This window comes from Scyliorhinus torazame, chromosome 16 (genome assembly GCF_047496885.1).
Source record: "Scyliorhinus torazame isolate Kashiwa2021f chromosome 16, sScyTor2.1, whole genome shotgun sequence".
NCBI classification, from domain to species: Eukaryota; Metazoa; Chordata; class Chondrichthyes; order Carcharhiniformes; family Scyliorhinidae; genus Scyliorhinus; species Scyliorhinus torazame.
This window is the reverse complement of record NC_092722.1, coordinates 124,874,762-124,935,003: the sequence shown is the minus strand read 5'-3', so window position 1 is coordinate 124,935,003 and position 60,242 is coordinate 124,874,762. Positions and strand designations below refer to the sequence as shown.

At 49.6% G+C, this 60,242-nt stretch overlaps 1 protein-coding gene across 1 annotated transcript; it reads right to left on the bottom strand.

Moving 5' to 3' along the window:
* Nucleotides 1-683: 683 nt before the first annotated feature.
* On the bottom strand, nt 684-43,722 carry LOC140392297 (interferon-induced protein with tetratricopeptide repeats 5-like). Its single transcript, XM_072477613.1, has 5 exons — nt 43,633-43,722; nt 42,915-43,070; nt 36,088-36,101; nt 28,215-28,277; nt 684-2,332 (listed from the first exon to the last, which is right to left on the bottom strand). Exons 1-5 carry the CDS (start codon nt 43,720-43,722, stop codon nt 964-966), a joined length of 1,692 nt encoding a protein of 563 aa, XP_072333714.1. The 3' UTR covers nt 684-963.
* Nucleotides 43,723-60,242: the final 16,520 nt, after the last annotated feature.

Here is a 60,242-nt window from a genome sequence, read left to right as displayed (position 1 = left end):
TCCAACTGTTAGAGGCTGGCACCTGGCCAGGTGGACCAACTCACTTGCCCTCGCACGCCCCCCTCCCCGGCACGGACCCCCCCATCCCCCCTCCCCGGCACGGACCCCCCCATCCCCTCTCCCCGGCACGGACCCCCCCATCCTCCTCCCTGGCACGGACCCCATGCCATTCTCCGAGGTCTGCGGCAACATTGACGCCCCGCCGACTTTTCTCCCTTCGTAGACTTCGGCGGGCGGCGGGGGCAGAATTCACGGCGGCCAACTGTCATTCTCCGACCCGCTGGGGGGGTCGGAGAATTACGCCCCTTGTTCTCTTTCCACACAGGCGTTCCAGACAGCACTAATATAGTCTGGATAGATCACAGCTCAGACAACACATGTAGTTCAGATACAGTTTATGTAGGTATATTTCATTACTTTATTTCTAGAGATTGTTGAGTAGAGTCAAACTCATTTATTAGTTTTATTGCAACTTAATAAATTAGTTTGCTTTACATCGAAGACTCGTGTATTCTTCAGGATCATCAGCAACTAGTACGATATATATTACTTCAACACAGTAATATAACATGCCACCAGGAGTAGTAATGTAATATAACATGTTACCAGAAGTGACTACTGAATCTAAGGAGTAGCTAGACAGCAGTTGTAGAGTATAGATAGATCACAGCTTAGACAACACGTGTAGTTCAGATACAGTTTATTTCATTACTTTATTTCTAGAGATAGTTCAGTAGTGTCAAACTCATTTATTAGTTTTATAGGAAGGAGCAGTGCTCCGAAAGCTAGTGTTTGAAACAAACCTGTTGGACTTTAATCTGGTGTTGTCGGAAAGTAAATGACAAAGTTTCCAGGCAAACCCTTTTATATGTCCGAGAATGTGAATGAATTCTTTCAGATATGTTAGGTTGGAAATTAATTGTTCGCCTGGATAGAAATGTTTAATTCAGGGAGAGCACGTAACTATTCAGCATCACCAAGTTCAATCTCCAAGATCTTTTCAAAGCATTCCTCCCCATCCAACATATGTATGATCCCACAAATGCAGAAAGCCACGATGTCTTGTGGGTTCTTGGCTATTTTCTCCAAATGGGTGCGACAATTGTTCCGTGAGTTTGAGTCATGTTTGATTTTAAATCCTTCTAGAAAATATTTGATGGCATTTGATTGTGAGTGTTTGTAATTCTGTTCAAATAACCCAAACTGAAAACGTATTTCTTGCTTATTTTCTGGACATGTATTTTCCAATTCCAGGAGTTTACTGTAGATGTCCTCTGCTTCACAATATTCTCCATTTATGGAACAGATGTGTGCATAACCTAGTTCTGCAAGAATAAATGATGGCTTGAGCTCAAGTGCTTTTTTAAAACACTCTTTACAATCGTTGATTAACGTATCAATTTTGCCAGAACCTTTGCTGCCTTGAGATTTTTTCAGTGTCTGTATTTTGTATTTGTAACACATACCTTTCTGGTGGTATAAGAAGGCAGATTTGGGGGTCATTTTTAATGCTTTGTCCAGCAGCGTCAGGGCTTTTTCGATATTTCTAGCCCTTCTGTAAAGTTTTGCTGCATAACGGAGCACATATGGAAGACCAGGGGACTTCTCCAGTGCTTGTTTAACTAAAGTGTTTGCGTCCTCATATTGCCTGAACACTTGGAGTTTTAGAGCCAACTGCACCATTGCTTCAGCGTCATTGGGATCGAGCTCAAGCACACGTCTCCATTGATTCACTGAATTTCTTGAGTCAGCACTCTCAGTGGCACCAGAAAGCCCTTCCAGACGAGACAGGACAATTGCATATCCAACATTCCAGTCAATGTTATTTGGATATTTCTTCTGAGCCATTTCAAAACATTCCATTGCCTCGTTATAGTATTGAACGCCAGAGTTCAACAGTAACCAACCCTTCTCCCCAGATACTGCAGGTATCATTGCTGTGTACCGAGAGGCATCAGGAAATTGTTTACAGATCCTCTCCAGTTTGTCGAGATAGGACTGAGCCTCTGTCAGTTGTCCCATGTGATAATATACCCAGGCATAGTTTCCATAGGTGATGATGATTCTTTCATCAAATTCATCTTCATGATTCTCCCTCAGTAACTTTTCAGCTTCCTCTAAGTTTTGAATCGCTTCCACATACTTTCCTTGCAGACAGTTTACAAAAGCGAGTTGGTTATAAGACGTGGCTTTATATTGCATATCAAGATGTATTGAATCTTCTAATCTTTGCTTCATATTGTCCAGGTCAATGTTTTCTCTCTGTGGAGCCCACGTGAAGTGACATTGAAGCTGATCGAGCTCCACTTTCAACAAATCTTTCTGTGTGTTACTGCAAGAGAAAAAAAATCTTCCATGATCCATGTTACCTACAATTGTAACTTGCTGATAATGAACTTTTTTTCTTTGGAAATAATTTTAACCCGGGCCGATGGTTACCACGAGATGACAGAGTAAGGATAATTAGCAATGTTACGGTACCATATGGTACTATGGCATGTAATTCATATTCCAGTACTGGATCCTATTGGTGACTCTGAACACTGACATTACAAGAGAATTATTGTTTTGTTTAAAAACATTTTTTAAAAATTCTCCTCCTTTTTCACATTTTCTCCCAAATTTACACCCAACAGTAAACAATAATCAGTAACGAATGTAATGTCAATGCCCAAATCTACAACGATCCCATCCACCCACCAAACCCCAAACATTAGCCCGCATGTTAACAAAACAAATGACAAAAGAGAATCAGGAATCACCCTCGTCACCATAAACAAATACAGTCCCTCTCCCCCCAACCCTCCCAGCACCCCCGTCCCCCCCTAAAGTTTGATGTGATTCAATTCTCGAAAGTGCATAATGAATAACGCCCATGAATTGTGGAACCCCTCCATCCTTCCCCTCAGTTCAAATTTGACCTTTTCAAGCGTCAAGAATACCAGCAGGTCCCCCCGCCACACCAAGCACAGGGTGGAGAGGTTGATCTTCACCCTAACAGGATCCGCCTTCGGGCGATAAACAAGGCGAAGTCTACAACATCTGCCTCCACTCCCGTTTTCAACCCCGCTGGTCCGACACCCCAAATATGACCTCCAGAGGGCGCGGGCCCAGTTTCACGTGCATCACTTTAGAGATTACCCTTCTTCCAGTAATCCTCCAGTTTTGGACAGGACCAAAACATATGAACGTGGTTTGCGGGCCCCCCTCCCCCCCGCAATGTTCACACACATCTTCTACCTCCTCAAAGAGCCGGCTCATACTTGCCCTTGTGAGGTGTGCTCTATCTACCACCTTGAGCTGTGAAGTGGGGAATGGTTCAGAAGGGCACTTGGCACAGAAGATGGCTGCCTGACACACAAGATGGAGACACAGAGAATAAAGCAGACATAACTTATGCTAATACGAATATCTTGGGCCATTTCCTAAAACAAAGGGACAATCGATACTGGTTTCCTGCTGCTACCTGTAACCTGTAAAACCTCTTTAACTATAACCATGTGGAAATAGCAAAATGCTTACAAATAGCGGTGTACAATCTATAAAATGTTTAAAGATAACAAGGTGATAATTGTTTTGTATCTGGGCTCATTCTGAACCCGAAGTGGCTGTTTAAAGATAACAAGGTGATACAAACAAAGAACAAAGAAATGTACAGCACAGGAACAGGCCCTTCGGCCCTCCAAGCCCGTGCCGACCATACTGCCCGACTAAACTACAATCTTCTACACTTCCTGGGTCCGTATCCTTCTATTCCCATCCTATTCATATATTTGTCAAGATGCCCCTTAAATGTCCCTATCGTCCCTGCTTCCACTACCTCCTCCGGTAGTGAGTTCCAGGCACCCACTACCCTCTGCGTAAAAAACTTGCCTCGTACATCTACTCTAAACTTTGCCCCTCTCACCTTAAACCTATGCCCCCTAGTAATTGACCCCTCCACCCTGGGGAAAAGCCTCTGACTATCCACTCTGTCTATGCCCCTCATAATTTTGTATACCTCTATCAGGTCGCCCCTCAACCTCCTTCGTTCCAGTGAGAACAAACCGAGTTTATTCAATCGCTCCTCATAGCTTATGCCCTCCATACCAGGCAACATTCTGGTAAATCTCTTCTGCACCCTCTCTAAAGCCTCCACATCCTTCTGGTAGTGTGGCGACCAGAATTGAACACTATACTCCAAGTGTGGCCTAACTAAGGTTCTATACAGCTGCAACATGACTTGCCAATTCTTATACTCAATGCCCCGGCCAATGAAGGCAAGCATGTCGTATGCCTTCTTGACTACCTTCTCCACCTGTGTAGCCCCTTTCAGTGGGGCTACATAATTGTTTTGTATCTGGGCTCATTGTGAACCCAAAGTATAAAATGAATGACTGCCATTCAAACCACGAGAAAGGTTGGCTACCATACCGCGGGGTACGTACACTTTCTCCCGAAGCTTTATGTAACAATAAACTGCACTGATTGAACACAGTAAGTCTGACTCCCGAAGTGGTTGATTTTCCCACAACATATTGGCATAGTCGGCAGGATCTTACTTCTGGTGAGTTCCGATCGAAGGCCTCGATCGGAAAGCCGGGGTAAAGATCGTTTCGAAACTGCAGGGGTCAGACAGGTCAAAATGTGCAGTTTAAAGTAAGATACCTATAGTGATAAGCATACTGATTTAAGTCTTGACTGTATAGTGACATGATAATAGATCAGGTTTGGTACTAACTGCTGATAGTATTAAGGATTTGTGGCTTGTGCTGATCAACAAACGGACAAGGTAGTGCTGCCCCAAACGCCCAGCCTTAGACTGGCTGTCAAGAGGATGTATCCCTCACACAGTCAGGATTTGAAGTGGGTATTGAGGCACCAAAGGCACTAAGGATTGTGAAGCACAAGTGGCAGAAATCGGCTAACCCCGAACTCTGTAGTGGCGAACAAACGCAGAGTTCTTGTCTGAAATGAGAGCATAAGTTGGGCACTGGGCTGTCAAATGTCTTATTAGCAGTGCGGAAAAGGAGCTGATCATCTCTGATCTTGAGCCGAACTCCGGTGGAGAAGCACGTTGCCGAGGTGGTAATAGTGGACACCGTGAGTATAAGTCAAACCCTGAGAGACGGTAGCGATAGCGCGGCGCTGGAATAGTGATAGTGGCTCGGGGGGGGGGGGGGGGGGGGGGTAGTGAAGTCCCTCCAGTAGAGAGCACACTTTACTCATAGTAACCGGGGGTATTGAAGTCTGCGTGATGGCAGGCAATGATATAAAAAGGGGATCTGCAGTTTCTCTTTTCGAGACATATATGACAGACAGACAAGCGGTGATAAAAAAGATGAAGAAGGACGGCTGGGACACTTCCCAGACCTTAGAACAACAGAGGGGTTGGATAGACAAAGAGAAGAGAAACAAGACTAAAAAGATAGGGATAATGTTAGTACATGAGTTAGCAGGATGAATTGAACAAGTAGGCAGCTCTACTGAAAAGTGGAAGGAAGACAAAGAGAAGATCAGGGAATTAGAATCTAGAGTAAGGGAACTGGAGAAACACAACCACGTGTTGAGAGAACAATCAGGGAGGGGGGAAACCGATCCCCTACCCCCTTACGAGCCCACACAGCAGGGGCCAACCGCCCGTCCGGCAGGGTGGGGTGCGTTAGAATACAATTTAGCGCCAGTAACCCGAGGGGGAACAGATGCGCAGCCAAAAGCGAATTATAAACCCTGTACCCCAGGTGAGAGACAGCAGATAATGGCTTCCCTGGGCAAATTACAACCTAGAAGCGCAAACACCAAATTCTGGGAAGAATTAGACACAATCTGGGTGGGACACCAGTTACACCTAAGAGACGTACACCAGCTGGTCAGGGCAGCCTATCCAGCAGATAAGTGGAGGGAGGTAGCTGGCGGACCCGGCACTCCTGCAGCCCAGGATTATAACGGGGGACGGTGGACACATGCCGTCGCTTTAACAGCAGAGATAGATGCACAGCAGGACCCCTTCATCCAATTTAAAACGGAAACCCAGAGAGTGTTAGGGAACGCTCCCACTAACTGGAGCAAGGTCACTACCACAAGACAGGAGAAAGGGGAAGGAGCTTCTGAATACGGGGAACGATTGTTCCACGTGTACCAAGAGAGCTCAGGGCAAGGGAACCCATGCCGTGGGGAATGGTAGTTCATCCAAGCTTTTAAAGATGGACTCTCTAGTGCCCACCAGACTATCCTAAAAATGGGAGTGATTATGTCCCAGGATTACGACGAGTTGGTAGAGTGGGCTAGCGGGGTACAGGTAGAGGAGACATCCCAGGTCTAGCAAGACCAGAAAGAGTAGCAACCCCCAGTAACGGGAACTGGGCCAAGCCGAAACTGACCTGTCACAATTGTGGCCGGCAAGGGCACTATGCGAGGGATTGCGGGGCCCCACAGAAAGGAGACAGACCAGGAGACACTGGGAAGCATTGCAGCCACTGTAATAAGCATGGACACTCAGAGGCAGTGTGTTGGGAGAAGCATGGGAGACCCCCGGCCCGATCCAGGACCACCACAGAACCGGAGGGATCACGGAACCTCCCGAGGTCAGCAGGCTGACTATCTGCAGCCTCCACTCAGAAGGGTAAATAGGAAGGAAGAATTTATGTGTCTGCACTAGTAGGGGTCAGACAATGTGAGATGCTAGTGGACACAGGAGCGTCCATATCTGTTACCAACCTACCCTTACACCATACAAACAAAATGATTCGCCTAACCGGGATAGGAGGGAACAGAACACCCGCCTACCTGAGCGAAAGCACGTTAGTAGAAATAAATAATTTGTATATACCCATGAGATTCTATGTATGCCAAAATAACGAGGGTACAATAATGGGAAATGATTTAATGAAGGAATATAAAGTTTTAATAGATTGTGGAAAGGGAGAACTGATTTGTCCGAGACAGGACGATCGGAAAACTAAAATAGGGAAACTTACAAATCACTTGGAAACCATTAAGGTGGCCACAGTCACCGCCAGAAATTGGGAATTAGAGACAGGGGGGTTCGGAGCCATCTGTGCTTCCATCCCCAGAGTGTGGGCGGAGACAAAATTAGATACTGGACTGACTAAAACGGACCCGATAAAGGTACCAGGACCAGAGCATAAATCCCACCGACAGTGTCCAATTAACCCAGAGGTTGAAAAGGCCATAGTAGAAATAGTCAAAGGGTTAGTGGAGAGGGGAATCCTATGGGAGACCACAAGCACCACTAACTCCCCAACCTGGCCAGTAATCAAGCCTGATGGGAGCTATAGGCTCACGATAGACTATACCGGACTTAATAAAGTCACGCCCAAATTGCACCCCATTGTAGCAAACCCCTTGACAATCCTGAACGAACTGTCGCAGGAACATAAAATATTCACAGTATTGGACATAGCCAACGGATTCTGGTCCCTACCATTGGATCCCGAATCACAGGACAAATTCGCCTTCACAGTAAGGGACAGACAATACATGTGGACTCGCCTACCACAGGGATTCCACAACAGCCCCGCTATCTTCCATCGGGTAATGAGTGACATCCTGAGTAGGGTAGATCTACCAGAGGGCAGCATGGCCCTACAATATGTAGACGATATCCTAATAGCTTCAGGGTCCAAGTTGGGACACCAGGAAGCACTGTACCTAATCCTACACGAGATAGAAACTGCAGGGTTAAAGGTAAGCCCCAAGAAGGCACAAATCGGGAAGGCACAGGTCCTATATCTAGGACACCTTATATCCCAAGGATTTAAAGAAATACCAGCAGATCGGAAGCAGGCAATTCAACAAATGCCGCGACCCGTCACCATAAGAGGGGTCAGGAAGGTGTTAGGGTTATTCAACTATAGCCAAAGTTTTATCCTGGGGTTCGCAAAATTGGCCGAACCAATGCAGGGACTAGTCAAAGGGGGAAAACCAGCGTTAGAGCCCGTAAATTGGGGACCGGAGCAGGAAGAGGCTTACAGTAAACTAAAAACAGAACTAATATCAGCCCCTGGACTAGGGTTACCAGATTCGAATAAATATTTTCATATCCATTGTAGCAATGAGGGAGGATTCTATTCCGCAGTAGTGACACAGGACCATGGCGACAAGAGGAGACCCATAGGGTACTATTCGACTGCAGAGGGACCGACAGTCACCGAGTTGCCAAGATGCATAGCCGTTTTAGATTGTGCCGCCTGGGCCGTAAGAATTAGCGAACCAGTAGTGATGGCAGGGAACTAATCCTCCACACCAAGCACACCTTGGTGGAAATGTTAAATACGGGGAAATTAAGGTCAGTCTCGAACATAAAGAGGGCCAAGTGGGAAGCTGTCCTCCTACCCCCAAGCAAGCCCGTAGTAATAGTAAGAGATATAGGGGAGAATCCAGCAGAAAGGATTTTAGATACAGGAGAGCCACACACCTGTGGAGATGTAAACAGAGATGAAAGAGAAGGTAGAATAAAAGACACACCATTAACAACAGCTGAGGAGACCCTCTTTGTAGGTGGGTCACGAAAATATGTGGAAGGATCACCCCGGACAGGGTGGGCAGTAGTGAATGATAAGTTAGAAATCATAAGGTCAGGAAGGATTGACGGAGGTCAATCTGCGCAAGTAGCTGAACTAGTGGCGCTCACACAGGCACCAGAGTTATCTGAGGGGAAAACCGTGAACATATACACGGATCGCCGATATGCATTTGGAATTATACATGATTACATGACAACATGGGGAAGGAGAGGGTTCATAACCACTGGCAGAACCCCTATCAAACATCAGCAAAGAATTAGGGCGCTATTAAAAGCCAGTGAGAAACCCCGAGAAGCCGCAGTAATCAAAATTAAAGCGCACCAGAAGGAGCCAGGAAGAGACAACCCGGATTGGTTGAATTTCAAAGGAAACCAAGCAGCTGATGCAGCAGCACAACTGGCTCTAGAACAAAAAGCGATTAGCGAGCTACCAATAGCAGCTACAGAACCAGTAGAAGAAGATATAGATATTAGGGAATTACAGGAGAACACCCCAAGTGAGGAGAGAGAGAGATGGGAAGCGCAGGGTGCAGCCAAAGGGGCTGATAATGTTTGGAGACGAGAGGATAAGGTTATAGCACCAGAATGCATACAAAACACCCTATTGGAATTACACCATGGGCTCTCGCATGTGGGTAGAGAGGCCATGATAACCAGCTTAGGAAGAGAATGGTGGTGGAAAGGGATGGGAAGAGACGTAGCCCGACACTGCCACCGATGCGTGATATGTGCACAACACAACCCTGGTAAACCCATAAAAATTAAAATGGGACACCAACCCAGACCCAAGGGACCCTGGGAACACCTGCAAATGGATTTCACAGGGCCACTACCACAATCCCATGGAAAAACTTATTGTCTGGTCATCATAGACCAATTCACCCGGTGGGTAGAAGCATTCCCCAGCAGAAATTGTACTGCTACCACGGTAGCCAGAATATTGGCAGAGGAAGTAATCTCTAGATGGGGAGTGCCCCTACAAATTGATTCGGACCAGGGGACACACTTCACTGGGAAAGTGATGAAAACAGTATGTAAGCTGATGGGGATAAAACAAAAATTCCATATCCCCTATCATCCACAGAGTTCTGGGATGGTGGAACGTATGAATAGAACACTTAAGAATACATTAGCTAAAGCGATGCAAACGTCGGGAAAAATGTGGACAGAGGTATTGCCCACTATACTAATGAGGCTAAGGGCTACCATGTAGCACCGTAAATATGACGCGAGGCAGGTTGAGGTAATGTCAATTGAAGGCTTTATTAAGCAGAACTTTATCCCCAGCAGCGTGGTTACAGAATGCAACTGCTGAGGGAAATGGAGGGAAAACTGGGTTCTTATACCGGCATTTCTGGGTGGAGTCCAGTAGGTGGCAGATCCTATCAGGACCTGGCATCCCTCCACCAATTGCCTGTCGACACGTGGTGTACCGTATTACCCCTAATACATACCACCACATACTACAAACCGGACAACCGGATTAACCCCTTATGAGCTAAAGACAGGACGGACGATGCAATTACCAGAAAGCATCATAACAGGTGGGACCGATGTAGGTCAGCTAGAAGACAGAATCAGGAGATATGTTTCGGAACTGAGCACCCAGCTAAAAGGGATGTGTAAATTTGTAAAAGACAATCAGGAACAAAAAGATGCACAAAGGGAGCTTAAAATATTCCCTGATGTCCCAGCAGCGGGAAGTCGCGTCCTAATAAAAACACTTCCTGTTGAGCCAGGATTTGCCCCAAAATGGAATGGGCCATATGAAGTCATAATTAGTGGAGGCACCTGTGCCTGTATTGACATAAGCGGGAAGGGAACCTGGAAACACTGGACCCAGCTAGAATTGTATAAACCGGAACATGAATGAACTAATCCAATTGCTTTCCCCCAAACACAGGAGGAGACCGCGTACTCGGAAAGTGTAGAACAGTTCTGCAACCAAGCATACAGACAGATTATAAACTGTAGTGTTAGAATTGAATGAAAAATGAAATGAAAATCGCTTATTGTCACAAGTAGGCTTCAAACGAAGTTACTGTGAAAAGCCCCTAGTCGCCACATTCCGGCGCCTGTTCGGGGAGGCTGTTATGGGAATCGAACCGTGCTGCTGGCCTTCCTTGGTCTGCTTTCAAAGCCAGCGATTTAGCCCTGTGCTGAACAGCCCTGTGCTAAACAGCCAGATACTTGCTTGTTGTAAAAATGTGTGTAACCACGGGTGTGATTATGATACTTTGCGTTGTCGCGACTGTAAATTTGCCTGGGCTAGAGGATAATCTATTTTACAAAGCCCATATAGATTTACACGGGAATCGAACTGTATGCTACCCATTAGCGCATTCGAAGCCCTATTTGTAGCCACCCCTGGGTGGATCCCGAGCGATTTATATACTGTTGATACATCAGGTGCACCCTGTAAGGGAGAAATCGGAAAGTATAAAAAGGGGATACAGGGGAGATGTGTGAAACTTGTAAATCCCACCGACTCTGGGGGTGGGGAGCTCCAAAAGGAGGGAGGGAAAGCTGGTCAAGATACAGCAAGCTATCCGCTTTGTTTCACAGGGCAGGGATGGGGATGTGCCTATGCCCTGGTCCCCATAAATAATTCCTGCATACAGAGGCAGTGCATCCACCAGCATTGTCGGGTTAATAAAGGACAGTTTACTTGCACCTGCAATGAACTAAAATGCATGAACATAACCGCAGGAAGACAGCTCATGTGTGAGCAGTGCAATGGGACTCACGTAAGCTCAGCCACATGGACATACCCGTTTGATACTTACCAGGTGGTGGAATCAAACGGGGAGTCAGGGGAACCGAGAAATTGGGAATACAGGCAGACTCATAATCAGGACACTACATGCTACCAGGCAAAGGAGGGATACATGTTCCTCTTCAATGGAACGTACGTGACAGAAACACTAGATCTCCCAGGCCTTTTTGCAGTGGGAACCATAGGACCACTCACCGTACCATGCCCTCAGAAGGGACATATTCGGAGAAGAATAGTGACCCGGGCTATCAGCAAGGAATTCTGCGCTGATTGGGAAACCCCGGGCACATTAGGATCATCCCTGGGGTACGGTGATTAGTGCTAAGAACAGAAATGTAATTGTTTGTGGATTAACAAACTTGGGAAACAGTACCTCAAAAGCGCTAGAGTCTGTCAACCAAGAAATGACTGAACTCAGATTATATGCACAACAGACACGGTATGCCGTAGACTACCAGTTAGCCCAACAAGCGGGAGTGTGTACAATCATAGGAGATAAATGTGTAACTCATGTCATAGACAAATCCTATAATATTACAGAGGCCATTCACAATATCAGGGAACAACTGGATAACTTCAGACAGGGAGCCACAAAAGGAAGTAGCTGGCTAGAGTGGCTGGTGGGAAATACCTGGGGATCCTATTTAATACACGGACTGGTCATGTTCATAACTGTTACACTGATGTGCTGCCTTAGCTTTGGGTATCTTAAAATCTGCTGTAGTACCATAACAAAGGTTGTGTCAGGAGCCAGTGTCACCCTTAACGAAACCACAATATTCCCCGAAGACTCCAGGAGATGCGGAGAAAGGCGGGAAGTTGCTGACCTGTACCAATGAGAGGTACCGTGGTGTTGGTCTATGGGGCTGTTGGGGCGACAACAGCCCAGACCAAAAGGAGGGATTGAAGTGGGAAATGGTTCAGAAGGGCACTTGGCACAGAAGATGGCTGCCTGACACACAAGATGGAGACACAGAGAATAAAGCAGACATAACTGATGCCTGGAGCCCAGTGGGGTGCCAGTGGGACAGATAGGAACAGATCCAGGACAAAGGGAGCCAGAGAGGAAGATTAAGAAATACATAAATGCGGGACACCACTTGAATAAAGCTGACTTCAGCCAAGGTGTACACAATGATATGCTAATACGAATATCTTGGGCCATTTCCTAAAACAAAGGGACAATCGATACTGCTTTCCTGCTGCTACCTGTAACCTGTAAAACCTCTTTAACTATAATCATGGGTAAATGGCAAAATGCTTACAAATAGCGATGTACAATCTATAAAATGTTTAAAGATAACAAGGTGATAATTGTTTTGTATCTGGGCTCATTGTGAACCCAAAGTATAACATGAATGACTGCCATTCAAACCACGAGAAAGGTTGGCTACCGTACCGCGGGGTACGTACGCTTTCTCCCGAAGCTTCGTGTAACAATAAACTGCACTGATTGAACACAGCAAGTCTGACTCCCGAAGTGGTTGATTTTCCCACAACAACTATATCAGCCCAACCTCACACATAAGGTGGAGGCGTTCACTCTCTGGAGCACCTCACACCAGAAACCCTCCTCCATACCCTCTCCCAACTCTTCCTCCCACTTTGCCTTGATTCCTTCTAGCGGCGCCTTCTCCTCCTCCAAAATAGCCCCATAAACCACCGATACTACCCCCTTCTCCAGTCCTCTGTCGTCAGCACCACCTCCAGCAATGTGGAAGCTGGCTCTACTGGGAAGCTCTGTATCTCCTTTCTGGCGAAGTCCCGAACCTGCATGTATCTAAATATTTCCCCCTGCTCCAGCCCATACTTCGCTCCCAGCTCCTTCAATCCCACAAAACGACCCCCAAGAAACAAATCTTTTAGTGTCCCAATTCCATTCTCCTCCCATCTCCAAAAAATTCCATTCCACTTCCGTGGGTCAAATCTCTGGTTCCCCCAAATTGGGATTTCCCTTGACCCTGCCCCCAACCCAAAGTGCTGTCGAAAATGCGTCCAAATTCTCAACAAAGCTATTACTACCGCATTCTCTGAGTATTTCCCCGGGGCCGTCGGGAACGGCGCTGTCGCTAGCTCCTTCAATCCCGACCCCCTACCCAAACTCTCCTCCATTCTGACCCATTGGGAGTCAACCCCTCTGACCCAGCTCCGCACCTTCTCCACATTCGCCACCCAGTAATAATACATCAGGTTCGGAAGACAAAAACCCCTGCCTGCCTTCCTCTCTGTAGTAGCACCTTTGTAATTCTGGCCACCTCCCCCCCCCCCCCCCCCCCATTCGAGGTAATCATCCCTTCAATCTCTCTAAAAAACGCCTTTGGCAGGAAAATCGGAGTGAGTGACTGTGTGTGGGAGTGAGTGACTGTGTGAGTGACTGTGTGTGGGAGTGAGTGTGTGAGTGTGTGTGGGAGTGAGTGACTGTGTGTGTGAGTGTGTGTGTGAGTGAGTGTTAGAGTGAGATGACTGTGTGTGTGATTGAATGAGTGTGTGTGAGTGAGTGACTGTGTGATTAAATGTAGCAGTGAGTAACTGAGCAAGCATGTGTGTGGGAGTGATTGATTTTGTGTGTGTGTATATGTGGCAGTAACTGAGCATGCTATTGCGTGTGGAAGTGGGTGACTGTGTGTGTTTGTGTGTATATGTGGCAGTGATTAACTGAGCATGCGTGTGTATGTGGGAGTGAGTGACTGAATGTGTGCGCGCCTATGGGTGGGGTAGTGAGTAAGTGTGTGTTAGTGAGTGTTTGGGAGTGAGTGCGTGCATGTGGGTGGGGGCACTGAGTAAATGTGTATGTGTGAGTGAGTAATTGGGAGTGACTGAGTGTGTCTGCGGGGGTGGGGGTGGGAGTGAGTGACTGGGGGTGAGTGACTCCAATACCCCATATTTTTGATCATGAGATGCTCACAGGGTTAGTAAACCCCTGACCCTGAGAGAGCCACTCTGTCAGCAGCCCCTCTTCCCAAATCCTCTCTCCCCACTCGCAGATGAGCATCTTTGTCACCCGGTCCCACCAGGGTCATGGTCTCAGCAGCCAGGCCATTCCTGCCACACAGTCTGATGACCTGCCGACGGGTCAAGTAACCGCCTCTCCCACTCGGACTGTGTTTCAGTGAGCAGCTGCTGCTCTCGAACCGCCGTCACGCCGGTGCTCAGACTCATGCACCTGTCACTCAACTTCCTACTGCTCGTTACTCCTCCAATCAAAGGTTGTTTCTCTCCCACACTTGCTGCTAATTGGCATCTCACTCAACACCCGGCATCAGATCCCACTCCATTGTCAGACTCCAATCTCTTGCTCCGTGATAACGATTGGATCAACACCCTGACCACTCCTGAGGATGGGATCTCCGAGATAGGACCTTCGCAGATGGGTCTGACGCTTAATTAAAGTCGGAAACTTCAGACATTCCCACAGTACTCACCTGGAGAGTTACCTCGGAAATGTTAGACAGATTGAAACTTTTGTCAACTGACACTCCATCATGCCTATTCACCCCAACTACACTTGGCCCAACCTGACTACCCCACCCGATCAATCGACTACATGGGCAGCACGGTAGCACTGTGGATAGCACAATTGCTTCACAGCTCCAGGGTCCCAGGTTCGATTCTGTCTTGCGTCACTGTCTGTGCGGAGTCTGCACGTCCTCCCCGTGTGTGCGTGGGTTTACTCCGGGTGCTCGGGTTTCCTCCCACAGTCCAAAGATGTGCAGGTTAGGTGGATTGGCCATGATAAATTGCCCTTAGTGTCCAAAATTGCACTCAGTGTTGGGTGGAGTTACTGGTTTATGGGGATAGGGTGGAGGTGTTGACCTTGGGTAGGGTGCTCTTTCCAAGAGCCGGTGCAGACTTGATTCGCCGAACGGCCTCCTTCCGCACTGTAAATTCTATGATACATCTCAACACAAATAACCTGCCTACCAGCCAAATAGCCCACCTGCCTGATCCGATTACCCATGACCACCTGAATGACCCTTGGCCAGACCAAACCCTTGACAAGATTTGTCTACAATCCACCCCCGCCCTGGACTGGCCTGTGAATTAACTACCCTTAAAGCAGACTACCAAACTACCCATCTCTTCACCTATGAACTTACCCATTCACTCACTTACCTACCTAGCTCCTCTCATCAAATTTCCCAGGCACCCGCCATTTAAGAGATCTCTGGGAGGAGGGGGGCTCTTTATTTAGGGGGCTCTGAGGCATCTCTTTATTTTAGGATTTTAGAGGGTCTCTAAGGCAGGAGGTGTGAAGGGTTTGGTGGGGGGTGAGCAGGTCTTGCATCGTTGGGGGGTTGGCCTTTAGATGGATGGACTTTGGTGGGAACTCCCTGAAGGAGTGAACCCATTGGCTCACCATGAGGTCCACTGTACCAGGGTCATGTTGTCCATATCTGGAGTAATCCTCAGACATATGGGGCGTCATTCTCCGACCCCCCAGTGGGTCGGAGAATGGCCGTTGGCCGCCGTGAATCCCGCCCCCGCCGGTTGTCGAAGTCTCCGAAGGGCGAAAAGTCGGCGGGGCGTTAATGGCGCCGCTGCCGTCGGAGAATGGCACGGGTCTGCGCAAGGCAGCCGATTTTCGGCCTGCCGATATTCTCCCTTCCGGATGGGCCGAAGTCCCGTCGACGTGATGACCGTTCACGTCGACGTAAATTAAACCTCCTTTTCATCGGCGTGACCCTGTGCTCCAGGTTCACGCCGACCAGCGTGGAGGTGAGTGACGGCCTGGGGGGTTGGCTCTGGGCAGGCGATGGCGTGGCCGCAGTCTGAATGTGTGAGGAGAGGTGTGTCTCGGGTTGTGTGTGTGTGTGTGTGTGCGGCGGGGGGGGGGGGGGGGGGGGGTGGTTAGAGTGGGCTGGGCTCCGGGGGAGTGCCGGGAGGGGGGTCCGTGCCGGGGAGGAGGTTGGGGGCGGTCCGTGCCGGGGAGGAGGTTGGGGGGGGTCCGTGCCGGGGAGGGGGATGGGGGTCCGTGCCGGGGAGGAGGTTGGGGTCCGTGCCGGGGAGGAGGTTGGGGGGGTCCGTGCCGGGGAGGGGGATGGGGGGTCCGTGCCGGGGAGGAGGTTGGGGTCCGTGCCGGGGAGGAGGTGGGGGGGGTCCGTGCCGGGGAGGGGGATGGGAGGGGTCCGTGCCGGGGAGGGGGATGGGGGGTTCGTGCCGGGAAGGCGGATGCGAGGGCAAGTGAGTTGGTCCACCTGACCAGGTGCCAGCCTCCAACAGTTGGACCCATGCGGTCCATACCACCTGGCTGGGGGGAGGAGGGGATATGGGCAATGATGACATGTCGTCGTTCCCCTCCCCCCCACCAGGCCGTCATGTTTTCCGATCATCCAGCGATGTTGGCCGCCATGGCGGCACCCGCTAATGTCTATGTTGCCCTGGATGAGGAGGAGGAGGAGGAGGAGGAGCGTGCCAGAGAGGAGGCGCAGGCTGCCGCAGAGGGACAGGCGGCAGCCGCCCAGGCTGGAGGGACACCTGACCGACAGGACGAGGAGGGGGAGGAGGACGTCACGGCCCCACGGCAACGGAGGCACCCGAGGGCGCCCCGTGTGTACCGGCCCCGGCAGTCATACCAGGACCTCACGGACCGGGAATGCAGGAGGAGACTCCGGATGAGGCGAGAAACCGTGGCACACATCTGCCACCTGCTGGCACACCTGTCACCGCGTGGCACTGGCGGGGGACACCCTCTCCCCGTGTCCGTCAAGGTTACGGTGGCCCTGAACTTTTATGCAACGGGGTCATTCCAGGCATCGGGTGGGGACCAGTCCGGCATATCGCAGACATCGGTGCATTGGTGCATCCGGGTAGTGACAGATGCCCTATATGCCATGGCGCACCGCTACATCCGCTTCCCTGTGGACCGGGCCAGCCAAGATGCTCGGGCCGTGGGCTTCTCTGCCGTGGCCAGGTTCCCCATGGTCCAGGGTGCGATTGATGGGATGCACGTCGCCGTGCGGCCACCTGCAGATAACAGGGCCGTTTTCACCAATAGGAAGGGGACCTATTCGATGAACATACAGGTGGTCTGCGACCACCGCATGATGATCCTGCACGTCTGCACCCGTTATCCAGGCAGTGTACACGACTCATACGTGTTGTCGTGGTCATCCATCCCCGGCATGTACGAGGGACGCCATCCCCGGCTGAGGGGCTGGTTGCTGGGCGACAGGGGCTACCCATTGCGATCGTGGCTGATGACGCCTATACGGAGGCCACGCAATGAGGCGGAGAACCGCTACAATGATGCCCATGTAGCGACAAGGGGAGTGATAGAGAGGTGCTTTTGCGTGCTGAAGATGCGTTTCAGGTGCCTGGACCTCTCTGGGGGTGCCCTCCAGTATCGGTCAGATAGGGTCGGCCGCATCATTGTGGTGTGCTGCGTCCTGCACAAAATAGCCCAGCAGAGGGGCGATGTGCCGCAGGCAGAGGAGGAGCAGCAGGAAGAGGCGCAGTCCTCCCCAGATGAGGTGGGTGGAGGTAATGGTCAGGGCAGACGGGGTAGACGCAGGCGGGTGGCTGTCCACCGTTACCGGCTGGCCCAGCGGGCACGGGACAGGCTGATAGCCGCCCGCTTCACTGACTAGATGGGCGTGGGATTCGGGTAGTATGGCCACAGACCGCACACCATGGCAAAAGCCGTCCCCCCACACCCCCCCACCCATCCACCCACCCAGCACCCTCACCTCCCTCCCCAACCCCACCCACCCCACCTGCATGCACACGACCCCCCCCCATTGCCGATCCACCTGCGGCACAACGGGCCGGGCTCACACAGTTGCGGGTGGACGCGTGTCTATTGCAGGCCATGGAGGATGATGACAACCCGCCCTGCGGTGAGCTCCTGGCTCCACATCGTTGGACTATGTCTGACCCATGGCCACAGTACCATTATCCACCCGGACCATCCCTGCATGCGGCTGTGACACTGCAGCGCACGGTCCCGTCCTCTGCCCGGGGGGATGTTGATGGCGGCCCAGGGGGAACGGGGCAGACTCACCTGGGGCTGAGGTAAGACCACCCCTCACACACACACTTGCGCTCAACGTACATGACACCCCCGCACGCTTTGGACAGAGCACAAAGGCAGCTTCTGTAGTTGTAACATTGACTTTAATAACCAAAGGAGTTCATGCACGTGCCCTAGCCCCTAAAACTCATCTGTGCCCTTCACCCGTGCCAACTTACTCAGTGTCTAATTGTTTGGCCTTACGGGCCCTTTGACTACGTCTACGTGGTTCCCCAGACGGTACAGCAGAACTGGAGGTGGACTCCTGTGATTCCTGCCCTCTGACACTGGATCCCTTTGGCGGCCGTTTCCTGGGGCGACCTGGCCTAGATGGGCCAGGCTGCGGCCCGGGCGACTGGGATGGCGAGCTGCCAGCCTGTCCTGCCCGTTGCCCACTCGATGCACCTGGGACGGAAGGGGGGGAGTCCGAGGTGTCGCGGTGTTCCGGGACCTCCCCTACAGGGGAGCCGGGACGGACCACAGCACCTCCTCCTCCCTCGGGGTTCCCGATGGCCCCCAGGCCTCTACATGGGTGGGGGATGCGAACGGACTGGCCATCCGATGCCCCCCCGACATCTGGCGCTGCCAGTCCTGGAGGCCCGTGCTGGTATCGACAGGGGTCTGCAGGTTTGCAGCCATGGAGCCCAGGGGATTGGCAAACCCTGTCTGTGACAGTGCGACGCCGGCTCGCACATGGCCACTGGCGCCGATGCCCTCAGCGATGGCCTGCAGAGACTGGGCCATGGCCTGCAGAGACTGGGCCATGGCCTTCTGAGACTGGGCTATGGCCTGCTGAGACTGGGCTATGGTGTTGAGCGCCTCTGCCATCTGGCGCTGGCACTGGCTCATGGCCTCCTGTGAGAGGGCAGCCATGTTCTGGGCCACAGACGCCGCCTGCACGGAAAGCCCCAGGCCTCGCAAACCGTTCCCCATGTCTGACACCGTCGCACCCATTGCCTCCACCGCGGACGCCACCCGTGCGGTGTCGGCCTGGGTGGCACGTATGACCGGCACCACTTCCAGCTCCTGGACGCCGGTGGACTCCTCCACCTGTGACTGCAGCCGCCGCAAGCCGGCCGTCACCCTCTTCGCTCGTCTCCGGGTCAGTGGTTGCATCGGATCTATGTGTGGGTGTGGTAACTGCAGTAGCCCGGGATCCATCTGGGCGGCAGATGTTCGCTTGGGCTGGGCTGCTCTCCGACCACCCGGCCCCTCTGCTGCTCCTACCTCCACCTGCTGTACTGGGATGGCTGTGTTGTGAGCACCAGTGAGTGTACCAGACGCCTCATCACTAAAGTGCCCAACTGAGGTGAGTGTTTCTGCGATGGTGGAGGGTGTTGGTGACAGCAGTGGCGTTGTGTCGTGCTCTTCGTCCCACTCTGAGTCCATGGCACTTTGCGGTGGGGGTTCGTCTCCACCCATCCACTCTGAGTCACTGTCCGGTATTTCGTCTTTCTGGGTAGTGCTGTCCCGGGTAGGGGTGTCCTGGGTAGTGGTGTCCTGGGTAGTGGTGTCCTGGGTAGTGGTGTCCTGGGTGGTGGTGTCCTGGCTCGGATGTGACGGGGGGCCTGTGGCTGCCCCCCTCGTCGCTGGCTGGTCGCTCCCGCACGTGACGGGGGTGTCGTCTCCCTGTTGCTCCAGGTCTCTCCTCTCCCGTGGTATGCGAGGGGCATCCTGCGGGCGTCGCATGCTGGAGGGTCCGGGTCTCTCTGTCTCCCGTGGCCTCCGAGGGGCATCCTGCGGGCGTCGCAGGCTGGAGGGTCCGGGTTTCCCCGTCTCCCATGGCCTCCGAGGGGCATCCTGCGGGCGGTCTGCATCTGCGGGGATGGGTGCCTGGACGTTTGCTCCTGCGATACACAATGAAGCATTCATGGTTTGACATCAGGCAGTGATCAGGTGATATGGGGAGGGGGATATAGGGGAGGGGGGATATGGGGACGGGCTGTCGGTGGCTCACTTGCTAGTTCGCCCCCGACTTCTGCATCAGCAACCTCCCGGTCGTCAGGTCCGCCAGCCAGTTCCAGGGCCCTTTCCTCGTGTTCGGTCAGTGGCCTCTCATCAGCGGGGCCTCCTCCAGTCCTCACATGCTCCCTATTGTTGTGTGCGCGCTTCTCCTGTGGGGGCGGGGGTGCAGTGGTGGCAGGGGTAAAAGGCAACACTGTTAGGCAGGTATATGAATGCACGCCATTGGTTGCGCGTGCATTGCAGAGGTTAAGGTTAGGGCTGGATTCACTTGGGGATATGGTGGATATGGGGGAGGGGGGATATGGGGGAGGGGGGATATGGGGGATATGGGGGAGGGGGGATATGGGGGAGGGGGGATATGGGGGATATGGGGAGGGGGATGTGGGGGTCATGGGGGAGGGGATATGGCGGAGGGGGGATATGGGGGAGGGGGGATATGGGGGAGGGGGATGTGGGGGAGGGGGTATATTGGGAGGGGGGATATGGGGGAGGGGGGGATATGGGGGAGGGGGGATATGGGGATGGGGATATGGGGAGGGGGATATGGGGGAGGGGGGATATGGGGATATGGGGGAGGGGGGATTGGGGGAGGGGGGATATTGGGGATATGGGGAGGGGGATATGGGGGAGGAGGGGATATGGGGGAGGGGGATATGGGAGGGGGGATATGGGAGGGGGGATATGGGGAGGGGGGATATGGGGGAGGGGGGATATGGGGAGGGGGGATATGAGGAGGGGGATATTGGGGAGGGGGGATATGGGGAGGGGGGAATATGGGGGAGGGGGGATATGGGGGAGGGGGGATATGGGGAGGGGATATGGGGTAGGGGGGATATGGGGTAGGGGGGATATGGGGAGGGGGGATATGGGGGAGGGGGGATATGGGGGAGGGGGATATGGGGGAGGGGGTATATTGGGGAGGGGGGATATGGGGGAGGGGGGATATGGGGGAGGGGGGATATGGGGATGGGGATATGGGGAGGGGGATATGGGGGAGGGGTATATGGGGGAGGGGAATATGGGGGAGGGGGGATATGGGGAGGGGGATATGGGGAGGGGGGATATGGGGAGGGGGATATGGGGATATGGGGGAGGGGGGATTGGGGAGGGGGGAAATTGGGGATATGGGGAGGGGGATATGGGGAGGAGGGGATATGGGGGAGGGGGATATGGGAGGGGGGATATGGGGAGGGGGGATATGGGGGAGGGGGGAATAGGGGAGAGGGGATATGGGGAGGGGGGATATGGGGAGGGGGATGTGGGGGAGGGGGGATATGGGGGAGGGGGGATATGGGGAGGGGGATACGGGAGGGGGGTTATGGGGAGGGGGGATATGGGGGAGGGGGGATATGGGGAGGGGGGATATGGGGGAGGGGGGATATGGGGAGGGGGGATATGGGGAGGAGGGATATGGGGAGGGGGATATTGGGGAGGGGGGATATGGGGAGGGGGGAATATGGGGGAGGGGGGATATAGGGGAGGGGGGATATGGGTGAGGGGGATATGGGGTAGGGGGGATATGGGGTAGGGGGGATATGGGGAGGGGGGATATGGGGGAGGGGGGATATGGGGGAGGGGGGATATGGGGGAGGGGGATATGGGGGAGGGGGGATATGGGGGAGGGGGGATATTGGGGAGGGGGGATATGGGGGAGGGGGATATGGGGAGGGGATATGGGGGAGGGGGATATGTGGGAGGGGGGATATGGGAGGGGGGATATTGGGGAGAGGGGATATGGGGAGGGGGGGATATGGGGAGGGGGATGTGGGGGAGGGGGGATATGGGGGAGGGGAAATATGGGGAGGGGGATATGGCAGAGGGGGGATATGGGGAGGGGGGATATGGGGGAGAGGGATATGGGGGAGGGGGGATATGGGGTATATGGGGGAGGGGGGATATGGGGGAGGGGGGATATGGGGGAGGGGGGATATTGGGGAGGGGGATATGGGGGATATGGGGGAGGGGGATATGGGGGGAGCGGGTATATGGGGGAGGCTCACCCTGCCTGCTCTGACGAGGTCGTTCACCTTCTTGAGGCACTGGGTGCCTGTCCGTGGTGTCAGGGCCACAGCGGTGACGGCATCTGCCACTTCCCTAGACAGACGCCGGCTGTGGCGTGGGGCAACTCTGCGGCCGTGCCCGGGATACAGGGCGTCCCTCCTCTGCTCCACTGCATCCAGGAGCGCCTCCACATCCCGTGACTCGAACCTCGGGGCTGAGCGGCGGCCAGCCATCCAGTCGGGTGTTCCGGTCGGGTGTTCCGTTCGGGTGGGGGGGAGCAGCGCGGCCTTATGAGCCGTCACGCCGTGCGACGCGTATGACGCTGCACGGCGTGAACCACGTGCGCAAGTGCGGATCCCGTTACCTCGCTGCTAGCCCATTTCGGGCCGGAGACTTTCGACCCATTTTTCCGACGCGACGCAAGTCGGATTTGCGTCGTTTTTTGCGCCGATCGGCGGACTTTGCGCTGATAATGGAGAATTTCGCCCATGATTCCCGGCCCAGAGTTCTGGAGAATCACGTGGGCCTGGAGAATATGATGCCCGACCTGTTGGCGTGAGGCGCGAACCTAGCCAATGGGGCCCAGAATATTGGAAATGGGTCTGCGCCCGGCGCCGATCCCGTTTTCTTCACTAATGCAGAATTCTTTGCCTCATAGCGAACTCTGGTATCGGCGCTGTGAGGTGCAGAATTTTACCCGTTTCTTCCTCATGCTTTCCAGTCACCAGATTTCACCGAAATAATACTGGACTCCTTGTAATCAGCTTAAAATTTGGTCCACAGCTCGTTGGATCAATACTGGTGTGGAACTGATACCAAATGGTAGTCTTTTATATTGAATTAACCCGTTGATTGTCACACAGGAGCTGGTTTAGCACAGTGGGCTAAACAGCTGGCTTGTAATGCAGAACAATGCCAGCAACGCGGGTTCAATTCTCATACCGGCCTCTCTGAACAGGCGCCGGAATGTGGCGACTAGGGGCTTTTCACAGTCACTTTATTGAAGCCTACTTGTGACAATAAGCGATTATTATTACACTGTTATTACAACCGTCGTGAACTGTCGTGAATCTGGATCCATGTTCAGTTGAAGGTATGCTTGACTGAGGTAAATTGACTGACCAGAAAATAGGTCATCAATCAAGGGCAGTGCAGAATTAAGTGACTTTAAAATCACCATAAATGCATATAGATCCATCTTTTTTCATCACGGGTATGATCGGTGTTGTCCAATGACTCACATTAACAGGTTCAAAGATTCCTGTTCTGACCAGCTACTCTCATTCTGCCTCTAACTTCGATCTGATATCGTATGGCACTGATCTAGACTTGGAAGTATTACGCCTGACTTGTTTCCTTAATTTTTAAATTTAGTGAGACTTCCTTCATGATTCCCAGCTCACCGTTGAAGAAAATGTCATGTGTCTTCAAGATTTTGGGTATTCTTGATTCGGAATATGGCATGAGATTTACCTGGGTTCAATTTAGTACAATCTTTTCCAGCCAAGTACTTCCCATTGGTGCTGGATAATTCCCTTTGACAATGTGCAAGGACAAATCTGCTGTCTCTCCAACTAAATGCGCTATTACAGCAATACGGCCCCTCAATGGAAATATTTCTCCAGTGTAGGTTTTTAACACTATCTCCGAGGTTTTCTTCGAGCAATATGTCAGAGCTTTTCTTGATAAACAGTTTCAGTTACCAGTAAGACGGCTGCCCCAGTGTCCTCCTCCATCTTCACCGGCTGACCGCCCTGTAATGGAGTGACCTAGTAACAGTTTGTTTCACCAGAAATAGACAGAATATTGATGGAAGTTCATCTTCAGACTGTGTTTTGAGTTTCTTCTCATGTCCTTTTTGTTCCACATGGACGCTTATTCCTTTATTCAGTTCTCCATTTAATTTCTCAGTTCTTGCTTTTTGTAACTTTTGCCTGAAGCTTGTTTCTTTTTACAACAAGCACACTCAATGTGGCCTTTTCTGCCACAATTTCTACACATGATGTTTTTGCTCCAACAATCTGCTGCTGAGTGCCCAGTATTTGCATACCTATGGTAAGTGTGAGTCTGTGTCTGTGTTCTTGTGAATTATTGTGCTCAAACGCAACTGTTGAGTTTCTTTGGCAGCTCATTCCATGGATACAACAACCTCCATAGCTTTCCTTAAGGTCAGATTGCTTTTGGTTTCTAATCACTTTTGAATAGCTTTGCCCCTTAAACCACAGACTAATCTATTTCTGATAGTATCATTGAATAAATTTACAGTGTTGAGCCAGTCTTTCCAGGGTAGTTACAAACTGTACAATCAATTTACCTTCCCCTTGGTTGCACTTATGAAACCTAAACCCTTCTGTGGTGATCAAATGTTTTGGTGAATATTGGCTCTGAAATATTTCCATAATTTGGTTTTCATGCCTGGCTTTTCCGGCTAAATAAGAATCCTCGGGGGCTTAAATGATTTCCCCACTTTATGCTGAGGAATATTGGGACCTTTACATCTGTGCAATTTTGTTTACTTGAACAAAATAGTTCAATCTCTCTGTATATGAGCTCCATTGCTCTGTATTCTCATCAAACAGTCCCAACTCTCAACATTTTTCATCACGGCAGCACCTGTATGTGCACAATGGGCCACGGATTTTTAGCACCACCTCGCTTCTTGTTTCCCAAACCAAGGCAAACTTATGCTCAGCCTGTTTTTCTTTCATGCTTTACAACACCCCTCAGCTCTAAATTTGTTGTTGCAGGATACTTGGTACTCCCGGTGCTCCCGGGACTCTCATGGATCGTTTTGGGCAGAGCTTGTGGTGAGCTTCTTTCAAAAGTTGTTTTCTTCGGCTTGTTTGGTTCCTCCAGTGGCTGCAACCATTGTTTGGTTCTCTTTTCACCGGCTTTCGTGCAGCAATGATCTCAATTATTTATTTTTCTTTCTGGGTGCCTACAAAAACTGTTCGCCTACCTCTGTCTATTTTTATGTGGTGGTTTTAAAATTAAGTCTACAGGTCTCAGAGGTTCAAACAAACAAAGAACTTTATTTTGAGATGTTAATGCTACAGGCTGCAATGTTACATTGCCCGTTTGCCCAAGCAAATGGATGATTATGCCGAAAATGGTACATGATCGATCTCTTACAATACCCCTCTTCCCCTGCAAGGCTACTAATGAGGGCGCACGAGAAATACCATGAATACACAACTAGCACAAAGGAAGATGGTTGTGGTTGTTGGATATCACTCATCTCAGCCCCAGCGCATCACTGCAGGAGTTCCTCAGGGTAGTGTCCTTGGCGAATTCATCTTCAGCTTCTTCATCAATGACCTACCCACCATCATGTGGTCAGAAGTGGATAGTTCGCCAATGACTGCACCATGTTCAGCACCATTCACAACTCCTGGTTTAGGGGGCTGGTTTAGCACACTGGGCTAAAACGCTGGCTTTTAAAGCAGACCAAGGCAGGCCAGCAGCATGGTTCAATTCCCGTACCAGCCTCCCCTAACAGGCGCTGGAATGTGGCGACTAGGGGCTTTTCACAGTAACTTCATTGAAGCCTACTTGTGACAATAAGCGATTTTCATTTTCATTCATTTCCTCACACACTGAAGTAGTCTGTGTTCCTATGGAGCAAAACTTGGTTCATACGGGGATCGTCACCATATCAGACCCAGTGAGTTATAATCATAATCTTTATTGTCACAAGTAGGCTTACATTAACACTGCAATGAAGTTACTGTGAGAAGTTGCTAGTCGCCACATTATGGCGTCTGTTTGGGTACACAGGGAGAATTCAGAATATCCTATTCACCTAATAGCACATCTTTCTGGACTTGTGGGAAGAAACCGGAGCACCCTGAGGAAACGCACGCAGGTACAGGGAGAACGTGTAGATTCCACACAGACAGTGACCCAAGCCGGGTATCGAACCTGGGACCCTGGAGCTATGAAGCAACAGTGCTACCCACTGTGCTCCGTGCCGCCCAGTTATATGGACAAGTTTAAGCTGATTAAAGAAAGGTCTGCTGTGGTGGCATGGTGGTGCAGTGGTTGGTCTGCTGCTTCAAGGCGCCGAGGACCTGTGGTCGATCCCAGCCCCGGGTCGCTGTCCATATGGAGTTTGCACATTTTTCCCATGTCTGCGTGAGTCTCACCCCACAACACAAAGATGTGCAGAGTAGGTGGATTGGCCACGCTAAAATTGCCCCTTCATTGGAAAAAAAATAGGTTCTCTACATTCGTAATAAACAGAAAGAAAAAAATGCTTGCATGGGAAGGATATGTCATGACACACTAATCTAATCTAATTTATTTGAGGCAGTCGCTTGCATTTGAATAGAGGAATGTTTAGGATTTTTGTCTATATCAATTTCTAGAAGTCATTGCATCAGGATCCACGCAAGAGATGATTAACAAAATTAAGAGCGCATTGAAGTAACCTTGTAGTATAAGTTGGTAATTGCCCCCCTCCCCCTCAATTCACCCCCTTCCACAGCTCCCCTTCTGAATCCCATCACCTTTTTATTTCCATTCTTCTAATTTCTCAGCTGTTTTTAGTCACCATCTACCTTCACCAGACCTGGGTACATAATCCAGGCTGGCACTGCTGTGCTGCACTGAGGGAGTTACAGAGTTTTTGCTGAGATGTTTAAGAAAGGTTCCACTTGTCCTTTCAGGTAGATGGAAAGGATCCCGTGGAACTTCACAATGAAGAAGCTGTGACTTCTCCCCAGTGTCCTGGCCAACATTCATCCCTCAAATCAACACCACTAAAGGAGGTTGCCAGTTCATTTTCACATTGCTATTTGTGGGAGCTTTCTGTGCGGACATTTGATGCTGCATTTTCTGCTTAGCAACAGTGACGCATTTCAGAAATACTTCATTGGCTGTAAACTACTTTGGTAGGTCCTGAGATTGTGAAATAATTTTGTATGGATTCAGGTTTTTCTTCTTATGTAATGGTTAACACCCTGAAACATTATCAGACATGTCCAATAAGGAGCATGGAATTCGGAACGACCAGGCACTTCGCATTTTAAAAAGGTCTGGTTCAGAGATTAATAACGGCCCAGATATTCCAGTCGGGTGTGACTGACACTGACTGATTTAATTGGAATCCAACAACAAACAGAGTCGGGTGGCCAAGTGCTGAGCTTACTCCCAGTGAAGGAAAGGTCATTGAACATTGTCGGGATACAGGGAATTGACAATTGTCGGAGGGGGAGGGATGAACATTGTTGTTCGTGGGGTGTGAACATTGTCAATGAAGGGGGGAGGCGGACGGGTGTTGAGCATTTTCAGGAGGGGGTTGAAAACTGTTGCCCGGGGACTGACATCAGTCAGTGCAGAGGCTGAAAGCAGCACTTCAAACTTCCCATGTCAGTGGATCCCGGGGTGAATCAACAACGACATTTAGTCATTGGCCACTCCCCAGAATGGAAGATTCAGGAATATTTACAGCTGCTTTGAGGATGGGACAGGAGACACAGAGATTGAAGCAACAAAATAGTCACTGGATCAGAGAACAGGACCTGAGTAAATAGCTCCAGATAACCAAAATCCAGAAAGTCTGTCTGAGCCCACTGACTGAATATCTGATTAAACATTCTGACAATACAGAATTGACAGTACAATTAACTTGTATTTGATGCAAAGTCTGAGTGGAAATTAATTCAAATTACATTTGAAATATCACCTGATAAAATATTATAAACAAATCTGCCTTTTGTCTCTTATTTCTTCTGACAGTCGGCAGTTTTGGTGCAGTGGTAAACTCTCCTTGTGTGTGTGCACAGAGCTGAGAGAACCGACTAAACTGAGACAAGAGGCATTTGGAGAAAGTCGGAATTCTGTACAGTGGGGAAAGGAGCTTCCCAGAGTAAGGGGATTGGATCAAACTAAGAACGAGGAACCTTCTAACTTGTATGCACTAAATTAATCTCTCTTACCTCATGATGATCTGAGCGAATAGACAGGCTGCTCGTTCACTTTGACTTCTGTTGTCTGACGAACTGGAAGAACAAAATGCGGTGTCCAAATCATCCAGCACACACATATATATACCCACCTACCACACCCTACATACCGTTCAGAGTCCAGTGCCTGCGTTGACACAGGGAAATGAAACAAAAAAGTACAAAGGACAAAAAACAAAAAACAGAGAACAGAGAACAATAGCCTGTACCCGGTCATGATACCACCCTTGGCCAAAGCCCTCAGCACTTCCGAGTGCCGTATCCCTCTATCCCTATCCTATCCATGTATTTGTCGAGATCCCTTTTGAACATTGCCAATGTATCTGCTTCCACAACCTCCCTTGGCAACGCGTTCCAGGCACTCACCACCCTCTGTGTCAAAAACCTGCTTGCACATCTCCTCTAAACTTTGCCCCACGGATCTTAAACCTATGGCCACTGGTGACTAACCCCTCCACCCTGGAAAAGAGTGTCTCCCCATCCACTTTATCCATGCCCCCCATTTCTTGTAGACCACTATCAGGTCATCCCTCAACCTCCATTGTTCTAATGAAAACAATCCGAGTCTCTTTAGCCTCTCCACATAGCTAACACCCTCCAGATCAGGTAACATCCTGGTAAACCTCATCTGCACCCTCTCCAAAGCCTCCATATCCTTCTGGTAGTGTGCGACTAGAATTGTGTGCAATATTCCAAGCGCGGCCTTACCATAGTTCTATACAACTGTAGCATGACTTGCCAGTGTTTATACTTGATGCCCCGTCCAATGGAGCCAAGCATTCCGTATACTTTCATGGCTACCTTGTCCACTTGTGTTGCCACTTTCAAAGATGAAATGAAATGAAAATCGCTTATTGTCACAAGTAGGCTTCAAATAAAGTTACTGTGAAAAGCCCCTAGTCGCCGCATTCCGGTGCCTGTTCGGGGAAGCTGTTACAGGAATTGAACCGTGCTGCTGGCCTGTCTTGGTCTGCTTTCAAAGCCAGCGATTTAGCCCTGTGCTAAACAGCCCTTGCTATCTGTGGACCTGCACACCCAGATCTCTCTGACAACAAAGAACAAAGAAAAGTATAGCACAGGAACAGGCCCTTTGGCCCTCCAAGCCTGCACCGACCATGCTGCCCGTCTAAACTAAAATCTTCTACACTTCCAGGGTCAGTAGCCCTCTATTCTCATCCTATATTCCTACGAGTTTTTCCATTTATGGTATACTTCCCTGCTTTGTTAGACCTACAAACATGCATTACCTCATATTTGTATGGATTGAACTCCATTTGCCATTTATCTGCCCAAGTCTACAACCTATTTACGTCCTGCTGTATCCTCTGACAATCCTCAACACTACCTGTCACTCCACCGACCTGGTGTCATCCGTGAACTTGCCAGTAATTCATCAATTCATCAATTGCCATAATTGGTAATTCATCAATTGACAAAAATTAACACCATCAAAGCAAAATAAGGTACCCTGAATTAATGTTTGTTCAATTATTGTTTATGACTTCTGGATCAGAATATTCAAATGCATAACATTGGTGGCTATGGTGCTTCGGCAATGAGGGATCCTCCAATTGGGAAGTTGCATCTACTCCAATCACCTCCAATCTGCCCTGTGGAGCAACCAATCATTGGACTGGTGTCCACATGGGGACCTCCTGCTGTGCAGAAGCCTGAGTTGATGCTGTCATGGTGATTTGATGTTTTATTTGTGAATTTGAACCAGTGTAAAAGTAAAAATGGGAAAATATGTCATTTGAAACATTCAATACCTGACCTAAGGTACATGAAAGAATGTAGGGAAAAATCCCATGAAGGGTTAACAGCAACTGCAAAAGAAGGTTTTGAAATGGAGATAGCCTTTATCAAACAGGCGTTAAGAAAACAGCTTGTGACTATTCAAGCTGTAAAACTGATGCATGTCTTTTAAGTCACAGCAGATTGAACTTTAGTTATATTGAAAAAAGCAATATTTCGCACCTTTTTTGAAGTTAATTACTTTAGTAAGCAGCTACAAAAGAATTACTCGGATCTTCAGTTGAATTGGGTGACAAATGTTCAGGTGTGAAATTCTGCTGACACCAGGTGAATACGGGAAGCTGGAGACAACGTGTCCACGTGAACACACGTTAGCCCCAAATCGGAGTCTGAGTTCTGAGCTGGGGGCATTATTTGGTAATAAAGCAATTTTAGAAATGACAGAAACCAGATGTAACACCCCTCTGGGATCAAAGCACTTTTGAACATCACAAGGGAAACAATGTAATCAGAGTTCGATGAGCTGAAGTCATGCTCAACATGAATACTAGTCGTGTTAGAAATAATTCAGATTAAAGGTACCTTGTACAATTAAGAGTAAAATAAAGTTACTTTACGATAATGTCATATAAACTTAATAACTGCTAGAAGGAGAATATAAACCCTAAAAAAGGGGACAAACAGCAGAGTCAGCTCTCATAGCTTGGTCATGGGAAGAATAGAACATAGCAACCGAGCATAACAGCGAATCCATCTGAGGAAGACCAAAAGTAAAGTCTACTTTACTTACATAGCAATGCGGGACCCAGGATCGATGCTACTAAATGGTAAGTAGATAAAATTCTTCTATGAAGATATGGGTTATACCGGGGGATAACTTGAAACACTAGTTTGAACCGAATAGCACCCACCTAAGTGCATAGGAGTCAGGGAGTGAGAATCCTTGAGCACCATTAAAAATGTCTCATTGACCCTTTTTGGTATCGGGGGAATTCTAAGAATAGTGGTGAGTTTTTTTTACTTCACCAGACAGAGCCATTCAATCTCTTCAAGTGTCACTCACAAAAGGTGTTCAGCTGTAACCAAGACACAGCATTTGTGTTAAATAAATGGCAGGAGCTTAATTTGCAGTAAGGATAATTTAGAATAATTTCTGCTGTTGTGAAGTTTCTGAATGGAGAGTGGGTTGTTTATGGAAGTGTTGTGGTTTAGTCCGGGATTTGACAGGGTGTTACTGTCACCTGGCAGGGAGGGCAGTGGAGTAGGTGACCTGTCCACACAGGGGCTGCAATATGGGCAGCAATTGCAGTGACTTTGGGTCTGCTGCCCAGGTAGAGGAGGGGCTGCCCAGAGGAGCAAACTCTGAGTCAGTCCCTCAGTCAAACTGGAGCTGAGCTCCTCTAAGCACCGTGAAAATAATAGGAAACAATCAACACATACGGGCAGCATGGTAGCACAGTGGTTAGCACTGTTGCTTCACAGCTCCAGGGTCCCAGGTTCGATTCCCGGCTTGGGCCACTGTCTGTGCGGAGTCTAAACGTTCTCCCCATGTATGCATGGGTTTCCTCCAGGTGTTCCGGTTTCCTCCCACGTCCAAAGATGTGCAGGTTAGGTGAATTGGCCATGCTAAATTGCCCTTTGTGTCCAAAATGGGTAGGTTGGGTTACTGGGTTACGGGGATGGGGTGGAGGTGTGGGCCTAAATAAGGTGCTCTTTCCAAGGGCCGGTGCAGACTCTATGAGCCAAATGGCCTCCTTCTGCACTGTAAAATCGATGATTCTATGACATTTGATTATCTTGGTGAGCAATCCCTCCTGCGTTCCCCTTTCTCACCCCTTCGAGGTCCTCATCTGGGTCCCCAAAACAGAACTCGTTTCAGACCTCACCTTGTAGGGAGCTGGCACAACCAGCCCCCTGCTTTGGCTGTAGTTTACTCATGTCTGGTGATTTCACCACACGCTGATCCTCCATCTATTTTTGTCTCCAAGGTACATGCTGTGCCACTATCTGAGTTGACAGTTGTGACTGTCAGTTAGGTCAAGTGTCATGTGAAAATGTGTTCACTGTCCCGTGCCCTCCCCTGCGAGGTCCTTCAACCTTTTCTGGTCCTGAGAGCCCTCTTCATGTTCTGGTGTTTTATTTCTCTTATAGCATTCGGCAGCAGTCCCTTTAAATTCACGGCTTTGAAGAGGGCAGAGTGCCTTTAAGTAGAACACACTGTGCTCTCTGTGAATGCTCCCTCCCCGCCCCCATACCCTGCCTGAGCACAAGCACAAACTCTCAGATCAATGCTGCCATCAGGGAGCTGCCATCATGCTCCATTCACCTGAGGAAGGAGCAGAGCTCCGAAAGCTAGTGATTCGAAACAAACCTGTTGGACTTTAACCTGGTGTTGTAAGACGTCTTACTGCCATCAGGGAATGAGAGACAGGACCAAATTTGCATGCTGACTATTTGCATAACATCTGGCATGAACAATGATCCCTGTGTTTCAAAAATAGCATGACCAATTTCTATCCCACAGTATCCATAATAGCTGGTCTGTTCATATTACTTCTGCTGGAGACTCTGCGAGTATGTATTCAACAACTTTTCAATCGGCAACATACCCTCACCCATTTCCCCAACCCCACCCATCCCATCCTTCCCAGCACCATCCTGAGGGTCACTGCCTGACATGAACTAATGTTCCAAAATTTGGGATGCTTCCTCTCACCTCCCAATTAGTGTCCACAGCCTGGAATATTTTGCATAAGGCCCAACGTCCAACACCAGTCAAGCCTCATGTTCAGGCTGTGTCAGAGTGCGTCATGTGTCTGAAAACAGACTGAAACCAATTTCCAGGGCAGTTCAGACTGACTGCATTGATCTATTGCTGAGCTATTCAGAGTGCAGTTTTCAAACTCAAGTTCAGCATGTGCTAAACTCTCAACGTTAACATGAGCAATATCATGTGTGTTTCACACCAGACCTGATTGACACCAGTAAAGTTGGAGGTACAACTGAAATATTTCATGTCGATACAGCAGAATTGAGTGAAACCTATGACCATCAAGGAGATAGTCTTTAATCCCAAAACAAAATATAAACAGCTGAAATGGATCAAAGCAATGTAACAAAAATAAGATGATCAGGTGTTTATCTCAATCAGTATATGTTATTTATTCAAGTAACACCATTGACTGGTGAAACATCACATGATCTGTAGTGATGTCAGCAGAGCATTTGGCAAGATTTTGGGGAGTTTACCATTGTCCCTGTTGAAGCAACAGCTCTCAATAAACTGCATTATGTTTTTACAAACTTAAATCATGGCACATCTACTTCTTATGCTTTTTGCGGCTAATAACAAATGCCGAACAGTAGACTGAAAAAAGAGAGATAAAGGTGGAGGATGCACTGCAGAAGATGTTTCCATGGTGACGAAGGGCCAGGAAAGTGTGAAGAATCAGTTGCTGTTCAAAAAGCAGAGGTGAAGTAGGAAGCCACCGAGAACCAGAAAAATGGTCACAAGATAGAGTGGGGCCCAGAAGAGTGACATTCTGACCAGGAGTGATGCTGTACTGAAACTATAAAACAGGATCAGGATTTCTCCTCAGAGCCTCAAAAGGTCATCTTGGATCTCCCTTGTCCCAGGAGTCTTTGCCTCAGGCCTTACTTGTTTGTTCTGCTGGTTTTCCAGAATTGGCTAGAGTGGTGACTGGCCTAAATGTTCTTCTTGACTGTAGCCCATAGCTTTGTCGCTTCTACGTCTTATTTCTATTCTTTTTTCTGCATTACTCCTCTTGTACCCCTCTGACAGGCCGCCTGAGACATTTGTCGCTGTCTCATTATTTTCAGAAACCCCAACAGTCTCATTCTATCTTTTTGTTGCCTTCTCCCAGTACCCAGGTGGACATCATGGTTTATGGGAGACAAACCACATGCACCGAAGGTGTAGCTACCCTCCGCTGCACAGAGGGCAGTTTCAGGTTCCATACAGTTGAGCAGAATGTAAGGTGAATATTAGTTCTCTGGGAAAGCAATACTCAGTCCTCTTGGTCAAGAAGCGCATGCTTTACAACAGGCCTCAGAAATGAGAACATAAAGAGGTCTCTTCAACTGTGATGCTGTTGATAAGCTACCAGTTGTATATATGCTGGTATATCCGATGATTCTGTACCTCCGATAACTTTTTCTCTGAGAAGAGGACCAGTAGCCATGAAGTAGAAAGTACTCAATGAGTTGCATTGGGTGACAACACTTGGTGCCATAACTCCTATAGATGAGACCGCAGAATTGGTTTCAGCAATGGTGGCTGCATTAAATAAAGATAGCACGGTCAGGATATGTACTGACCCAGTGCACTTGAACAAAGCACTGTTCAGACCTCATTATCCTGTGAAGACAGTGAAAAAGGTGATAGCAGAAGTGCCAAATGCTAAAGTGTTCAAAATCCTTGATGCAAAATGTGAGTTCTGGCAGTTCCCATTGAATCTTCCAAGTCACCACATTCATGTCTCCAGTAGGCATATATCATTTTCTTCATGTGCCCTATGGGATCTCCACTGGCAGCGAGGTCTTCCAGCGGCACATGAGACAACTCTTTGCAGAACAACAAAATCCTGGTCGATGACATCCTGGTTAGGGGTCGTACTGTGAAAGAATACGATGCAATTCTTCATCTCGTCCTCGACAGAATCAGGACCATAGGGGTGAAGCTGAATCCTACAAAAAACGTCACGTATCAGGAGCGTGGGAGTTCCTCCCAGGAGTGCGGGCAGAATACAAGCATGAAGTAGCTGCTCAGATAGTGAATAAACTATTGTTTATTACAAGACCTTATTGTCAGTGTTTTGGGAGCCCAACACATTTGCACCTGCCATCCTCAGATATTCCATGCTCCATGACTTGAGCTAATCCAAAGTCCCGCTGCCCATGCCCACACTTGTAGCAATTCCCATTGACCCATCACCCCTTTACTGGCTGCACTACATTATAGCTCCCAGATGGACAATGTTCTCAGTTTTACAAATTCCATTTGATTTGAAAGCAGAGATGCTCAGCTTCATTGACCGGTTTTAGGCTCTCATTTTACATGCAGGAAATAAATAATTTGGAAACGCAGGTGGAATGGTTGTGCAGTGGTTAGCACTGCTGCCTCACGGCATCGATGAACCAGGTTCAATCCCCGCCCTCGGTCACTGTCCGTGTGGAGTTTACACATTCTCCCTGTGTCTGCGTGGGCCTCACTCCCACAACCTAAAGATGTGCAGGGTAGATGGATTGGCCACGCTAAATTGTTCCTTAATTGGGAAAATTATACAAAAACATTTAAATGATAACAAGCTGAGCACTGTTCTCCAGTGTTATGAAGTCCGCTGGTGTTCAATGCGAGGACATTGCAAATCCCTTTGGGCAAACTTGGATCATCAGTTCTTACCTATTTATTCATACGATTTGGAAAAGAGATGCAATCCAGTCAGGAAAGAAATCAGTCTTGTTGTAAATTATTCAAGTAACAAAATGTTTATTAAACTTTAAAACACACAGCAAGAAAAGCAGCAGCAAAGAACAACATTTTTTACAATAATGGTGACCCAGACAGTATGCTTAAATTTCCGCCCTATCTAAATCTATCTACTTTCCTATACTCAGAGAATGCACATTTCCCAAAACAACCTCCCATAGGTTTTAACACTATGGGCCAAATCCAGAAAATAATTACCACGCAGGGCATGTAGCTTTCCTTTGGGAATTATTTCTTCTAGTTTTGCATAGAATTTATGGGAGCTGACTCAGACAGACTTCTGCTGCTTTCTTTTCTGCACACCAACTTGATTTGTGAGAGGGCTCAGTTTTACAGCTGAATGTGACTATGATCTAGGTCTCTGGACTGCTAATATCCGCTTTGCTTCACAAAGAATCTGTTCCAACCTGGTGCTAGACTATACTGCATCTTACAAGTTCTCAATGCAGCTAAACCCCGAACAGTTTTTTTTTACTAATTCTTTACTTTTCATTTTCTTTCAACCTCCTAACAATTCCACCCATATTTTAGAAATGAGGCACCGTATTTAAAAGATGATTCAATTGCTGAACTATTTCTTACTCATTATGCCTTATCTAAAATTACAAACATAAAAAAGCAAGCATTAACATGGAACATGTCCCAAAGTGTTTAAAATAAGGTCCACATCAGGGGCGTCATTCTCCGACCCCCCAGAGGGTCGGAGAATGGCCGTTGGCCGCCGTGAATCCCGCCCCCGCCCCCGCCGAAGTCTCCGAAGAGAGAAAAGTTGGCGGGGCGTTAATGGCGCCGCTGCCGCGGAGAATGTCACGGGTCTGCGCAAGGCAGCCGATTTTCGGCCTGCCGATATTCTCCCTTCCGGATGGGCCGAAGTCCCGTCGACGTGATGACCGTTCACGTCAACGTGAATCAAACCTCCTTTTCATCGGCGTGACCCGGTGCTCCAGGCTCACGCCGACCAGCGTGGAGATGAGTGACGGCCTGGGGGGTTGGCTCTGGGCAGGAAATGGCGTGGCAGCAGACTGATTGCGTGAGGAGAGGTGTGTCTCGGCTTGTGTGTGTGTGTGTGCGGCGGGGGGGGGGGGTGGTTAGAGTAGGCTGGGCTCCGGGGGAGTGCCGGGAGGGGGTCCGTGCCGGGGTGGAGGTTGGGGGGGGCCGTGCTGGGGTGGAGGTTGGGTGGGGGGTCCGTGCCGGGGTGGAGGTTGGGGGGGTCCGTGCTGGGGTGGAGGTTGGGGGTTGGGGGGGGTCCGTGCTGGGGTGGAGGTTGGGGGGGGGGGGTCCGTGCTGGGGTGGAGGTTTGGGGGGGTCCGTGCTGGGGTGGAGGTTGGGGATTGGGGGGGGTCCGTGCTGGGGTGGAGGTTGGGGAGGGGGTCCGTGCCGGGGTGGAGGTTGGGGGTTGGGGGGGTCCGTGCTGGGGTGGAGGTTGGGGGTTGGGGGGGGTTCGTGCTGGGGTGGAGGTTGGGGGTTGGGGGGGGTCCGTGCTGGGGTGGAGGTTGGGGGGGGGGTCCGTGCCGGGGTGGAGGTGGGGGGGGTCCTTCCTGGGGTGGAGGTTGGGGGTTGGGGGGGGTCCATGCTGGTGTGGAGGTTGGGGGTTGGGGGGGGTCCGTGCTGGGGTGGAGGTTGGGGAGGGGATCCGTGCTGGGGTGGAGGTTGGGGGTTGGGGGGGGTCCGGGCTGGGGTGGAGGTTGGGGGTTGGGGGGGTCCGTGCTGGGGTGGAGGTTGGGGGTTGGGGGGGGGTCCGTGCTGGGGTGGAGGTTGGGGGGGGGTCCGTGCCGGGGTGGAGGCTGGGGGGGTCCGTGCTGGGGTGGTGGTTGGGGGTTGGGGGGGGTCCGTGCTGAGGTGGAGGTTGGGGGGGGTCCATGCCGAGGATGGTGATGGGAGGGCAAGTGAGTTGGTCCACCTGGCCAGGTGCCAGCCTCCAACAGTTGGACCCATGCGGTCCATGCCACCTGGCTGGGGGGAGGAGGGGATATGGGCAATGATGACATGTCATCGTTCCCCTCCCCCCCCACCAGGCCGTCATGTTTTCAGATCATCCAGCGATGTTGGCCGCCATGGTGGGAGCCGCTAATGTCTATGTTGCCCTGGATGAGGAGGAGGAGGAGCGTGCCAGAGAGGCGGCGCAGGCTGCCGCAGAGGGGCAGGCGGCAGCCGCCCAGGCTGGAGGGACACCTGACCGACAGGACGAGGAGGGGGAGGAGGACGTCGCGGCCCCACGGCAACGGAGGCACCCGAGGGCGCCCCGTGTGTACCGGCCCCGGCAGTCATACCAGGACCTCACGGACCGGGAATGCAGGAGGAGACTCCGGATGAGCCGGGAAACTGTGGCACACATCTGCCACCTGCTGGCACACCTGTCACCGCGTGGCACTGGCGGGGGACACCCTCTCCCCGTGTCCGTCAAGGTTAGGGTGGCCCTGAACTTTTATGCAACGGGGTCATTCCAGGCACTGAGTGGGGACCTGTCCGGCATATCGCAGACATCGGTGCATCGGTGCATCCGGGCAGTGACAGATGCCCTATATGCCATGGCGCACCGCTACATCCGCTTCCCTGTGGACCGGGCCAGCCAAGATGCCCGGGCCGTGGGCTTCTCTGCCGTTGCCGGGTTCCCCATGGTCCAGGCCGCGATCGATGGGATGCACGTCGCCGTGCAGCCACCTGCAGATAACAGGGCCGTGTTCACTAATAGGAAGGGGACCTATTCGATGAACGTACAGGTGGTCTGCGACCACCGCATGATGATCCTGCACGTCTGCGCCCGTTACCCAGGCAGTGTACACGACTCATTCGTGTTGTCGCGGTCATCCATCCCCGGCATGTACGAGGGACGCCATCCCCGGCTGAGGGGCTGGTTGCTGGGCGACAGGGGCTACCCATTGCGATCGTGGCTGATGACGCCTATACGGAGGCCACGCAATGAGGCGGAGAACCGCTACAATGATGCCCATGTAGCGACAAGGGGAGTGATCGAGAGGTGCTTTGGCGTGCTGAAGATGCGTTTCAGGTGCCTGGACCTCTCTGGGGGCGCCCTCCAGTATCGGTCAGATAGGGTCGGCCGCATCATTGTGGTGTGCTGCGTCCTGCACAACATAGCCCAGCAGAGGGGCGATGTGCCGCAGGCAGAGGAGGGCGGAGTGGAGGAGCAGCAGGAAGAGGCACAGTCCTCCCCAGATGAGAGGGATGGGGGCAATGGTCAGGGCAGACCGGGTAGACACAGGCGGGTGGCTGTCCACCGTTACCGGCTGGCCCAGCGGGCACGGGACAGACTGATAGACGCCCGCTTCACTGACTAGATGGGCGTGGGAATCGGGTAGTATGGCCTCAGACCGCACACCATGGCAAAAGCCGACCACCCACACCCCCCACCCATCCACCCACCCAGCACCCTCACCCCCCTCCCCAACCCCACCCACCCCACCCGCATGCACACCACCCCCCCCCCCATTGCCGATCCACCGGCGGCACAACGGGCCGGGCTCACACAGTTGCGGGTGGACGCGTGTCTATTGCAGGCCATGGAGGATGATGACAACCCGCCTCCGATGAGCTCCTGGCTCTAAATCGTTGGACTATGTCTGACCCATGGCCACAGTACCACCATCCACCCGGACCATCCCTGCATGCGGCTGTGACACTGCAGCGCACGGTCCTGTCCTCTGCCCGGGGGATGTTGATGGAGGCCCAGGGGGAAGGGGGCAGACTCACCTGGGGCTGAGGTAAGACCACCCCTCACACACACACTTGCGCTCAACGTACATCACACGCCCGCACACTTTGGACAGAGCACAAAGGCAGCTTCGGTAGGTGTAACATTGACTTTAATAACCAAAGGAGTTCATGCACGTGCCCTAGCCCCTAAAACTCATCTGTGCCCTGCACCCGTGCCAACTTACTCAGTGTCTAATTGTTTGGCCTTACGGGCCCTTTGACTACGTCTACGTGGTTCCCCAGACGGTACAGCAGAACTGGAGGTGGACTCCTGTGATTCCTGCCCTCTGACACTGGATCCCTTTGGCTGCCGTTTCCTGGGGCGTCCTGGCCTAGATGGGCCAGGCTGCGGCCCGGGCGACTGGGATGGCGAGCTGCCAGCCTGTCCTGCCCGTTGCCCACCCGATGCACCTGGGACGGAAGGGGGGGAGTCTGAGGTGTCGCGGTGTACCGGGACCTCCCCTACAGAGGGAGCCGGGACGGACCACACCACCTCCTCCGCCCTCGGGGTGCCCGATGGCCCCCAGGCCTCTACATGGGTGGGGGATGCGAACGGACTGGCCATCCGACGCCCCCCCGACATCTGGCGCTGCCAGTCCTGGAGGCCCGTGCTGGTATCGACAGGGGTCTGCAGGTTTGCAGCCATGGAGCCCAGGGGGTTGGCAAACCCTGTCTGTGACAGTGCGACGCCGACTCGCACATGGCCACTGGCGCCGATGCCCTCAGCGATGGCCTGCTGAGACTGGGCCATGGCCTGCAGAGACTGGGCCATGGCCTGCTGAGACTGGGCCATGGCCTGCTGAGACTGGGCCATGGCCTGCAGAGACTGGGCTATGGCGTTGAGTGCCTCTGCCATCTGGCGCTGGCACTGGCTCATGGCCTCCTGTGAGAGGGCAGCCATTTCCTGGGCCACAGACGCCGCCTGCACGGAAGGCCCCAGGCCTCGCAAACCGTTCCCCATGTCTGACACCGTCGCAACCATTGCCTCCACCGCGGACGCCACCCGTGCGATGTCAGCCTGGGTGGCACGCATGACCGGGACCACTCCCAGCTCCTGGACGCGGGTGGACTCCTCCACCTGCGACCGCAGCCGCCGCAAGCCACCCGTCACCCTCTTCGCTCATCTCCGGGTCGGTGGTTGCATCGGATCTATGTGTGGGTGGTAACTGCAGGAACCCGGGATCCATCTGGGCGGCAGATGTTCGCTTGGCCTGGGCTGCCCTCCGACCGCCCGGTCCCTCTGCTGCTCCTACCTCCACCTGCTGTACCGGGACGGCTGTGTTGTGCGCACCAGTGAGTGTACCAGACGCCTCATCACTAAAGTGCCCAACCGTAGTGAGTGTTTCTGCGATGGTGGAGGGTGTTGGTGACAGCAGTGGCGTTGTGTCGTGCTCTTCGTCCCACTCTGAGTCCATGGCACTTTGGGGTGGGGGTTCGTCTCCACCCATCCACTCTGACTCACTGTCCGGTATTTCGTCTTCCTGGGTAGTGCTGTCCCGGGTAGTGCTGTCCCGGGTAGGGGTGTCCTGGGTAGTGGTGTCCTGGGTACTGGTGTCCTGGGTAGTGGTGTCCTGGATAGTGGTGTCCTGGCTCGGATGTGACGGGGGCCTGTGGCTGCCCCCCTCATCGCTGGGTGGTCGCTCCCGCACGTGACGGGGGTGTCGTCTCCCTGTTGCTCCAGGTCTCTCCGTCTCCCGTGGTGTGCGAGGGGCATCCTGCGGGCGTCGCATGCAGGAGGGTCCGGGTCTCTCCATCTCCCGTGGTGTGCGAGGGGCATCCTGCGGGCGTCGCATGCTGGAGGGTCCGGGTCTCTCCGTCTCCCGTGGCCTCCGAGCGGCATCCTGCGGGCGTCGCATGCTGGAGGATCCGTGTCTCTCCGTCTCCCGTGGTCTCCGAGGGGCATCCTGCGGGCGTCGCATGCTGGAGGGTCCGGGTCTCTCCGTCTCCCGTGGTCTCCGAGGGGCATCCTGCGGGCGTCGCATGCTGGAGGGTGCGGGTCTCTCCGTCTCCTGTGGTCTCCGAGGGGCATCCTGCGGGCGTCGCATGCTGGAGGGTGCGGGTCTCTCCGTCTCCTGTGGTCTCCGAGGGGCATCCTGCGGGCGGTGTGCATCTGCGGGGATGGGTGCCTGGACGTTTGGTCCTGCGATACACAATGAAGCATGCATGGTTAGACATCAGGCAGTGATCAGGTGATACGGGGGAGGGGGATGTAGGGGAGGGGGGATATGGGGTCGGGCTGTCGGTGGCTCACTTGCTGGTGGGCCTCCGACCTCTGCATCAGCAACCTCCCGGTCCTCAGGTCCGCCAGCCAGTTCCAGGGCCCTTTCCTCGTGTACGGTCAGTGGCCTCTCATCAGCGGGCCCTCCTCCAGTCCTCACATGCTCCCTATTGTTGTGTGTGCGCTTCTCCTGTGGGGGGGGGGGGGGGGGGTGGGTGGTGGCAGGGGTAAAAGACAACAGTGTTAGGCAGGTATATGAATGCACGCCATCGGTTGCGCGTGCATTGCAGAGATTAAGGTTAGGGCTGGATTCACTTGGGGATATGGGGGATATGGGGGAGTGGGGATATGGGGGAGGGGGGGATATGGGGGATATGGGGGAGGTGGGGATATGGGGAGGGGGGATATGGGGGAGGGGGGATATGGGGATAGGGGGGATATGGGGGATATGGGGGAGGGGGGATATGGGGGAGGGGGGATATGGGGGAGGGGGGATATGGGGGAGGGGGGATATGGGGGAGGGGGGATATGGGGGAGGGGGGGATATGGGGGAGGGGGCGATATGGGGAGGGGGGATATGGGGGACGCTCACCCTGCCTGCTCTGACGAGGTTGTCACCTTCTTGTGGCACTGGGTGCCTGTCCGTGGTGTCAGGGCCACAGCGGTGACGGCCTCTGCCACTTCCCTCCACGGACGCCGGCTGTGGCGTGGGGCATCTCTGCGGCCGTGCCCGGGATACAGGGCATCCCTCCTCTGCTCCACCGCGTCCAGGAGCGCCTCCACATCGCGTGACTCGAACCTCGGGGCTGAGCGACGGCCAGCCATCCTGTCGGGTGTTGCGGTCGGGTGTTCCGGCCGGGTGGGGGGGAGCAGCGCGGCCTTATGAGCCGTCACGCCGTGCAGCGCGTATGACGCTGCACGGCGTGAACCACTGCGCAAGCGCGGAACCCGTTACGTCGCTGCTAGCCCATTTCGGGCCGGAGACTATCGACCCATTTTTATGACGTGACGCAAGTGGGATTTGCGCCGTTTTTTGCGCCGATCGGCGGACTTTCCGCCGATAATGGAGAATTTCGCCCCAGTTCTTTTACCTTATTGAAAGAGCATCAACAATGATGTTCTCTCTCCCAGCTGTTATATTTCAAAGGCTTTTGCTTTTACTTCACAATAGAGACGAAGAATAACCAGTTTGCCACACTGTAGGTTAGTTAACCAGTTGTCAGAGTTTATATACAGATGTGTTGCCTGCTCACAGTCTAAGATGGAACAGAGGGAAACTCTCCCAAGTGTTTCTGATGATGTCACCACAGAATCATGTCACACATTACACAGAGGGCATTTGTTACAATACATAACGTCCCTCCCTGTTTATTCCTGTCGTGCAACTTCAAATATTAACAAATATTAACTCAAACTTGAACTCATAGTGAACAGTGATGATTTAACCAAATGTTGTTTTTGTACAATTTTATATATATACATCAGTACAAGGTGGAGGTTGATTCTGCTGAGGCAGATTCCAGCACTCAGGAGTTTTTGTTTTCACACTCTCGGTAGTCTGTTCCACACTTGGCTCAGGCGCATTATCTGATAAAGTTGGTAATTCTTCTGTTTCCACAGGTGCTATTGGTTCAACCTTTGTAGATTCAGAATTTGACTCAATCATGATCATAGGTCCTGAGATTTCCCAATCTTGAGTGTCCGATGTGGCATTTCAGTGACCGACTGTGTCAATTCTCTTTTTGAAGGGAGGATTTGATTGGTGTGCCTACTCCAAACTCTCTCATCATTGGTTAGCACTTTGTAAGCAATAGGCCCTGTCTTTGCGCAAATTGTGGCAGGGACACATTTCTCACTTGAAGAGTAGTTTCTTGTTAAAATTCTTTCTGCTTGCTCAGAACGTCTAGGTTTCTATATCTGTAACTTGGTTCTTATCTTTAATTTAAAAAGCAATATTGTCGGCGGGTTTTGGATAGCCGCATGGGTAGTGTTTCTATAGGAAATGAGGAGTTTGATACTCTCTTAGCTAATAGCACTTCGTCCTTTGATACTTTGATTGCACTTTTCAACAACTGTACCAGTCTCTCTTCTGATCTGTTTCTGGAAGGGTGATAAGGCACAATTTCTCTATGTTTTATGCCATTGTTTTGACCGTAATTAGTTCACAAACTCGTTTGAGATGAACTGAGTCCCATTACGTTATCTAGTTGTTCCACCTTGCCAAACCGTGCAAATACTTTGTCCAGTCGTTTGATTGTCTTTTCAGTCGTCATTGACTTCATTATCATTATTTCAGGATATTCTGAATGTGCATCCACCAGGATGAGAAACATATATCTTTCAATTGGTCCTGCAACATCGATATGTACTCTTTGCCGTAGTTGCTTTGGCCAATCCCAAGGGTGAAGTGGTTGAAGAGGTGCCGTATTTCATATCCTAGCACAAAGCTGACATTGACATACTCTTTCTTCAATCTGTGAGTCTCGTCCCAGTCACCAGAAATAGCTTCCTGTGACTCCTTTCATACATACAATTCCTGGATGTCCTTAGTGAAGTTGATCTACTTTACAATTCCACAAGTATGGGGGAATGATGATTCAGATCCCCCATGTTCCATTAATTCAAGCTCCCTTGTTTAGTACGGTTGGATTTCAGACTCTCCTCTGTTTATACAGTGGGTATATCTTTCAAGATCATGCCCATGACCTTTCCCATCACTGGGTCTGACCTTGTGCACCTTTGCATTTGAATTGCAGTAATAGATACTCTGTCCATCTGGGAAATGTACACAGTTCATATACGTCTTCTGTGATTCCGTTTTGTCCCATCTTGATAAATGTGATAGAGCATCCGCATTTGAAGTTCCTCCTAACTTCTGTATTTAATTTTGTAATTATGCTCTGTGAAGATGAGAGACCATCTCTGGTAACGACTCGCAGCCAGAGACGGTATTCCTTTGTATGGGCCAAATTTTGTTGTCAAAGGACTGTGGTCTGTTACCAAGGTAAAATGTTTTCTATACAAGTAGTGAGAAATCAGTTGACTCCAAATATTATACTTTAGGCTTTTTTTTTCAATTGAGCATAATTCTGTTCAGCTCTTGTCAATGTTCTGAAAGTGAAATCTATTTGCCTTTCATCTCCATTTAGCATTACATGAGAGATAACGGCACCATCCCACAGGGTGAGGCTCACTTGTGAGTTGTAATTTTAACTTAGGGTCAAAATAATAATGATAGTAATAATCTTTGTTAGTGTCACAAGTAGATTTACATTAACGTTGCACTGAAGTTACTGTGAAAGTGAATGAAGTCTTCTGATTTCTTTATCACATTCTGACTTCAGTATATGCCTCTTTGCAGTCTTTTGTCCAAGTCCATAGTTAATTTGCACACAATAATGTATGGAGTGGTTTTAATACGGTAGAGAGATTTGGAATAAATTTGACAGAAATTGATGACTCCCAAAAAAGGTCTGAGTTGCAATATATTCTGCAGTCTTATCGCATCTATAATCACAGTCATCTTCTTAGGTTCCTTGTGGAATCCGTCCTTATCAATTACATAGCCAAGATAGCTTATTGATAATTGGAAAAATTCACATTCGTCAGTCTTGATGCGAAGACCGGCGGGATTCTCCGTTCCAGAAACTAAGTGGTGATGCCAGGACTAAATCGGTGGTGTTTTACAACAGAAAAATTGGCACCGTTCCCAGAGCAATTCATCAACCGTTAATGGGCTAGCATCGGCGCCACATGGAACATTATCGATTCCAATGAAAAACAGTGTCCGATTCTCTGGAGTCGGGATTGACACTCGAGAGGCTGACAAGCTGCAGCCTCATATAAGCACTCCACTCCCCACACACAGTCATCCTAGGCAACAAGATAACAGCAAGGAGAGCGGCACCACTCTTCACAGGCGCAGAACTGGGGCCACTTTTGGATGCCGTGGAGTAAAGGCGAACCACCCTGTACCCGGGGTTGGAGAAGAGGTTGCCACCTGCCGCCTGCACCGTGCCTGGGGATAGGTGGAAGAGGCCATGAATGGCATGGGCAACATCGTCCAGACCGGCCAGCAGTGCAGGAAAAAGCTGCACAACCTCCTCAGGGCGGCCAGGGTGAGTACGAAGCACTGTGCCCCTGGCACTAAACCCCGACCACAAAACCCGTAACCCCACCCCTCCCTCCGATGGGTAACTCATCCTGGACCATCTGCCAGCACCCATACCGGTTGTCATGGCCGGGTGCACTGGCCACGAAGGCCACCAGCTAGCCACCCCTGTGCTGCCTGTGTATGACTGTCTAACACTGTGGGCGTCTTCAGTCTACTCCTCGCCAGTGAAAATCGACCCACAACTGCAGTGAGAGAAAAAGACCGGAAGGGTAGCAACCCAAATGGAGTGGAAAAGAGCAAAGTGGACATTCCCCAGTAAATTGACTGGGTGGAAACAGGACATTTGTGCTTCGCTGTCAGAATTATGGTGAGGTAAAAGAGGCTATTCTTGATGCATATGAATTGGCTCCTGAAGCCGAGAAGCAAAATTTTCAGAATTTAAGGAGATAACTGGGACAGAATTATGCAGCGATCGAAAGGGTTAAATAGAACAAATTTGATAGGTGGTTACAAGCATTGGGAGTTGAAACTTCATTTGAGGCTCTAAGGGAGGTCATTCTCTTAGAGGAATTCAAGAATTTGCGACCACCTACAGTAAAGAAACCATGTTGAAGAGCAGAGAGTGAAGACTGCTTGACAGGCAGCAATTATGGCTGACGATTATGAGCTAATCTATAAATTTCAACCTTTGTTCTATCACCCCCATCATTTTGGAAAGGATAAGAAGTGGGAGTGTGAAAGAAGGCAGGTAGCCAAGGTAAAGAATTGATAGCAGGGCAGCACGGTGGTGCAAGTGGTTAGCACAGCTGCCTCACGGCACTGAGGTCCCAGGTTCGATCCCGGCTCTGGGTCACTGACCGTGTGGAGTTTGCACATTCTCCCCGCGTCTGCGTGGGTTTCGCCCCTTCAACCCAAAAAAGATGTGCAGGATAGGTTGATTGGCCACACTAAATTGCTCCTTAATTGGAAAAAATGAATTGGGTACTCTAAACTTATAAAAATAAAAACAAATGAATTGATAGCTGGGAATGCTCCGATATCACCACCTTGGACCAGGAAGGAAGCTACTGGGGATGAAGGTGAGACTCGAAAGCCTAGGTGTTACCATTTGTTGTGGAAATCATTATAAAGACAAATTCCTCGAGGTTCGATTTAAGGAAATTTATTGACACAAATATATTGATGGAGCGAGAGTGTCCCAGCTGCAAAAGCTAGTGCACTCACTCTGAATTATGCAGTCGAAAATCATTATATTTATAGTGTGAAATAAACAACTTTGAAGAGATAAAGCTTGGGAACATATGCAAAAGTAAATATGAATGTTTTGCCCTTTGTTTAAAAACAATTTGAGTACGCATTTTGTTGTCCTTCGGAAGAACAACTTATTATCATAACAAGGCCGAGTACAAAATACTAAGCAGTATTTAGTTTACATTACTTGACCTACTTATTATCATTCAAAAGCAGTGTTAAAATATAGTCAATATTCCCAGTATGCTTCTAAATTGGTAACTCGTTAACTTCCCTTCCACAATTCCCTCCTTGTTGATCTTTTGATCAACACCTTTTAGTAAATTATCGTGTCCTCCGTAGAGAAGGGTGGTTTATAATGTAAGGGGAACGGACGTATGACAGTTCCCTGTGTGTTTTGAGCTGGTAGCCAGGAGACAAGGCGGCTTGGGCTGTTCTCCCATGTTAGTACAATAAAAATACCTTGCACAATATTAAAACAGTAACCATACGACAATCAAGATTACAATGGCGATTATAATCCAGAACACAATCCTCTGTTCTGACGATCCTACCATCCAAAGCCAAAGTCCCATCCCTCATTTTTGTGTAATCTTGTTACCTCTCTACGAATGTGATCCACCAGATTATCAATTTTTCTGAGTTATCAGGGATGTACGTGCAGCAGTCACTTCTAATCAGGGCACAAGTGCCTCCCTTTTCAGCTAACAACAAACCAAGAGCCATTCTATTCAGCAGGGCAACCGCTCTTCCAGCAACCATCTTAGTTTCTATCTGGTTAACAGCTTCTGCAGTGTCATTAGCTACCTGCTCATGGATGTCGCGTAGTTCGTACGCAATAGTGGCTATTCGTAATGGTGGTAGCAATATTCCCAGCATTTGTGTCCATGTCCTAACACTTCGTGTCGTCCTGTGATGGGGATGGCCCTGCAGTTGCTGAATGTGCTGCATATAAGGGACTACGTATCCAAAATAACAGGAGCCTTCCCAATTTTTGTGGCCACAGATAAAATGCGACAATCAAGATTATAATCCAGAACACAATCCTCTGTTCTGACGATCCTACCATCCAAAGCCAAAGTCCCATCCCTCATAACCCTAACCCTAACCCTAACCCTAATATGCAGTCAGGTTTCCTTTACTATCAGTCATCATTAGTCTAATCGATCCACTTCCCAGGAGCCTCCACTCGTTTGATTTTCAACTCCTGACCAATAAAAGATGAATAGTCCTTTAGCTGTAAGGTGGAACATCGGGGGTTGCCAATTCAAGGTCTGGTCGCACTGACTCGTGCCGACTGGGTAGGTCCCATATGTTTTATGTTTCCTAAAGCATATGCTACCCTTTGGGACTCCAGTGTAATTGAGAAGGATCAAACAGGGCGTTTGACGTGTTACATTAAACCTAGGTCCACACCATTCTTGAAACCTATTCATATCGTATCCAGCTAATCTCCAATCGAACATATTCTGTGTATCTTGACCACGTCCTGTGCTATTTTGTCTTAGAGCCCATTCTGCTATCTCTTTACTGGTGAATGGGATCGGTCGCACAGGGTCCCAAGCATCTGGGAATTTGTGTACAAACCCAACAACTGAATTTATTTACCCTCTCTGCATATGAGTGAGACATGTATATTAAGGTGTTAGTATGCAGTTTACCCTCTACATGATGTTGGATTAATATGATAATATAAAAACATCAACGCCATAATTCTCTTCAGGTTAGCTTTTCGCTGGTACTCTCAAAGTTCCGTCTGATGTAGTTTACACGAGTTGCGTGGATCCCATCTGGCTTTTCCTTTACTTTAACGGCTGTTCGGGTTGTTACCAGCACTTGGTAGGGTCCATTTCACCTCGGAGAAAAAGAGTCTTTGTTTAGTGCTTTCACATATACTTGGACTCCAGGTTTAAAGGGTGTGTATTTCCCTTTTTTGGATGCATCTGAGCCTGTCGCACCTTTTCATGTTTTATTTATTTATTTATTTTTTCAGCGGTTTCACACATGTCCTGGGCATATTTTAGTGATGCCTCATCTGCCCATATTGAGGCTACTGCCGCTGGACTCATTGGGGGTTTAGTTCCAGTTGTCATGGGACGTTCCATTAATATCTCATACGGGGTTAAACCCGTATTACGATTTCTCTGATTTTGCAGTGCATACATTACTATGGGTCTGGCATCTGGCCATAGCAGCCCATTTTGTTGACACACTTTTGTAACTGTAGTTTTAATTATTCCATTCGCCCTTTCCACCATTCCTGAGGATTGTGGCTGATATGGTATGTGCAATTTCCAATCAAATCCCATGGCTTCTGTTAGGGCTTTGGTCAATTTACTAGTGAAATGAGTTCCCCTGTCACTGTTAATACCCATTGGTATCCCAAACCTAGGTATTCTCTGCTACCAGAATATTTACTACTGTTCTAGCATCATCTCTTTTGGTTGGAAAAGCCTCTACCCACCGTGAAAATATGTCCACTATCACCGATTATTCCTTTGACAAATCATACATGCACTTCAACTTCATCTTCACTCTTTGATTTCTCCTCTTGTCTTAACCTGTGACTTTGCGACCTTGTTACTACACAATCCAGAAAAATCCCAGGATATTCGTCCTTCAACACTTCAGTTGTCTGATTTTACACTGGCTTATCAACCACCGTAGGCATCACTCCCACCTGCGATCCAGCTTTATCGTTACCCAAGATAAACTGTATTCCTGGACAAGATAGTTTCTCTATTACTCCCACTACCACTTCACCACTCTTCATTGGGCTTTCCAACCTTACCTTAAATAATGGAACACAACTCCTCTCACCCTGAATTCCACATGTTACCACCTTTTCTGGCAACATTCTTCCAAGACGACGTAACTCCTCATCTCCTACCATCAAAGAGTGACTGGCTCCCATATCTCTTAAAATTGTGACTTCTTTACCTGCTCCTCCTGGTACACATGAGTAAACTTTACCACACAATTAAATTCTTTAAAAAGATTTGGCACCTTCTTATCAATCACCTCTTGATCAGGCTGTACAATCTTTTGCACCTCCTTCGCTTCACTTGGCTTTCCTTTACCACTTTAACAAACCCCACATCAGCCTTCCCACTGCTTTTCTTCAACCACCAACACTGTGACTTTACATGGCCTAGTTTATTACAGTGAAAACATTTGAAACTTTTGATACTCTCCTTATTATCTCCCATCAGTTCAACTTTACCTTTACCACTTGAGTATTTCTCATGTCCCCAGTTTCTATTCCTCACAGGCTGAAACTGATGTTGGAAACCAAACTTTGATTTATGAACTAATTCATAATCATCTGCCATTTCTGCTGCTAATCTCGCAGTTTTAACTCTCTGTTTTTCCATATGAGTTCTCACTACATCAGGAATTGAATTTTTAAACTCCTCCAAAAGTATAATTTCTCTGAGAGCTTCATACGTTTGGTTTATTTTCAAAGCCCTTATCCACCTATCAAAATTGTCTTGATAGCAACCCGCTTTTAGCCAAGAGCGATGCTCCTGTAGGGAGGCTTGCTCCCGTGCCTGTTTTAACTTTGGTTCTGTTATGGTGGATGTATGTTCAACTGCAGCCGCTTGCAGTTGTGGCTGCTGTTAGAGAGCCAATTCCTTTGCTATTTTGTAAGCAAATCTATTGCCGCATGAGACTTCATTGTCTGTGGTAGTATGCGCTTCACACTTTAAAACGGCTATCTTGCTGGGCAGCTGAGCAGCATCTCGTAAATTGTAAACCAATTTAGCATGTTTAATAGGTTGGCCGGAGGAAGATATGAATCCCTTGTTTTTCCATAATTGGCCAAAATCGTGTACTACCCAAAGCGGATCGGGAATCAGTAGAAATATTGACTGTTTTATTTTTAGCTAGAATACATGCTTTAGTAAGGGCAAACTATTCGGCCGCTTGAGCAGACGTTCCCGAAGTCAGAGCAAAAGCTTCCACTATCTTGAATGGAATTACTATTGCATAGCCGGCCAGGAGGGTTATATCATTTGGTCGGTTTGCTGACCCATTGGTGAGAAAGATGATGTCTGGATTTTCTCGTGGGTGAATCAGGTCGAGGGGTTGTGATGGCTTCAACCAATTGTAAACAGTCATGATCATACATATGTTCTGCTTCCGAGGGCGCGGGCAAGAGTGTTGCAGGGTTGACAGCTTGGCGCTCACTTGTAGGTAAAGTTAGTTTCAGAGAGGATTACTCCGTACCCAGTGTGTTGAGCCGCAGTAAAATGCTACGTTGCGGATGAATTAAGCAGCAGCAAAACTGATAGCCTCATTTTTCTACTATGGCCGCTATGGCTGCTACTGCTCTTAAGCAATTTGGCATACCGTTTACCACACCGGGTAATCGGCAAGGGGTCTTTTCCCTCCTCAATGCTCTTGCACCAGGACCCCTGTTGCAAATCTCCCTGCTTCATTCACATAAAGAGTAAAGGGCTTGCTGAAATTCGGAGGTCCCAAGGCAGGGGCGCTAATCATGGCTTGTTTCAAATTACGAAATGCTTGCTCCCTCTCTGGGATCCAGGTAACAACTGAAGGGGCACCCTGTCGGGTAGCCTTGTGCAGTACTGCGTCCATCTCTCTATAGTCCGGGATCCACTGCCTGCAATAGCCCACTGAACTGTCTCCTGACAGAATTGCAGCTTGTCAATTGAGACCCTATGCCCTCTTTCTGCCATGTGTGATAATAACAAAAGGGTATTCTGTTGACAAACTAGCCCTTTCTCTGAGGCTATCAATAAATCGTCATCATATTGAGGGAATGTTGAGCCTGCAGTCAACTGGCACTTGTCTAAGTCTCTTTTAATACTGTTAATTCCGATATGAAAAGGCAAATAGATATTGACTTTCTGGGTGCAATGGAATGGAGAAAAAGGCTGAGAAAGAATCCGTTATTGGTGGTATAGAAGACAAAATGACATTTGTGTCCGGCACCAATGGAGCAATAATGATAACAATGTTATTGATGGCTCTGAGATCTTGTGCAAAAACCACTCGTTGGGTCTTCCTCCCTTTGGAATGGGGAGTATAGGGGTGTTACAGGGGCTTTGTGTTCTCTTCAGCACCCCTTGCTGTAATAGTGCATTGATCACTCCCTCTATCCCTTTTTCTGTTTCCGATGCCAACCTGTATAGTTTTAAGTAGGGCAGGGCAACGTTCTTCTGTAACTGCACCCTCTGCGCTGGGACAGAATGTACTTTTCCAACATGATTTTTATGTTGAGCCCATAGATGTGGCAGTACCTGGGCCAGGATTGAAGGGAGTAAATGATGACTCTCTCGGGGAGGTTGTTGTCTTTCAAATGTAGCGGGCCATTGCTCCTCTTTCCAGGTCACTTTGCCCTACTGTTTGCCATAAAATTCTATCAGGCAATTCCGTCCGTCCATTTCAATATAAATCCCATGTATTGCATTTCTTCTTTGGCTCTTTGATCACTTCTCCTATTTGCTTTGCCTTAGCGGGATGTCTTACGGCCATGTTAAATAGGGTTCTGAAGTTAAACCCAACCTAAAAAGTTCCCGCTGACTATAAGTCAACTGTACTAACATTCCTAATCCCACAACACCAAAAAATAAAAAGGAGTGACATGCAATGATGTCTGCTGTCCGAAGTGACTTTGCGTTTATAAATTGTATGCATGCTCACACTCACGAGCATACCAAGCCGTGCAATGTGTCACTATATTCTCTCATCTGGACTCGATCAGGTGTTTTAATAGCTGTGCCCAAGGATCATTAATCTTTTGTAAGACTTCCTGCTGTTTAAACATTTTTTTTTTTTAACAGTGGTACTGTAAGGGTTAACGTTCAGCTGCCAGCATAGAACACAGACACAGAGCGATCGGGTGTAGGCTCAGAAGTTATTAAATTTTGCAGCTGACGAGCTCATATTTGAGGTAGTTCTATAAACATTCCATTATCAACGCGATGTACTACCGCTCCTATTTTGCAGAATGTCTGCCTGTCTAATAGGGTCAGGTGTCGCGAGTTGCGGTACATCCTTCCTGGGGGTTAAATGCTTCTTGGCCCCTTGCATGATAGCCTCTTTCCCTCTATTTGCTAACCAGTGTTCGAGGGACTAATTTCCTTCATTCAAATGATTATCATTATTGGGAACCCATCCCCCATTTTTGCCGGGTGGGACTGCAATCCCAAAGCTTCAAAGCTGACAAAGGTGCACCATATGAGTATTTTGGAAGTAGCAAAACATCCCCTGGGAGGGGGCTATAAATAGCACACATTTAAGTCAAATACCAATGATTGATTTTATAGGCATTAGCTATTCTTAGAGACGTATATTTTTTCTTTGTCAATTCAGAAAAGATCAACTGTCTGCTGAAATGGTTAATGTTTGCTGCAGAATCTAAGGGGCGGAGGACTTGGCATGATGCCGTTTACGTCTTTTCACGTAATCTAAAAACGTATTGATATTCAATTACTTTTAATCGTACAGGCACTTTCTTTCTTTTAAACTGATCGTAGTTTCCAATGTTTCCGTTCATCAGAGAAATCTCAACACAAATCACTTAACTTATAATCTCTGACTCACAAAGACAGACGATAAAAAATACAACCCACTTCATGCTTTGACTAAAATTAATTGGTGAAACAAAACACACAGATTGTCACAGCTCACAAATGTCACAGTTAACCGTTAGCCTTATCTCACGGCTGCAGAAAATCTGAATTCCCTTTCTCTAGAGGAACTCACCTGTTACGCTTTTATCTTAATCTTCTATTTACTTTTACTCCCCTGTTTTTTTTTCGAGAGGGGGGTCAGCTTCATTAGATTCCTATGCGGGACATAGAGGTTTTCCTACCTCATTCCGTTGCTTTACGATTGTTTCTTTTCATTTTCTGACTCATTTTGACTCCCTTATCTGTCCTTTTTAAGGAGTTCACCTTCTTTCTTGCTCCGGATATCTTTACCAAGGCTTCGGGACGACCTGTGAGGGGACGACCTGTGAGGGGGCGTCGAGTTTATTGCTCATTGTTCCTTCTGAAAAATACTTCAGAACATATATATAACAATAACAAAGACCACGGAAATCATTTACAAATACTACAGGGAGTGCACACCGGTGTTTATCCTTTCACGAAACTCAGTTTTTTTTAAATTTTCGTCTCTAAGGCACCTTTTTCTTCCCATGCAGCTATCATTAATTTATTAATTAAAATAACTCTCCTAGCATGAGTCACTGGCCAGTAATTAAGGCTGCCGAGCCGCAGACCCCCCTTTCAGCTGGGGTCGGGCTATGGCTCTCTCCCTTTCAGCTGAGAGTGTCCTGTTTAGAGATTTGTTTCAGGGTTCACTTCCCATTAAATTAGGGAAACTGCAACGACTACGCCAATTTGTTGTGGAAATCATAACAAAGAAAAATTCCTCGAAGTTCAATTTAAGGAAATTTATTGACACAAATATATTTGTGGAGAGTGTGTCCCAGCTGCAAAAGCTAGTGCACTGCACTCTGAGTTATGCAGTCAAAAACCATTATATTTATCGTGTGAAATAAACAACTTTGAAGAGATAAAGCTTGGGAACATATGCAGAGGAAATATGAATGTTGCGACACAAACTCTCTTACTCGAGAAGGACTTGGTTTTCCTTCTGGAGAACTAGGGTATTGGTGAAATGGAGAGGCAGAGATTTAGTCCAATTCCATTGTAGAAAGTACAATTAGAGTGTGATTTGGGGTCAAGTCCAATAGTTGTTGGAGTGCTTTTAAAAAAAACTTTATTTTTTCCAATTAAGGGGCAACTTAGCGTGGCCAATCCACCTACCCAGCACATCTTTGGGTTGTGGGGGCGAAACCCACGCAAACACGGGGAAAATGTGCAAACTCCACACGGACAGTGACCCAGAGCCGGGATCGCGCCTGGGACCTCAGTGCCGTGAGGCAGCTGTGCTGACCACTAGGCCACCGTGCTGCCCGTTGTTGGAGTGTTTAAGCAATTCCCAGTGGAAGAAGTAGATTTGCATTTGGTTAACGATTTAGCGGGAGTGAAGGTGGTAGCTTCATCCATGATTACAGAGAGTCCGAGGGCAGTACAGCAGATAACACCTGAGATGCCAATGGTTGGGCATGTGGGAGTTAGGAAAACCCATTTGGCAGGAAATGACTCAATGGATGAAATGTTGACAGACGTTGATCACATATCAAGTGGCAAATCAGATTCTGAGAACTCTAAGACCGAAGGTGACCATAAGAAACAGGAGTCTGAATTTAATAATAATGACAGTAATGAAGAGTCAGACAGGAGTTTGAAATTCAATATTGGTTCTGATTATGTAATAATGATAAACAGCTGGCACTGAATCAACCTGTCGCTAACTGATTTTGAACAAATTGAAAGTAATTCTTCCAAAGCTAGTAAAGAAGACAGGAATTTGGAAGAAAGTGAATTGGACTTTTCTAAAAATAATGTGTTACAGCCCCTTGCACTAAACCCATTGCTATCCACTTGAGATGCAAACATTTCCCAGAGCATTCCTGTTTTGGAGGGCAGTATACAGAATAGCATGGCATCAGTTAATCAGGATGAGAGCAGCAAGGACTATGAAGTGACACCAAGGGAACGGTTGGTTAACTCACATTTGGATTTGATTTGGATTTGATTTATTGTCACGTGTATCGAGGTACAGTGAAAAGTATTGTTCAGACAGATCGTTCCATACATGTACAAACATAGGACAGTGAATGAAGCATACGGAGTGTAGTACTGCTCAGTAGAGAAGATGTGTGAAGAGATCAGTTCAGTCCATAAGAGGATTATTCAGGAGCCTGGTAACAGTAGGGATAAAGCTGTTTTTGAATCTGTCTGTGCGTGTTCTCAGACTTTTGCATCTCCTACCCAAAGGAGGAAGTTGGAAGAGAGAATAACCCAGGTGGGAGGGGTCTTTGATTACGCTGCCTGCTTCCCCAAGGCAGCAGGAGGTAGCTTGCCCGGGTTGAAGTGGGTCAGCAATTCCTCTGACAGAGACGCTGCTTCACCTCGTGAAACGCCTTCTGGTGCGGGGGCTCCAGTTCCTACTCTGTCCCTTCAGTAATTGGTGGAACAGACTTAGCAGTGTGGCCACCCTGGGTATGAACTTCCCATAATAGTTCACCAGGCCGAGGAAACAGCTGAGCACCATTTGGTCATGAGGGATGGGAGCCTGGCGAATCGCCCGCCTTTTTCTCCTCTGCTCTGCACCCGGGAGCCGAGATATGTGACCTCTGGCGCATGGAAATCACACTTCTGCCTCTGTCCTCAAGCAATTGGACTGCCTCGTCCAATTGCTCGAGGACCTTGGTTAGGTTTTAGAACATAGGACAGAGAACGATACAGCGCAGTACAGGCCCTTCGGCCCACGATGTTGCACCGACATGGGAAGTCAAAAAACAAAAGCCATCAAACCTACACTATGCCATTATCATCCATATGCTTATCCAATAAACTTTTAAATGCCCTCAATGTTGGCGAGTTCACTACTGTTGCAGGTAGGGCATTCCACGGCCTCACCACACTTTGCGTAAAGAACCTACCTCTGACCTCTGTCCTATATCTATTACCCCTCAGTTTAAGGCTATGTCCCCTCGTGCTAGCCATTTCCATCCGCGGGAGAAGGCTCTCACTGTCCAACCTATCTAACCCCCTGATCATTTTGTATGCCTCTATTAAGTCTCCTCTTAACCTCTTCTCTCTAACGAAAACAACCTCAAGTTCATCAGCCTTTCCTCATAAGGTTGCGGGACCTTTTCTAGGTGTTCCTGATGCAAAATCCGGGTGATGAGAACATCATCCAGGTGGACGATCACCTTTGGTAACCCTCCCAAGATGTTCTCCATAATCCTCTGAAATATCGCACAATCACCGATGTGTATTGATTGTCGCATATTTCGAGGAACTAGGCCCGAGCACCAGCTGCAAGCACGCGTGGTTCACGTCCAGCTTAGTGGATGTTTTTCCTCTGCTGAGCAGGACGTAGAGATCCTCGATCCGAGGGACCGGGTAACAGTCAAGGTGGGGTACCTGGTTCAAGGTCATTTATTGTCCCCACAAAGCCTCACCGACCCGCCCGGCTTCAACACGGGGACTGCAGGCACAGCCCAATCGACACAGTGGGCAGGGTGAATAATCCCCAGCTGCTCCAAATGGCCCATTCCCGGTCTACCTTTGCCCAAAATGCTTACGGCACAGGGCGGGCGCAGAAGTATCGGTGGTGGGCATTCTCTTCCACATTGATCGTGGTCATAGCTCCTTTAATGGTTCCGAGGCCTTTGGTGAAAATCGAAGGGAACTCGGACAGCACTCCATCCGGTCCACAGGGGTACATCTGGCACAGGTTTTGCCAATCCAAATGTAGGTGACGCAGTCAATTGTTCCCCAATAGGCTGGGCCCATTATCGTGGACTACCACCAATATTAAGCACGCAGACTGGTCTCCATATGCCAAGGGCACATGGGCTGTATAATAAGGGTTCCACGGTATAAGTGACCAGTCGGGTTCCCATGTCGCGAAGCTCGAGTGGCTGAAGGCCTGTCCGGATGGTGGTAAACATGAGTAGACTGATGACCAAAACTGCCGCTTCCTTGTCCTGTTCCATCTCGGTGGGGTGTCCGTTTTGGAAGCAGTGTCACCCGGATAGGTGTCGTTTTAGGGCCAGTCACACAGAGCAGTGGTAGGGTTGGTTCCTCAGCTTCCAAGGTCTCCAGGAAATGCATGTGGCCTCTTAGGGGGAAATAGCGACTTGTCCGTTATTGGGGAATGGTGCCCTCATGTGATTGCCCGGAGCCTTATTCCTGGCCTTGGTTTCCCGCTCAATACTGCCGGCTGCCGTCCGGGAACGCTGAGTCTGGTGAAGCCCCGTGGTCGCTCCGGGTTGAGTCGTGGTGACGGTTGCGGGACCTGTGATGACTTCGACCTTGGAAGTACCTGGCACCTCGCTTCCGGTAGATGTCGGCCGATGGTCTTGGCGATGCCCAATGTTCAGGACCGCCAGGCCCTGGGGTTCTTGGAGGCCATAGTCGGGGGTTTCCTGGGTGAGCGCCATGTTGACAGCCCTGTCAAGCATCAGGAGGTTCTCCATTAACAGCTTCCACTGCGTCTCCCAGTCCCTAAGTCCGCAAACGAAACAGTCCCGCAGCGATTCAACCAGAGAGCTCTGAAACCGCAGTGGGTGGCTAGTCCCCATAAGCGCACCAAGTATTTCCCGGTGGACTTTGCCGCCGTCTACGAAGCGGTATGGAAATGGTACAGTTGGACCATAATGGGGTGCTGTGGATTTAGGTAACGGCCCATCCGGTAGATCAGCATGGCGAACGGAACTCCATCCAGCCTGCCCGGGTAAGTCAATTTACTGATTAATGTGTAAGTTAGTCTGCCAAAAGCGGGCAGTAAGATGACAGTCTGTCGCTTGTTACTGGTGATCGCGTCTGTGCGGAAAAAATGTTGAAACCTTTCGATGTACTGGGCCCAATCATCTGAGTCGCCATCAAAAGACTCGAGTTTACCTGTGTATGTTGTGCCTGCCGGCTGGAGAGCGGCATTCTGTGGTTAGAGTTCGCTTATGGTAGCTCCACTTGATCCACGTCACCAGTGTTTTAGACAGCGGCAAATAATCCACGATAGGTCTGGCTGACAGGGTACAACTCATCTTATTCCACACTAGTCACAATAATCACTCCTCTCAGCTCCCCGCAGGGTCTCCTTCTCCGAACTGCTTCCAGGTCAGGGTTTAAATTCTGTGCGGAGCTCCACCAATTGAGAGGAAGCTCTGTCCCCCAGTCACCTTAGGAGCTCATACTCTGAAGTTCAGGAGGGGAACCATTCTCTCAGCTCCTGCTGCTTCTGGCTGAAACCCTGCTTCCGACCTGGTGTGTTATTCTGTATGCTGGCTGCCTTTTTCAGACTTTGAAACCTGGACTACGGTAAGGGGAAAAGGTGCTACGCCTGGTTGGATGGAGGGCAAGAGGAGCCTGTTCCTGCTGCCAGTTGCTTACAGGGGAGAGAGAAAAGAGAGATTGCAGCTGCTACGCCTGGGACTCATACTTGTTACTGGCTGCTCTCATGCTTATCGGCTGGGAGTGGAGCACAGGTTTTGGTTTGCCCTCTGCTGGGCTAAAAGTGGAGGAGAACGGATGCACTTTTTGCAGTTTTGGACTGGATGAAACATAGAAACATGGAAAATAGGTGCAGGAGTAGGCCATTCAGCCCTTCGAGCCTGCACCACCATTCAATATGACCATGGCTGATCATTCAAATTCAGTATCCCACTCCCGCTTTCTCTCCATACCCCTTGATCCCGCTAGCCACAAGGGCCACATCCCGCTCCCGCTTGAATATATCCAACGAACTGGCCCCAACAGCTTTCTGTGGTAGAGAATTCCACAAGATCACAACTCTCCAAGTGACGTTCTTCCTCATCTCAGTCCTGAATGGATTACCCCTTATTCTTAGGCTGTGACCCCAAGTTCAGGGCATCGCCAACATAGGGAACATTCTTCTTGCATCTAGCCTGTCCAGTCACATCAGGATTTTATACGTTTCTATGAGAGCCCCCTCTCATTCTCCTGAACTCCAGTGAGTACAAGACCAGTCGATTCACTCTTTCTTCATATGTCAATCCTGTCATCTGGGGAATTAGTCTAGTGAACCTTTGCTGGACACCTACGATAGCAAGAATGTCCATCCTCAAACTAGGAGACCAAAACTGCACACAATACTCAAGGTGTGGCCTCACCAAGGCACTGTATGACTTCAGAAAGACATCCCTACCCTACTCATACACTCAAACCCACTCGCTATGAAGGCCAGCGTGCTATAAACTTTCCTCACTGCCAGCTGTGCCTGCTTGCCACCCTTTAGCGACCATGACCGAGTTCCATCATGACACCCAGGTCTCGTTGCGCTTCCCCTTTACCTAAACTGCCACCATTCAGATAATAATCTGCCCTCCTGTTTTTGCCACCAAAGTGGAAAACCTCACACTTACCCACATTATGTTGCATTTGCCAAGTATTTGCCCACTCAGCCAGCCTTCCAAGTCACCCTGCAGCCTCTTTGCATCCTCCTCACAGCACACACTGCCACCCAACTTAGAGTCATCTGAAAATTTGGGGATTTTGCATGCAATTCCTTCGTCCAAATCATTATTGTACATTGTGAATAGCTGGGGTCCGAGCACTGAACCCTGCGGCACCCCACTCGTCACTGCCTGCTGTGCAAACCTAACTTGACCGTCTGAAGCATCTTTGGATGCACGACATAAAGTCTTAAAGGGTCTCATTTTAAATTGCTTTCTATTACCTTATTAATTCAGTTAGCAGACAGATGGCCCCTTGTAAATTGATTACATTGTCTTGAGTTTAATCGATCCCTTGACAAGATCAATTCAATTTGTATGGTGACACACACACACCATTGTTCAATAATAGT

What these genes read in the sequence shown, in the direction of transcription:
- LOC140392297 (XM_072477613.1), bottom strand. Translation starts at nt 43,722, where the DNA reads ATGATAATGAAGTCAATGACGACTGAAAAGACAATCAAACGACTGGAC. An exon ending in AGGTGGAACAACTAGATAAC is followed by an intron (nt 43,071 to 43,632) that starts GTAATGGGACTC and finishes GAATCTACAAAG; the next exon opens with GTTGAACCAATAGCACCTGT. An exon ending in TTCGCTCAGATCATCATGAG is followed by an intron (nt 2,333 to 28,214) that starts GTAAGAGAGATT and finishes TTTCTCTTGCAG; the next exon opens with TAACACACAGAAAGATTTGT.